General features: G+C 48.4%; 2 protein-coding genes and 1 pseudogene across 5 annotated transcripts; 1 reads left to right on the forward strand and 2 right to left on the reverse strand.

Moving 5' to 3' along the window:
* Nucleotides 1-20,883: 20,883 nt before the first annotated feature.
* LOC136517533 (gibberellin 20 oxidase 2-like) lies at nt 20,884-24,837 on the reverse strand. 2 transcript variants are annotated; one of them, XM_066511121.1, is made up of 3 exons: nt 24,219-24,837; nt 23,744-24,068; nt 20,884-21,461 (listed from the first exon to the last, which is right to left on the reverse strand). In XM_066511121.1, the coding sequence occupies exons 1-3, from the start codon at nt 24,788-24,790 to the stop codon at nt 21,144-21,146; spliced, it is 1,215 nt and encodes a 404-aa protein (XP_066367218.1). In that variant the 5' UTR covers nt 24,791-24,837; the 3' UTR covers nt 20,884-21,143. The 2 variants fall into 2 exon arrangements, with proteins under 2 accessions (XP_066367218.1, XP_066367219.1); XM_066511122.1 differs by having other exon boundaries at nt 21,179-21,484.
* Nucleotides 24,838-26,776: 1,939 nt separating this feature from the next.
* On the forward strand, nt 26,777-29,115 carry LOC136517536 (MADS-box transcription factor 4-like). Of its 3 annotated transcripts, none has more exons than XM_066511126.1 (7): nt 26,785-27,236; nt 27,321-27,426; nt 27,521-27,582; nt 27,711-27,810; nt 27,960-27,989; nt 28,188-28,232; nt 28,767-29,115. In XM_066511126.1, exons 1-7 carry the CDS (start codon nt 27,049-27,051, stop codon nt 28,911-28,913), a joined length of 678 nt encoding a protein of 225 aa, XP_066367223.1. In that variant the 5' UTR covers nt 26,785-27,048; the 3' UTR covers nt 28,914-29,115. The 3 variants fall into 3 exon arrangements, with proteins under 3 accessions (XP_066367222.1, XP_066367223.1, XP_066367224.1); XM_066511127.1 differs by having other exon boundaries at nt 26,789-27,236; nt 27,360-27,426; XM_066511125.1 differs by having other exon boundaries at nt 26,777-27,426.
* A 137-nt stretch (nt 29,116-29,252) lies between these two features.
* On the reverse strand, nt 29,253-31,372 carry LOC136517528 (probable receptor-like protein kinase At1g11050; annotated as a pseudogene).
* Nucleotides 31,373-58,362: the final 26,990 nt, after the last annotated feature.

Here is a 58,362-nt window from a genome sequence, read left to right on the forward strand (position 1 = left end):
TAGTGAGTTAGGTGTGGTGCACACTTGCTACATCTAGCACTAGGTAGCTCCAAAATAGCCCTTAGATCCAATGGAGTAAACTTCATTCATGTATGATCGAGAGTTGGTAGTGAATGGAGGGTTGAATACTGACTGGACGCTGGCTCAGGGTCCGGTCAGTTCATTTGACCGAGGTGTTTTCGTCGGGTGCGACTGGACGATGAGAGATCAAGTGATCGGACGCCGAGGGCCAGCGTCCGGTCGACTCCAGTAAGGTTCTAGAGAGGGAAAATCTTGACCAGACATGATTGGTCAGTGCTGACCGGACGGAGGCCAGCGTCCGGTCACACTATAAATACTGGAGTTCGGGGTGAACTAATCGGCGCGTCTGGTCAACATGACTAGAGCGTCCGGTCACCCCACAGAGTCACATAATGGTTCATTTTTTAGCCCATATTATAAATACTTCCTCCATTCATGTGTAGGGTTACTTTTGCTCATTTCAACAGCTGAGAAACATCCTTGAGAGCGCCAAGAAGAGCAAGGTCCTAGTGAGGTGATTGAGATTTGAGAATCCCAAAGAGAGCCCTCATTAGTGAGATCAAGAGTAGCAAAGTGTGCATCCACCCTTCTCATTAGGCTTGTATTGGTCAAGTGAGAGTTTGTGCTTGTTACTCTTAGTGATCGCCATCACCTAGACGGCTTGGTGGTGATTGGGAGATTGGTGATCGTCCGACGGTGCTTGTAGATGATCCAACTCAAGTTGTGAGCGGTTGTAGGTGATTCACCATGATGGAGTGTCGAAGAATCAACCCGTAGAGAGCACTTGATCCTTACGTGGATCAAGGGGGAGCTACACCCTTGCATGGGTGCTCCAATGAGGACTAGTGGGGAGTGGTGACTCTCTGATACCTTGGCAAAACATCGCCGCGTTCCTCCTTCTCTCTTTACTTTGAGCATTTACTTTGAGCAATTCAATTCTTGTCATTTACATTCCTAGAATTACCATGCTAGAGTTGGATTAGAATTTAGGGTGCTAAACTTTTGCGCGTTAGATCAATAGAAACACCTTCTCGACACAAGGGGTTAATTAGGCTAACCGTAGAGTTTAATTATTACAAAGAAATTTAGAATTAGCCTAATTCACACCCCCCTCTTGGCATCTTGATCCTTTCAGATGCGTGAGCCACCAAGCCTCCATTTTGTCTATTGGCAGCGCCTCATGGAGGTGGTAGTTGAGGTAGGGCATCCTCTAGTCAGCCAGAGGGTCAGGCTCTATCGTTGGATCCTCTTCAAACTCCATGACTTTGAGGTCGGATGGAGCCACCGACTGGTTAGCCCCCGAGGCTAGGGTAGGCGGTGCATCATTGGTCTATTCTAGCTCCTTGTAGTGCACCGAGGGCTTGTACTAATCGCTAGTGAAGATGCCCATCAGCACTGGCTCTCGGCCGGACACCATTTTTGCCAGCGCATCGGCCGCCTCATTGAGACGCCTTAGGATGTGATTGAGGTCGAGACCATCGAACTTGTCCTCTAGCTAGTAGACTTCTTGGCAATATGTGGCCATCTTGGTGTTGTGGCAGCTTGATTCCTTCATGACTTGGTCGATGACCAGCTAAAAGTTGCCCGAGACGTCAAGCCATTAGATACCCAACTCGATGGTGATGCGTAGGCTGTTGATGAGTGCCTCATATTTGACCACATTATTGGAGGAGGGAAAATGGATGCAAACCATATACCTCATGCGTACCCCAAGGGGCAAAATAAACACTAGCCCTACGCTGGCACCTTTCTTCATTAGTGATCCATCGAAGTACATCATCCAATACTCTTGGTCGACGGCTACTGGCGGCATTTGAATCTTGGTCCATTCTATAATGAAATCAGCCAGCACTTGGGACTTGATGGTCGTCCAAGGGGCATATGAAATGTCTTGACCTATCAGCTCGAGTGCCCACTTGACGAATCTTCCCATGGCATCCCTGTTTTGGATGACCTCACCGAGAGGGAAGGACGTCATGACTGTCATAGGATGTAACTCAAAGTAGTGATGCAACTTTCTCTTGGCAATGAAGATGGTGTATAGGAGCTTCTGGATTTAGGGGTAGCGGGTCTTGGAATTGGACAAGACCTCGCTAATGAAGTACATGGGACGCTACACTTTGAGGGCGTGTCCCTCTTCTTCTCGCTCTACCACTAGGGCGGCGCTAACCACTTGCGTGGTGGCCACAATGTAGAGTAGAAGTGGTTCCCCATCGGTCGAGGGGGGACTAGGATCGAGGCCTTTGTCAGGAGTTACTTGACCTTGTCAAGCGTCTCATAGGCCTCGGGTATTCATTCGAAACGGTTGACCTTCTTTAGAAGCCGATAGAGGGGGAGACCTCATTCGCTGAGACGCGAGATAAAGTGGCTGAGTGTGGTGAGGCACCCTATAACTCGTTGTACCCCCTTTATGTTCTGAATCAGGCCCATCCTCATGATGGCCGAGATCTTCTCTGGGTTGGATTTGATGCCATGCTCGGAGAAGATAAAACCTAGCAACATACCCCTTGGGACCCCAAAAACGCACTTCTCGAGGTTGAGCTTGATGTCGTTTGCTTGGACTTTTATGAAGGTATGCTCTAGGTCGGGTATGACCTAGACAGACCATTTGGATTTGACCATGATGTCATCCACATAGGCCTCAATGGTTGACCCGATGAGATCCCCAAAACACTTGAGCATGCAGCATTGGTACATAGCCCCCACATTTTTTAAACTGAATAACATTGTGACATAGCAGAATGATCTGAATGGGGTGATGAAAGACGTCACGAGTTGGTCAAACTCTTTCATCGTGATTTGATGGTACCCAGAGTACGCATCGAGGAAGCAAAGGGTTTCGCACCCTGAGGTCAAATCGACTACTTGGTCTATGCATGGCAAAGGAAACATATCCTTTGGACATGCTTTATTGAGACCCATGTAGTCAACATACATTCTCCATTTCCCACCTTTTTTTGTACAAGAACAGGATTCACTAACCACTTGGGGTGGTATACTTCCTTGATGAACCCGATCGCCAAAAGCTTCGCAATCTCCACACCGATGGCCCTACGTTTCTCCTCGTCGAAGCGACGTAGGCACTGCTTCATTGGCTTGGAGCCTGGCCTAATCTTCAAGGCATGCTCGATGACTTCTCTTGGAATGCCTGGAATGTCTAAGGGTCTCCACGCAAAGATGTCTCTACTGGCGTGGAGGAAGTCGACGAGCGCACTTTCCTATTTGGAGGAAAGCATGGTGCCAATGCGCACCACTGTGCCTTTGGAGCCATTGGGGTCTATGAGGACCTCCTTGGTGGCCTCTATAGGCTTGAAAGACCCATTTGACCGCTTGGGGTTAGGTGCTTCTTCGATGACCTCCTCCCTGATCGCCGCAAGCTCTCTGGAGGCAATAATTTTCACGGCGTGTTTGCAACAGTTGACCTCGCACTTATAGGTGCACTAGAAGGGGGTGCCGACGGTGATGACCTAGCATGGACCTAGCATCTTCAACTTCAGATAGGTATAGTTGTAGACGGCCATGAACTTTGCGTAGCATTGACATCCCAGGATGGCGTGGTAGGTTCCGTGGAACCTGACCACTTTGAAGGTAAGAGTCTCCATCCTATAATTGGTCAGATCCATGAAGGTGATAGGCAGATCGATCTACCCAAGTGGCATGGCCTGCTTTCTAGGCATGATGCCATGGAAAGGCATCTCGGTCGGTCAGATGCACGATCGATCGATGCCCATGGCGTTGAGCGTGTCGGCATACATGATGTTGAGGCCGCTGCCTCCATCCATCAGCACCTTGGTGAGCTGCTTCATGTTGATGATCGGGTCAATCATGAGCGGATATCTTCCTAGCTATGGGATGCTTTTCGGGTGGTTGGTCTAATCAAATGTTATGGCAGACTCTAACCATCAGAGGAAGGTAGGTGTGGCCAGGTCGACCGTATAGACCTCGTGGCGCACAAGCTTTTGGCGATGCTTGGAGTCATAGGCCACTAACCCTCTGAAGATCATGAGGCAGCCTTCCCCTAGACGTCATCTATGGCCAACTTGGGCTCCTTCCCATGCTCCCCCTTGTTGGAGCCTCTGAACAAGAACCGCTTCATGAGGACGCAGTCCTTGTATATGTGCTTGATAGGAAAGGCATGGTTCAGGCATGACCCTTCAAGCAGCTTCTCAAAGTGGTCCAGGGTACCCTCGATGGGCTTCTGACCCCCTTTGTGGTTGGCGGTGGTCACGAGCAAGCCCTGACACCGCTGCTTGTTCTTCTTTTTATTGGGACGGTTGGAGGCGCTTTCACCGGCATCCTCGTCCCGCTTTGCCTTGCCTTTAAGGCGGTCAAAAATTACCTCGACCACCTCCTTGCCTGAGGCATGGCTAGTGGTGATGTCAAGGAGCTCCTTGGTGGTTCATGGGCCCTTACGTCCCAGCTTGTGAACTAGGGACTCGCAGGAGGTCCTAGACAACAAACCTCCTATGACATTAGTGTCGGTGACGTTGGGCAGCTCGTTCTACTACTAGGAGAAGCGCTGGATATACCCATGAAGGGTTTCCCTAGACTTCTATCAGTAGTTTTTGAGATCCCATGGGTTCCTAGGATGTGCGTATGTGCCCTAGAAGTTTCCCACGAAGATCTCTTTTAGGTCCGCCCAACTTTGGATTCGGTTGGGTGGAAGGTGTTCTAACCATGTTAGTGCCGAATCGGATAGGAACAATGGAAGGTTGTGTATAATGAAATCATCATTATCCACTCCACTAGCTTGGGAAGCAAGCTGATAATCCTTGAGCCATAGTCCAGGCTTTGTTTCCCCAGAGTATTTTAGGATGTTGGTCGGCAGTCGGTACCGCGGTGTGAAGGCAGCACTAAGGATGTATTGGCCAAAGGCCTAAGGTCCTAGCAAGTTGGGGCTCAGGCTTCAGTCCTCGCCGCTATCATAGTGTCTGCCATGATGAGAGTGGTGGCCATGGCTAGCCTCCTCCCTCGCATCACCGTGGGTACACCTACGGGCGTCGAGGGGGTCACGCGTGTCTTGGTGGAGGCTGAGACCTTCATGCACTGGGACCATAGTGCATGGCCTGCTGCCTTGCTGCACCTTGTGGACTAGCACATCCCTGTTGGGTTGCTCTGAGGGCACACGCTCGAGTAGTGTGCAAATCTCATGATGGGCCCAATGATCCTCGGGTGTTGCGGGCCCTGGAATCCCCCGGAGCATGGCCGATGCACCAACAATGTTCTAGCTTGCCCCGATGAATTATGGGAGGGCTTTGTTGTCCTCGATGATCCTCTAGTTCATGTCACGGGCCATGGCGCACGCATGCCCACCGTCTCCATGGTGCTCAATCTCTTGTTCGAGCTCCGCACATTCCTGCTAGAGCTAAAGTCATGCTTCCTCGAGTTCTTGGTGTTGGGCCTTTAGCTGCTCTGCCCGTAGGCAAGGTGGGGCCCATGCATCCCCCTTGACCTCATCATCAAGGTTGTTCATTAGGGTAGCCTCTCCCTCATGGTGCTTTTGATGTATCCCTCGGGGGTACCGGCCATGAAACATTCACGAGAAGGGTGATGGCTCCTCCTGTAGGAATCAGAGTCAGAGGGTGACCCCGATTCTCCTACAAGGAGGTCGTGGAAAGATTTTGTGACATATTAGGTCATCCCCATGAACTCATTGTTTGTAGTAGATGGAGGCATACGTTGTGCCACAAGGTGGCCAACAGTCTCGATGGCGTTATGGAGATTGGACAGGAGCGCTATTGGAGCGCTTAGGATGAGGTATTCTAGTGAGAGCAGCTCTCCTCGAGCAAGCTGCGATATGACGTTGGCAAACAAGAAGGTGAGGTGGCATAGGTCCTCCTAGGATGGTCGGGGTCCCAAGAAGGCACCAAGCTAGGCTCTAGCCTCCCATAATCGAAGCCGAGGAGCTAGTCGCTCCCGGGGGTGCGGGCCTTAGGTGTGTGTAGCTATAGCTCCTCAAGTGCCTTAGCAATCCCGTCGAGGCCAGTGGAGTGGAGAGGTTGGACGGCGATGGGAGCCTGCACCAACTCTCCCCCATCGTGACAATGAAGTCTAGGTTCCCGAAGCGCACGTGCACGCCTGAGACCCAGCTGATGCTATGACTAGCCATTATAGGCCTAATGTGGACATCAAGACATGCAAAAAGCCCCTACCTAGCGTGCCAACTGTCGGTGTTTTTGGACCATCGACGAGTAAATTTGTATTTGTGTGTCTGGATCGAATGGTGTGCTCAGAGGAAATAAGGGTTTATACTGGTTTGGGCGAAACTTCCCTATGTCTAGTTTGCTACTGCTCGTGTTACTAGCACTTGGTTTGTAGTAGGGGTTACAAATAGGCGAGAGAGGGAGAGAATCCCAAGTCTCTGGTGAAAGGAATGAACAGGTGCTGAGAGCTCAATCGTTGCTTAGTCATGTGCTCGTATCGTGCTCTTGTGTTTTTATCTCGTGGTTCGGTCTTGTGCAGATCTGGATCGATCCTCTTCATGGGGCACCCTGCTTTCCCTTTTATAGGCCAAGGGAAAGCATGGGTTACAACATAGGAAAAGGAGAAGAAATAAGAGAGAGGAAGGCTTCCAGGATCGCTAGGTCCTTCTCCTTCATATGGGTCCCGCCGATCCTATAGATGTCAACTAGGATGGCTCCACGTCGTGGCCCTGTCCGTCACTAGGGCCATGCGCAGGTGTCATCTGCCGGTCATGGTGTTCCATCCCATCCCGGCGAACATCATGGTAAACTAACGCATCTATTAATGTTCGTATGAGGGTTAGGCAGAACAGCACCGGTACGTCCAACGTTGTTCTTGATGTGAATCCTTAGGTATGGCCCATCATGGCCTCGGGTTACATCGAGTCATGCTTGTCTCTTCCTTGGTGTTAGAGTTTTGACCCAGGCCCATACGCCTGGACCTAGAGTGGTTGGTGGCGATATGGGTCCCCGTCGAGCAAGATGGAGCCCTTGACCCTTGGGGGTCGAATGAGACGGAGCACACACCCAAAGTGAAGGGTTGAGATGGTGACTAGAGGGGGGTGAATAGTCATTTCTAAAACTTAATCGCGTCGGCTAACCAAAACAAGTGCGGAATTAAAACTATCGGTCTAGCCAAGACTACACCCCTCTATCTATGTTCTCTAGCACCTTGCAAAGATCCTAATTAAGCAACAAAGGTGACGGGCTAACTAGAGTTCACCTAACCAATTCTAGGAGTAAGGTCACACAAACCTATGCCACTAGTATTTCAAGCAATGAGGGAGCTCCTACACATGCTAGTAAGCAAAAGCACAAATCCAACTAAGCTCACTAGTAATGCTCAATAACAAGGCAACCAATGCCAAATTAGAGAGCGCAAATACTTAGCTACACAAACTAAGCAAAGTGACTAACAAGGTTACACAAACAAAATTAGCCATACAAGGGAGCTACTTCTATGCTACACAAGCAAGAAGGTAACTAGTGAGCTACACAAGCTAACTAATTACAAGAGCAACTACACAAGCACAATGTATATAAAAGTAATCACAAGCTTGTGTAAGAGAATTGCAAACCAACAGGAAGAACAAGGTTGACACGATGATTTTCTCCCGAGGTTTACGTGCTTGCCAACATGCTACGTCCCCATTGTGTCGACCGCTCACTTGGTGGTTCGGCAGCTAATTGGCATCACCCGCCAAGCCCACATGTCGGGCACCGCAAGAACCTACCCTAAAAGTGAGGGTAGCTCAATGACACACTCAACTAGAGTTGCTCTTCGCGGCTCCCACGGGGCGAGCACAATGCCCCTCATAAAGCTCTTCTCCGAAGCACCGCACAAGCTTCTTGTGGGCTTTGACGGAGACCACCACCAAGCCATTTAGGAGGTGGCAACCTTAAAGAGTAACGAGCACCACTGACTTGCAACTTGATCACCTAGTGCCACTCAATGCAATCTCACAATGCAACGCACTAGAATCACACTCACTCGTAATCGATTCTCACTCTTGCAAGCGCAAGTGAGTTAGAGGGCATCCAAACACTCCTATACAAGCCACATAGGCGTGAGGGTGCTAAGCAACCAGCCCAAGGCCGGCCACACACTCCTTTTATAGCCCCAAGGGCTAAAATAGCCATTACCCCTTTACTGGGCAAAGCACGTACTGACCGGACGTGCAGGTCATAACGACCGGACGCTGAAACCTAGCGTCCGGTCACTTACAGAGAGGTTCCAGCGACATTTTTCAGCGATCGGACGCGTCTGGTCATCACTAACCGACTCTCCTAGCATCCGGTCGCTTCTGGACACGCTAAAAATACTGACCGAATGCTGTGATTGGACTCGTAGGTGTTGACCGGACGCTGAACCCCAGCATCCGGTCGTTTTTCGCGCCAGCGTCCGGTCATAGACCTTTTAGCGCTAAAACAGTTATAACTCTTAGCTCTAAACTCTAATTTCGATGATCTTGGACATTTTGAAAAGCTTACTCAGAGGGCTACACATCCCACATGCATACTTGATCCAAATCACAATGGATCAAAACAATATTCCAATCCAAGGACCATCCCATAGTTCAGAGTACACCAAAAAACATTTTTCTCTTCTCTAAGTTGATTCACGACAACTCTAACTTCTCCTTTGTAAATGTGCTAACACCACCAAGTGTGCACCACTATGTGTATGTGTGTTAGCTTTTCATAAACATTTTCCAAAGGATTAGCCACTCAACTTGCCACGCCACTCGATCCTAGCGATGATGCAAAGTTAGATCACTCGAGTGGCACTAGATGACCGATATGCAAACAAGTTTGCCCCTCTTGATAGTACGGCCATCTATCCTAAACCTGCTCATCAACTTCTCTACACACCTATGACCGGTGAAATGAAATGCCCTAGGTTATACCTTTGCCTTGTGCATTTCATTCCATCTCCTCCAATGTCGATGCAACACATGCACCAACATTATCAACAATCATATGATCTACTTCATATCATCACGTGATCATATTGGTTCGTCGATCTTGACTTCACTTGCTTTTCACTGTTGCCTTCGTCCATCAGCATCAAGTCTTGCTCAAGCTTCACCGCCACGCGGTCCATCGCTCCAAAGCCTCCGACTTGTCCTTCATGCTTACAACCGGTCCATCAAGCCAAGTCTTGTCTTAATCTTCTCCACTTTGATCACATGACTCAATGTCATATCTCATGTGCAATAAGCTCCTTCATCATCACATGTGTGAGCTTTGCAATATCTTCAAACCATTTTCACCTTCACGGCATATGTTGCTCACACACATGTACTTGTGGACTAATCACCTGTGTATCTCACATAAACACAATTAGTCCACCTAGGGTTGTCACTCAATTATCAAAACTACACAAGGACCTTTCACAAGGGTTGGGCGAGATAGAGCCGGCCTTAGGTGAGACCCCCGTAGCCTCGGGGTCAGGCGAGACGGAAACTGCGTCCTTGGGGTCGAGCGAGACTGAGCCCGTACCTAAAGGGTTGGGCGAGACATGTTAATATGTCTTGCTATGTCCGAAGAAGTCAGCGTGGACGCTAACTCCCTTGCTTTGGGTATCCCTAATATCGATACCCGACGGTGTCTGTGTGTGCATAGCGTGAGTGGACTTGTATGTATATAATAAGCATTTGCGCTTGTAATATGTTTTTTAAATGACCCAACAACATTAACTGTTTGGGCGGCGATAATAAGTACTTCTTTCTTTATTTTTGCAAAGGACATAAAATGTAGTTTTAGTAGCTGTAACTAGACACTCCTTTTAATTTAGGATACTGCCATACTTGTTTTAAATATATTTTTTATAAAGGAAGAATTTTATTAATTCAATCACTACATTAAGTTGATATGATCGTGAACCCACTTTCTACCTTTGCATAGATTAATTAGACACATAGCCTAAGACAAAAGGAAAGCTTAAGTGCCCGACGCTCAAACAAAAAACAATTCTAAACCTAGATCGCCACCCATGTGCCTATGAGAAAAACACCATGACTGCTTACGCCAACTCTTATGACGCCACCATAATCAAAGCCCATGAAAAATATTTTGGAGGATATCCCATGGATGTGCCAAGGCAATAGATGACCGAATCTACCACATGCAGAGGGGAAAAACAATGTTTCTTTGCAAACACCAAATCATTTTCACGTAGCAAAAGCAACCAAGTAATTGGCGCCCCAACATTCATAAAGGTTTTAATCCCACCTAAACCCCAAAGCTGCCAACTCTTGAATACACAAGAAATACTACGAGGTTGATGAAGGTTTAACGTAACATGTATGCAACCACTACTGGCAAAGGCCAAATTGCACTCGGCAAAGCCTTTGCCGAGGGCGGCACTCGGCAAAGAACACACGGCAAAAAATTGATCGGCAAAGCCCTCTTTGCTGAGTGTCTTTTATCGAACACTCGGCAAAGGCTTTGCTGAGAGCTCCGGGGGCACTCGGCAAAGAAAAGCGATCGTCACGGCGCCGTCCCTGTTGTCGGTCGCTTTGCTGAGTGCCAACCCTATAGGCACTCGGCAAAGATTTTTTATTTTTTTTAAAAAAAATTCTTTGCCGAGTGTCCTCTATCCAGCCCTCGACAAAGATCTTTTATTTTTTTTCTAAAAATTCTTTGCCGAGTGCCCCCTGACCGGCGCTCGGCAAAGTTTGATTTTTTTTTAAAAAAAAGTCTTTGTCGAGTGCCCTCTGGCCGGCACTCAACAAAGTTTGAATTTTTTTAAAAAAATTCTTTACCGAGTGCCATGGTCATGGCACTCGGCAAAGCTGGAAAAATGATTTTTCGAGCAACCATTTTTCCAGCTTTGCCGAGTGCTGTGACCATGGCACTCAGCAACGGGGTCCTTTGCCGAGTGCAACACTCAGCAAAGTGTCCCAAAACAGCAATTTTTTATTTTTTTACATTCCATCATGACAAATAAATTCATACAAACATATATCACATATATATCTCATCCATCACATATATATCTCATTCATCACATATATATCTCATCCATCACATATATATCTCATCCATCCACACATCCATCCGCACATATCACATCCATCACAATATATATCACATATATAATAATAAGTGCTCAAGTCCATCTAAATAAATCCACAAGTCCATCACAAGTCTATCAAAGTCCACAAGTGCATCACAAGTATATCACAAGTCCATCACCAAGTGAACAACAAATGAAAAAAATACAACGTGCACTCATCTCGGCCACTGCGACTGTGGTGAAGGCCCAGCTCCATCATTCGGAGGTGCATGAGGTAGATTATTTGAACAACCGTCAGATGGAGATGCACAAAGGAGAAAAGATTGCATGTGAGACAAGATTATTTGGATAGCTAATCTAGGAAGGTAGAGGCCATACAAGCAAAACATAAGCGAAAGTAAAAAACTTTCATACTCATGGGAGTAGCTGCAGCTATAGGACGCGGAGGCGGAGGTGGAACCAACAGCCCAGCTAGCAGAGAGAAGCCCACACGTTGCCCAAGCCCTTGTAGGAACTCCATAATGTTCATCAGCCTCTGCGCCTAGGCCTACCACTCGGCCTCTAGCTGGGCCGCCATCCTCTGCTGCCCGGTCTCTAGCTCCTGACGTTGCCTTATTTCTTGTTCCAGCCGGGCCTGCAATATTTCACTCCAATGTTTTAGTAATGCAAAGCTAATTAAGGTGTGTAAAGATCAATGTATGACGAGTAAAATAGGAATAATCTCGAGTGCGTCGACCCGGTGCTATGCAGCGGTCGGTCGTGTGCGAATAGCCAGGCTCTCGCTTGTGCTCCGTGCTTGGATCTAGGAGAGAGAGGGAGTAGAGGCCGTGTCAATGACGCCGTCGCCAAGCCAGAACCACCCATGCTTCTTGCCTTTCCCCACCCTTATGATGGCCTCTCCATCGAAGTCCTAGGTGCTCAGATCATGGTCTGACCCATGGAGCGACCTCGCCACCTCAGTGTACTCATTGATGCAGGAGTGGACGCTTGGGTTCGTGTATGCGTCGGGCGGGTCCTCCTGGTTGAAGGAGATGTTGAACGTCGCCTTGCCCTTGTGGGCCATACACCATGCCTAGAAGTCTGAGCAAGCCTGGCCACTATGTGACGCCAACTACGAGAAAGACAGCACGATGATTAAAAATCAGGAAGAACTGAGCGTCACAATAGATAAATGAATTCACGTACCAATGCTTGTTTGTATCCGATGAGGCTGTGGCTGCCTTGATGGTGTGCTGGACCTTGCATCTGCAAACGACGGTCATGGGCATCCCTGCGCATCTTGAGGTACTCCTCCATGAACCACCTCTCCACCATCATCGCCCAGCACTCGGGATACGCTTGGCACCACCAGGGAATCATCTACACGTCATCAATTATTAGACATATAAGAAGATCAAATTCAACCAACTTAATCTCAAAATGAATCAATATTGATGTTCTTCATTTACCTCAAGGTACTACTCCCGGATTAGCTGCATCTCTCTTGCATCTTTCATGGTTTTCCTCTCTCCAAGCTTCGACCCATAGTAGGTTATGATGGCCTAGATGCGCACCTCGTGACGCATGTCGGCGATGAGTTTTTTATAGACTTTGGTAGTCACCTGCTCCGCCCTGGCCTCAAATCCCTCCTCGCATCTGTAATAAGTCTGCATACAAAAGCGATGTATCCATTCATTATTTCAAGAAAAGTCCAATGAATGCGACGTATTGAGCAATGTTGTGCGAGGGAGACTTACCCAAAACTCTGCCTTCACCCACGTCGCCTTGTTGGGGTACTCCGCATCGAGGGCGATGGTGTAGTGGTCAAACGAGTAGGCCGGCTCCGTCTTCGATGCGTACGTGACAATGCCGGGGAAGTGTTGCCTGCACAGAAGACCCAGGATGCCGTTGACTAGCCGTGCGCTACCACCCGACACAACCACCTAGTTCCTGCACAAGTGATTAAGAAAAATTATTAGTTTTTTTCATCATATCATATGAAGTAGTGGTGATAACATATAAAGTTACTTACTTTTGCCCTTCGGGGCGAATCAGTGGGCGTTGGTGAGAAAGCGGAATCTATGGGAGGCTCGTGGGACCTCGCAAGTAGAGACTCGAAGAGGAGTCAGAGGAAGCAGAACCCATGCCTGCAGCCTCCCACTCATCATCCTCATGTGCCCCCTCCTCCTTGTCCATCTGCCGAACCAGCTCCTTGTCCGACTCGTCCACGGGCGCCACCTCCTCCTCTAGCTCCTCCTCACACGGCGTGGGAGGAGATAGCCCCCTCCTGCGGCTGGTGGTCCTCCTCCTCCTATCCGATCCCTCCATCGCCCCCTCTGCCTCCTCCTACAGCCAGCGTGGTCTTTGGTAAATTGAGTTCATGGACCTATGATGGTCGTCCGCCATCTTTGTTCAATCACCTGCAATAAAAAAGAAAAACAAGACATAATTAGAAATAGGTGCAAAAATGAACAAAACATAATTACAAAAAACATAGTAATACATGTATTAGAAATATATGCAAAAATGAATAAAACATAATTACAAAAAGCATAGTATTACATGTATTAGAAATAATCTTCATGATTGAGATTAGCTGGATCATAGGTCTCATCATCACTATCAACATTGTCCAACTCATCAACACTATCTGAAGGAGGAATGTTGTCTTCATTGTCATTGCCTAAATGTAATCGCTCAAGCATTTGTATGTCCTTCAGATTTCGCACCTCGTCTCCAGCGTCCTCGTCATCATCCCTTTCATTTTCTACTTCTATTCCTATCTCTTCGGTTAAGTCTATGTCAAACCTCCCTTGTAGCCCCTCGTCTTGATAGAACTCTCCATCATATGTGTTTGGGTTGAAGTTGTAATCTTCATCATTTGGGACAGGTAGTTTACCGTGTGGCGATACCTTGTGCACAATAGACCAACCCTTAAGATGCTTGGCGTCTTTGCATGTGTATGACATATAATAAACCTGGATGGCCTGTTGAGCCACAATGTAGACATCTTTTCCTGGATAGATGGAATCCTATTGAATCTCAACTAGCCCAAGCTTAGGGGTCTATCTCGTTACTTCAGATGAAACCAGTGGCATTTGAATATGACAGGAGTAAGAGGTTTGGAACCATAGAATGATAGTTCATAGATTTCTTCAATTCTTCCATAATAGTCGAGTCCATCAATGTCGAGCATAACAACTCTGTTGTTTGTGGTTTTTCGATTGGGCCAACTCTGCTCGTAGCTTGCTGTGTGAAAATGATATCCATTCATGTCATAACCGGTAAATGACTTGACCCTAACGGCACAGCCATTTGCAACTTGTCTCAGCTCGTCACTTATAGGCGCATCAGTTTGGGCTTTCTGTTTGAACCAACAAATGAAATCGGGGCTCTCTGGTCCCGCACCCTATGAAAGAAAGGTATCATTTTCTTGTGGGGTAGGTTGCCTTGATCCATGCTAGGATTGATGAAGAAATTCCCTGTACCAATGAGAAACAAGGGGGTTGGACGAAGAAACAAGGACATACGGTGAAATGAAACAAGTTCGTTCAGAACTTACCTAATGAACGGCTGCACCTCAACAAGGTTGGTCAACACATATAGCATGATACTACACCACTCTTCATTTTTCAATTACTTAGTGGTTGATGCACTTGCACTTCTGAGTTGCCCATGGAAAAGGCTGAGGTTCGATTCATTTTCGCCAACATTGTAATGAGGGGGTGGATTATAAACGCTAGGAAGGTTCTCAGTGTAGTATTTCTCTAGGAAGTTCGACACCTCCTCTAGAATGTATGCCTCTACAATGGAAGCCTCAATTTTGGCTTTATTTCTACATTTTTTGCAAAGAGTCTTCAGACATCTCTCGATTGGATAGCACCAATGGTTCTACATAGGCCCCCCATCCATGCCTCATATGGGAGGTGCACAATCAAATGCTGCATCAGCAAGAAGTAGCCGAGTGGAAAGATCTTCTCCAACTTACAGAGCAACACGGATGCCGCTTTTTCCAAGTCATCAATGACGGTCCGAGAGAGCTCCTTGGCACAAAGCTAGCGGAATAAGTAGCCCAACTCTGCTAGCACTTGCCAGACATGCTCTGAGACATAGCCTCGAACCATTGTCAGAAGAAGTCGCTCAATCCATATGTGGTAGTCATGACTCTTCATCCTGTTGACTCGCAGAGTGCCTAAGTTCACTCCCCTCTTTAGATTCGTTGCATACCCATCAGGGAACATTAGCGTCTTGATCCATTCAAGTACTTCTCTCCCTTAGTCCTTTTTCAAGACAAAATCAGCCTTAGGCCTTCTCCAGGTCTTGCCATGACTAGGAGGCTACATCTCTTGATTTGGTCTATCGCACAATGTTGCTAGGTCCACTCTAGCCTTAGGGTTGTCCTTAGACTTTTTAGTGTCCATGAGTGTTGCCCAAAGTGCCTCGGCGATATTCTTTTCAGTGTGCATTACGTCAATGTTATGTGGCAGAAGAAGGTCACCGAAATAGGGGAGCCTCGTCATGCCAGAGATATGAGTCCACATATGTTGCTCACCATATCCCACAAAACTACCTTCTTCATTGGGTACGAGAGCATCTATCTGAGCATGAACCTCAGCACCAGTCATCATCCATGGTGCAGGGTTTGTCACTTTGACACCTTTCGTAAAGTTCTTGATGTCTTGTCTGAATGGATGGTCAAGAGGTAGGAATTGATGATGTATGTTGAACGACAAATACTTGCCACCCTTCTGCAACCAAATGAACCACACACCTTCCTTGCATATTGGGCATGGGAACTTCCTATGAACACACTAGGCACAGAATATCCCATATGCTAGGAAGTTATGCAGGGAGTAGTGGTACCAAACGTGCATTTTAAAGGTTGTCTTTGTAGCTCGATCATATGTCCATACCCCTTCGTCCCAAGCATGGACCAATTCATCAAACACGGGCTCCATGAACACACCCATATTACTCCCTAGGTGTCTAGGAATTATCAACGACAAGAATATGTTATGTCATTGAAAGGAGACACCGAGGGGAGATTAAGGGGGGTAACAAAGATGGACCAACATGTGTATGGGGTAGCCATCATTCAATAAGGATTGAACCCATCTGTTGCTAGTGCGACACGTACATTACGAGCCTCATCTGCTTTGTCACGATGTTTGTCATTAAAGCGGATCCAAGCTTCACCATCAGATGGATGTACCATCTTGTTAGGATTGTACTGTTTGCCATTTTTGTGCCATGTCATCTATTTCATAGATTCCTCGGTCATGTATAGCCATTGGATCCTTGGTAGGAACGGAAGGTACCATAGGATTTTCATGGGGATCATAAATTGCCTCTTCTGGCCATCATCAAGGTCTACCTCTAGGTACCTAGAGGATTTACACTTTGGACAGAACTTTGCATGCTCGTGTTCTTTCCTAAATAGGATGCACCCCTTTGGACAAGCATGTATCTGCTCATACGACATCTTAAGTGCATGAAGGAGTTTCTGTGACTCGCACATGCTCTTTGGCAGAATGTGGCCCTCCAAAAGCAGGGTGCCAATCACGGCCAACATCTTATCGAAGCCTTCTCAACTCAAGTTTAACTCGGACTTCAACCCCATTAAGCATCCAATGGCATCCAGTTGAGACACCATTGATCGATCATGAAGGGGTTTCTATGCCGAGTCCATCATGTCGTAGAACGCCTATGCGGCTGCCTCCATCTCCTCCTTCTCACGTCCCTCATCGAACTATCCTTGGTGAAAGTCATCTAACATGTCTGCTACCCCGGCATCAGCATCAAAAGCCTCCACCCATGGTCTCACCACCTCCTCTCTCATATGATGGGCTTCACCATGGTGGACCCACCGGATGTAGTTTGGCGTAAATCCATTCTTCACAAGATGTTTACACATTTTCACCTTGTTTACCCTTCTCCTGTTTCCACATTTGCTGCAGGGACACAAAACTAGGCAATGTCCTTTAGCGGCCTTGCCAAATGCACTGTTCAAGAAAGCATCGGTCTTGTTCATCCATTCTGTAGTGTAATCACTCTGACTTCTCTAGCCCGTGTACATCCACTAATGGTCGTCCATCCTCTAACATATGTATCAGCGAGTAATGTAACCATCAATTGCATCTACATGGTGTTCCTATTGTCTAATAGGTGAGGATAGGTCCTAATCCTACCCGCGGATACATAGATGAGGTTAGTTTCCATGCTCTACTCCTATCCGAGACAGAATTTCGGTAGCACCTTCCCATTGTTCTCCAGATACACGTCCTGCCAAAGAAGAGTGTGTATCCAGAGAACAACAGGGAGGTGATGCCGAAACTCTGTCTTGGACCAGAGCAGACCATGGAAACTAACCCATCTACGCATCCGCAGGCTATCCAAAAAACATGGACAATCTGAAACAGATACGGTCATAGATATGCAAAGATCTGCATACCTCCAACCGTATCTCTTTTGAACAGGAGACGCCTAACTGGGTTATGTGATCTATGACCATGATATGAAAGAGGGGTTATACCTAGGGTGGTGGCGGAGTCAGGCTAGCAGGGCCATGACAGGTCGATGCAGTGGCAAGGCGACGCGGTACAGGCAGACCGGCACGGCGATGGGAACTCCGACTCGGCTCTGATGGGCTCTTCTCTACAAAAATGGAACAAAAAACTGTTATTTAAAAAATTTAGCAGAACCTCTCCTGCACGGTGAGGTTTCCAAAACCTAGAAAAAACAACGGCACGATGGCCGACAAGCACTACTACTACAACTAATATATCCAAGTAGTACCACTACTTCTACTACTACTTCCACTATTGCTACTACTACTACCACTAGTTCTACTACTACTACTACCACTACTTCTAATACTACTACTACCACTAGCACTACTACTACAACTAATACTACTACAACTATCACTACCACGACAACAACAAGAGACAGGCCATACCTGACGGGCACCGGGGGTAGGGGCGGGCGACATCGGGGTTGGGGTCGGGGTCGCCGGAGTCGGGAACGGGGTCAGGCACAGGCGGTGTCGGGGCGGGCAGTCCACGGTGCGCGGCCGGGGGCAGGGCTGGCTCCTACTCCTCCTCCTCCTCCCCTCCTCCTCCTCCTCCCCCTCGCCTCCTCCTCCCTCTCCTCCTCCTCCCCTCCTCCACCCGTGCGGCGTTGGCAGGCTAGCGTGGGCGAGCTGGTCACGCCTAGCCACACGCGGGCGTGGGGGCGGGGGCTGGCAGGGGCGGGGACGGGGGAGGGGCTACGACGGGTGGCGCGCGGTGGCCCGGTGGCTGGCGGCGTGCGGGCGGCCTAGCGTCGTGGTGGCGCGGGCATGCGGGCGGCGCGGGTAGCGCGGGCGCGTAGGTGGCGCGAGCACGCAGGCGACGCGGGCAGCGCGGGCATTGCGGGCACGCGGGGCGGCACGGGCAGCGCGGGTGGTGGCGGCGTGGGCACGGACGGTGGTGGTGCGTGCGTGTGTGCGGGGTGTGTGGGCCGACCCAGCCGCCGGGGTTAAATCCCCCCTTTGCCGAGTGCCCCCGATCTAGCACTCGTCAAAGGTTTTTTTAATTTTTTTAACCGCCTCTTTGCCGAGTGTCACCTAGCCTAGCACTCGGCAAAGAAGAGTTTTTTTTAAAAGTCTTTGTCGAGTGTCCGAGATCTGGCACTCGGCAAAGTATTTTTTTTGAAAAATACTTTGTCGAGTGCCCCTTACGCGGCGCTCGGCAAAGATTCAATATTTTTTTTTGAAATGTCTTTGCCGAGTGCCCACTAATTCGGCACTCGGCAAAGATAGGAATTTAAAAATTTACTTTTTAATTCATTTGCCGAGTGCTCCTTTGAAGGCACTCAGTAAAGAGGAAATTTCTAAAAAAAATCAAAATCCTCTTTGTCGAGCGTCTTATTCTTGGCACTCGGCAAAGACCACATTTGCCGAGTGCCATGCCCCGGCGCTCAGCAAAGTTTTTTTTTGTTTTTGGCCTCCAAATTTTTTGTGCAGCTCTTTTACAATACTAGAAACTTCTCGTTAGAATTTGGGGATTTTTTATGGCTTTTTGATATATTTAGTTACTTTATTTCGTTTACTTAAATTTTTTCGAAAAATATAAATTTGAACTGCACGTGGTACGAATAACGGAATTTAACGATTCAAAAAATTATAGTCATGTTACTGAGTGTAGTGTGAGGCCGTATCCAGGAAGAGACCCAAATTTCGAACATCTTATTCACGAAACATGACCGTGAACTTGCGTGCGAAGTGTTTTTAAAATTCTATAAAAAGCAAACGAAGTTCGAAAATCATGAAACTTGTTGAGAGGTCGTGATATCGTATATGGAGGCTATGATAAAAATTTTAGAAGATTTCGTGCATATTGTCACGTACGATGCTTACAAACCAGGACATCTCGACATGTGACACATACGATATCACGATATCGTATGTAGTAGATGTCCTGGTTTGTAAGCATCGTATGTGACAATGTATATGAAATCTTCTGAAATTTTTATCATAGCCTCCACATCCGATATCATGACATCTCAACAAGTTTCATGATTTTCGGACTTCGTTTGTTTTTTATAGAATTTAAAAACACTTTGCACACAAGTTCGCGGTCATGTTTCGTGAACAAGATGTCCGAAATTTTGGGTCCGTTCCTGGATACGGCCTCACACTACACTCAGTAACATGACTATCATTTTTTAATTATTAAATTCTATTATTCGTATCACGTGCAGTTCAAATTTATATTTTTCAAAAAAATTCAAGTAAACGAAATAAAGTAACTAAATATATCAAAAAACCAAAAAAAATCTCCAAATTCTAACGAGGAGTTCCTGGTACTCTAAAAGGGCTGCACAAAAAATTTAGAGGCCAAAAACAAAAAATAACTTTGCCGAGCGCTGAGACATGGCAGTCGGCGAAGGGGGTCTTTGCCGAGTGCCAAAAATAAGGCGCTCGGCAAAGAGGATTTTTGAATTTTTTTTAGAAATTTCCTCTTTGCCGAGTGCCTTCACAGGGGCACTCGGCAAAGATATTTCAAAAAAAAATTGAATCTTTGCCGAACGTCGTGTCAGGGGCACTCGGCAAAGTATTTTCAAAAAAAAATCTTTGCCGAGTGCCTAGCAGCCGGCACTCGGCAAAGAAGGACGTGGCCGACCACCGTTACGCGGGGCAGCCTATGCCGAGTGCCGCGCTTTTGCCGAGAGCCTAGCACTCGACAAAGAAGTCATTTGCCGAGTACAATTCTTTGCCGAGTGTCCGATTTTTGACACTCAGCAAAACAGTTTACACTCGACAAAGGCCCTGTTTCCAGTAGTGAACCCCAAACCACAGTACATAAAATGGCATTCAAAGAAGAGGTGCTTATTTATCTTTCTCTTTTCTTTTTTTTTGGCAAAGCAACACTTTCCACGTAGAGCCTTATCGATTGCGTTTGGCTAACTTTTTTTTTGTGTGTTAGAATCACTTCTCTTCAGAATATATCAGAAGTGATGTTTTTGTTTAACTTCTAAGGAGGAGCTTCTAGTGAATCAAAGCCGAATAAATTGATTTCGCCCTTTGGGCCCAAGTTCCGGGAACACATCTTGATCTTGTTCTTGAGTAAGCCTAATATTAGCAATCCAAGAAAGAAGACCGTTCCAGACTGTTAATTTAGGTCCATTAAATCACGTCTTTGAAATGTTTAGAGGAGATCTACTAAAGAACTCAGATGCGGTATGTTGTTTGTAGCTAAGATGTATAAGCAAGGATAGTGTTCCTTCAGAGGAGAGTTTTCTAACTACTTACTCCCAGAATCTCACTTGGGACCTACCATTAATTGTGAAGGATCCAAAATGAAGAAAGTATTGTTTCACATTCATAAGATCGCTGTCCTAGAAATATGAGTCCTTACTTTTCCAAAACGCCTGAGATAGAGTCTTCGAGTTTAAATACATTTTTTCCAAATTAACTACCTGTAGTAACTTGAAAAACCATTTACCAGGAGGTACAGATGATGCATCAAATAGATGAACAATACATAATGTGCTAGCTTCGAATTGTTGGGCTAATAATAATAATATAATGCATGCAATGCTTATACTCCATTACACAGAGATGCTGCCACCACTCGTCTAGTAGCACTTGGGTAGCCAAAGCCAAGGCTGCAAGGCAGCTAAACTGTCTCGTGGGCCGTGTCTGGACTGTGGGACCCCGACGTCGCCGCGGCGCCGAGCCAGCGCGCGAAGGCGTCGAGCGTGCCGGCGTCGGCGCGGTAGTGGCGCTGCGTGAAGCGCGCCAGGTCTGCCCAGGTGAAGTCCGGGTACCCCCGCGGCTGCTCCTGCTCGCGTGCGGCAACGGCTAGGAGGCGCGGCGGCGGGCGCACCACGCGGTCCTCGCGCGGGCAGAGGAAGAAGACCAGCGACCGGCGCTCCCGCTCCCGGTGCACCACCGCGCGGTGGAGGCAGCTCCGGTACCGCCCATTCGACAGCGCCTGCACGCATACCACACGCAAGACTGCAAGAGATCAAAATTCCGTAAGAAAACGCGACCTGTTTTATCGCGCATGCCCTTACAATCGGTGCTGGTGACCGTAGGATAGAGATAATCGGCCGTGGATGTGCATGGAGCGATGGAATGGATTGCAACTGTGACAAAAAAAAATGCCAGAACGCAACGCGACGAAAGGAAAATAGCTGGGACTGGGAGGCCAGGAGGGCGACGTGCAGTCTGGACGCACGCACTGGCGCACTGCGCTGCAAGTAAGGGGCCGTTTCGACTCATAACATTTCGGTCACATCGAATATTTGACATATACATGGAGTATTAAATATAAATCAATTACGAAATTAATTACATAACTTACGACTAATTTACGAGATAAATCTTTTAAGCCTAATAGTTCATGATTTAACAATGTGATGCTACAATAAATATAGGTTAATGATAGATTAATTAAACTCAAAAATTCATCTCAAAAATTAGTCTTCATTTATGTAATTGATTTTATAATTAATCTATATTTAATACTTTTTATTAGCATCTAAATATTTAATGTGACATAAATTTTACGAGAGATCGAAGAACCAAACAGCCGTAGGGCGGACTGTCGATATGCGGCTGCTTCGTCTTGGTCACAGTGCCAGACAGGCAGTAGGACAAGCAGAGCCACCACCGGCGCCGAAACTAGCTTTAGGAAAACAACGACGTCAGAAATCGGGGCAGCGTGGCTACTGCCGGCCACCACCGCTTGCGTCCAGCGTGCTTGTCCGGCTACGATCGAGCTACCACCGTCCAAAATGGACAAGCTAGCGTCCGATGGACGCAAAAAAGAAAGGACTCTGTAGCCATTTTCAATGCCCCGATGGAGGGCATGGATCATGAAAGAGACAACTAACACCACCACCCGGGTGTTTTGGGCGTAGGTTCGCACTAAACTTTCGGCAGCCGTGATGATGCCGCTTGAAGTGCAGTGTATACACGGATAGATGATATATGACTATATCTAGAGGTTTCATGTGAAATAAGACCGCTGACTTGGATGTACTATAAACTCTTGCTTCTAATTATGTTTACAAGGTATTTCAAAGAGACGAGTAACACCACCACCTAAGTGCTTTGGGCGTAAGTTCGCACTAAACTTTCGGCAGCCGCGATGCCACTTGAAGTGCAATCTATACACGGATAGGTGATCTAATACTATATCTAGAGGTTTCATGTGAAATAAGACCGTTGACTTGGATGTACTATAAATTCTTGCTTCCAATTTCGCTTACAAGGCATTTCAAGTCTGTCAAAATCAAACTTTAGAATCTTTGACTAATAGTTTTTAATTATTGTAATATAAACTTGATAACATTAGATTTATAACCAAGCATACTATCCAATAACCATAAAAGAGAGTACCACCGTGTATATTGTTCATAGTTGGTTGAGAGAGACGGGTACATGTGCTATTCGACTAATGATCAAAGAGTTGTTTCCAATATATGGGCACATATAATACTTTCTTCATTCCACAAATTAAGACATTTTGGCTTATCTAGATACATAGATTTTGCTAGCTATGTATATAGTAAAAACAATGTATCTAGAAAAGCTAAAACATCTTATAATTTGGAATGGAGGGAGTAGTTAGGATCTATTTGTATTAGATTTTTGGATTCTGGACATAGTTGTAGGTGACCATTATCTTTAAATAGTAGGGTGGGAGTGGACAGTTGGATTCTCATAATTCGATGGTTTGACGATTATAAAAAAAAACTCTATAACCTGGCTACTAATTTAAATTTTATTCTCGTGCTTGGAAGATCCATATATGGCCTCAGTATGGCTAGATTTCAACCAGATTAACACAATCAGATATCGTCTTATTTTCTCCCTTAATGAACTGCACAACATCTACTTTCTCCAGCTCTTCCTACCCTTTGTTTTTTTAAACACTTGGAATGGTTGTCTCAAGCGAGTGATAAGAGTAGTAGAGTAGAAGAAGTTGGATAAAACTTCCCGTCCCCGTGTGCGACTTATCAAACTAGTAGCTAGCAGTACCCTGCAGCTTTTCTAGAAAGTGAGCCAGTACAACTGAACGCAGCGCCACTATATACGTGACACGTGGAGACACTGCCACGGCTCATACACGTGCGTGCATCGGTTTCGCAAAATGATGCCAGTAGTGAGGCAAATACGACGTCTGGAGCGAGATCGACCTGCAGCGTGCCGACGTCGTACCGCATGCTTGTTTCGCGCGTACACCTTAAAATAAAAAACGTAACGTACCATGAATGTGTCGCCGATGCTGACGACGAGCGCGCCGGGCCTCGGCCGCACGGTCCGCCACTCGCCGTCCACGAGCACCTGGAGCCCGTCTACGTCGCCGTCCTGCAGCAGGACGGTGAGCGCCGACGGGTCGCAGTGAGGCCCCGTCCCCAGCGTCCGCTCCGGCTCCGGGCACGGTGGGTAGTAGTTGCACCTCATGATGGAGCTGCCGTCGGCGAAGAAGTCCCGGTAGTAGCTCCGGCCCACGCCCAGGCTCACCCCTATCACCTCCATTATCGTCAGCGACACCTCCTTCATCGCGTTGCAGTAGTCCTGATACACCACCCTGCAGCATGAATATGTATGCCGTATGCGTGCATCCATGCATGCATGTTACATACACTCGTGTCATATACATGGTATATATACAAGTGATCGAAGATGTACAAAGCAGGTTTATAGAGATGTAAAGTCGCATGGAGGAGTAGATGTTTACCCTAAGGGTTTGAAGTCGCTTCCTAGCGTGGAGGTGAAGTAGTCCACGACAACATGGCTGCCGGATGTCCGGCGGTCACGGTGGCCGAAGGAGAGCGTCTCCTTCCAGGGCAGATTGGCCGTGAAGCGGTCTGCGTGCGCGACGGTGTAGCCGGTCACGTTCCCCGGAGCGCGGCTGGCGCTCTGCTTCGTGGCGAGCGGCAGGCGGAAGAAGTCGGCGGCGCCATCGAGCGCGGCACGAGCAAGTGTGGGGTCCAGGCCGTGCCCGGTCACCTGGAAGAGCCCGTGGCTCGAGCACGCCCCGGAGACCTGCTCGGCGGCGCGGCGAATCCCGGCGCAGTCACCGCGCATGGCGGCGCCGACGTCGACCACCGGCGCGTCCAGCTCCCTCCCCGCTGAGGCCAGAGTTTCGGCGTGGGACCAGACGAACGGGTCCGGGATCTTTAGCTGGCCCCAGAGGTTGTTGACAGCAGCGGCGTTGTCCTTGTCGTCGGCAGGAGAGACGGGGAGGACTACCCGACGATCAACTTCCTTGCCCAGGCGGTCACTGCCGTGATGTGGGTTCTCTGGCATTTTGTTCAGGAGGTACGGGGTAATGTTCGTGGCTGTGGTTCAGGAAGTGGTTTGCAAGTGTGTGTGTGAGAAAGCCTCCTGAACATGTATAGCTATATGTAATGGGTTGGAAAGCTTGAGGCTTCTGAGCAAGTGTGTCCTCGTCGTATCTAAGCGCGGATCGGAGGGAGACATCCTTTGGATGCAGACGATTTGGGCCTCTTTGGTTAGATGGGACTACTGAGTAGTCTTTTCATTTTAGTCCCGATTAGTCCCTAATTTGCTAAACAGGGGACTACTAAAAGAACTAAAGTGGGTTTGGGTTGTAGTCTCTTGAGGGGTGGTTATTTGGAACTACTGATCCAACTTGACACCCCATGCCCCCCCCCCCCCCCCCCGCCTCCTTCCACAACCGCGGCGAGCGCTTCACCGGTCCGCGCTGGATCAACGGCGGGGAGTGCTTCACCGAGCGCCTCGTCGCACTCGCCTACGTCGCCGCGGACCCCGCGCGTGAGCAGGCGCGACCGTGCTGCCCTTCCTAGCCCGCACGGCTCTGGTTGGAGCAGGGCCGCCGCTGCCATGGCCACTCGTGCCATGTCCCGTGTGGGGCTGGGCATGGGCCCCATGCTCGGTGCCGCGCCGCCGCAGGCCAACGACAGGCACCCCTTTGTGTGCCGTCCCCGTCCGCCTCCCTACGAACAACAACAGCCGTCTCCATGGCCTCTGTCCAAAGGAAGAAGAAGGGTATTTTAATCTTTGTGTAGCAGCTTTAATGCCATTTAGTCCTCTCTAATCCCTGGAACCAAACAGGGTAGGAGACTAAAATTTAGTCCATGTTTTAGTCTCTAGTCCCTGGACTAAAGAACCAAATAGGGCCTTGGACCCGTGTGGTTGGGTGGGTCCACTTCCTGCAAAACACGCATCTCAACAATTCAAGTAACGTTAGGGAGGCAACATAGGCGGTGTTCGGCTGAGCTACAAGCCGGCTTGTTCGGCTTCTTTTTTCAGCCTGAGCAGTGTTTTTCTCTCACAACATTCTAGCATAAACAGTGTTTTCCAGCCTGAACAGTGAAACATTCGTACCAGCCGAAAACTGCCATAAGCGAGCAGTGTCGGAGGAAAAAGAAACAAAAAAAACTCCTTTGATCATTCATTCCCCATGGAGATCGGAGAGAATTAAGGGGAAATTTTGTTCATTTTTGTCTTGATCTCCTCCAATTCTCATAGGGAATAGGTGTATTCAAACTAGCGCTTAAGATATGGCGAAGTCGACGTTGACGGTCACTGCATCACAAAATCGAACCGTCCACATGTACATAAAAACAATAAAGACATGATTATCACCATAGCAATGGCGGACGCATGAAACTTTTTTAGGTGGGACGAATTTAACTATACAGGTTAAATCCAAGACCTCCCTCCTTCTCTTTCAGCCTCTAGGCCAGCCCAAGATGCCTCCTGTTACCTCTCCCGCAGGCCCAGTGCACCATCCGGCCCAGCGCTGCGCTCCGCGGCCCAGCGGGGCTGAGCCCGCGCGACGCCCGCGCCCTTTCCCTGTCTCGCTGACAGCAGGCCCGGCGCTCTTTCTCGCTGATGAGGCGGTCCCACCGGTCAGCCGGCGTCGTCTTCTCCCTTGTGACCGAGCCGGACTCTGTTGGAGGGGAAATCCCACCACCAAAACGACTTCATTTTTTTAATACGGAGGAAGTATATAATTTCAAAGAGCCAAGGTTTCTTATCTTCTGCTTTTTTCACTCCCTAAACTATCCTGAAGCACTTCGTATCTCGCATGTGATCTGGATTTATGATTTGTGCTTATACGAGTTCGAAGAGCATTGGTGGCTTCAGATTTTAAGATGTATCGCATGCAATCCTACGGGTGCGTTTGCTAGTAAAAGAAAAAGAAAAACAATAAAAAAACGTAGGCCCCAGTGATCAGCACACAGGCGTGCAGCGCACATGCGAACGTAATCAACACAGCCAGCTAGCCGTTTCCATTTCCGGCCCTGCAATCCTGCACCGGCGCGAAAGCCCCCTCCACGGCCTCACCTCCACTCCGTCGATGGCCGCCTCTCCTTTACTCCTCAGTGCTCACGCCGTCCACAGTCTAGTGGCATCGGCTCCCGCATAAAGATCCATACCACTTGAGCAGCTAGCTCAAGGAAAGGAGGAGCCGAGGAGGAGAAGGCTGGAAGTGGAAGGGAGTGGATGCTCGGTAGATTCTTGCTTTAGCTGAGTTCTTGCTACCCGTGGATCTCTTTGGGAGTGGTGAACGGAGGATGGGGCGCGGCAAGATCGAGATCAAGAGGATCGAGAACTCCACCAACCGGCAAGTGACCTTCTCCAAGCGCCGGGCCGGACTGGTCAAGAAGGCCCGGGAGATCGGCGTGCTCTGCGACGCCGAGGTCGGCGTCGTCATCTTCTCCAGCGGCGGCAAGCTCCACGACTACTGCTCGCCCAGGACCTCGTATGTCCGCTGCTCTCTCTTTTTTTTTTTTGTCTTGTGCTTGTTTATTACAGAGTATCGTTCTTCTTTTCTTCCGCGTGCAAGGGAAACTGATCGCAAAGACGCAAATTTGGTTGATGGTAGGCTGTCCAGGATCTTGGAGAAGTACCAGACTAACTCCGGGAAGTTACTGTGGGATGAGAAGCACAAGGTGCCTGCCCTTCAGTTTCCGTTTTCTTTGACAATTTGTTTCGGTGGCACGAGCAGATTAATGATTCAAAAAATTAATATTTCAAATGTTTCAGATCCTGAGTGCAGAGATCGACAGAATCAAGAAGGACAACGACAACATGCAGATTCAGCTCAGGCCAGTATTTCTGAATTCTGATTCAGATTTGCTTCCAATTTCTAGCTGCGCGTGCACTTCACTAGTTCGCTGTTCGGTGTGTTCATGTTGTGATTGTGCTAGCATGTCCGTAACTTGTGATGGTGCAGGCATCTGAAAGGCGAGGACCTGAACTCCCTGCAGCCCAGGGAGCTGATCGCCATTGAAGAGGGTCTCCAGAATGGGCAGACTAACATGCGCGACAAGCAGGCAATCCTTCTTCATCTAGTTGCTCCTTAGCTTCTTAGTTGCTTGCAGCACGCAAGCCCGGCAGAATTCATTAGGCGAAGGTTTTGTTTCTTATGTTTCAAAAAAAAGGTTTTGTTTCTGATGTTGGTTTTATTCCACTGTTGCTGCAGATGGACCACTGGAGGATGCGCAAGAGGAATGTACGACCTCTAAACTTGAATCCTATCCTTTGTTTACATCCTGGAGTACTTCTTTTTCTCTGTCTTTTTTTTTTCTTTTCAAAGAAGTCGTTGGGTCTTTTCTTGAGTAAAAAAAAAGTTACAGCTCCTGATTCTTTCTTTCTTTTCTTTTTTTTTTTGGGCAGCTTTTGATCACTAATAGCCATTTGTGATTTGCAGGGGAAGATGCTGGAGGACGAGCTCAGGATGCTGTGTTTTAGGATGGTAATTCTCCCCTTCTGAATAGCAGTTAAAAGTTGAAACTTTGCTTGATCTTTCCTAGTTTCCTCCTTTCCACTCCTTATCATAACTTATCAGTATGCAATATTCTGAACAAATTCAATGTTCTGAGCTAACCGAAGAAACCTGAACTACCACGCTGAGCAAATTTCAAAGGGCATGAAAATTCTTATCTTAGGATTTCTAGTTGGAACACAATTATGCTCACCGATTGGTATTCAAGGTGATTTCTCAGACTTACCAACCCAAGACCAAACTAACCAGACAAGTTGAAGACGAAAATTGGTTTCCTTAGTGAAGTTCCTGTATTATTACCAACCCAACACCTGATGGTCTGCATATTGATTACTGAACCGCCTAAACCCGCTTTAGAAGTTCAGGCTTTGGTGAGGGTTAACCTCATTCTGCAATTGTTGAACGCGCAGTTCTCCTGCGCTGTTCGAGGAAAAAAAAAACTGCAGTTGCTGAAAGAAACCTAAAAGCTGATGGCTTGCTGAATTTTCCCCTTCCTGTTCCCAGCACCAACAGGCTGTTGATCTGAGCGGCGGCATGAGGGAGCTGGAGATCGGATACCATCAGGTCCAGCACGACAGGGATTTCACTTCCCAGATGCCGTTCACCTTCCGGGTGCAGCCCAACCACCCCAACCTGCACGAAGACGAGTAGCTACAGTCGTACAGCCTGCTGGACAGTGTTGTGCATGCCGCTCTGAACTGAAGCTCCTCACCTGCAGCTTCTTTCTTGCATTTCATCATTCAGCGTTAGCTGGGTATCTTTCTTTTCATGACAACCTGGATGAACTTTGGTGGGCCTCCAAATCGTGATGATGAGAACGTTAAGACTGAAATGTGCAATTAACTTTGTAGCCCATGCTTGCTTCATCTCTGTTCTGGTTGGTGATGATTGATGGAAAACAGAAGCAGCAGAAAATCGATGTGGATGTTGTTCATTTGCCAATTGAATATATTACAAAAGATGAATTTCAATCAATCAACAAACAGCAACACTTAGCTGCTATCTACACCCCTCTAATTCTTATCTAGTTTTTGCGATGAAACAGACGAATTTTGCCTGCTTCATCACCTCAGCATGTCCCCATTGTCGATGAACGGGGCCAACGGACCACTGAACGCCGGTGAGATGCTGAAGGTACTCCCAGCTTCGCTGAACATGGCGTTGTGCCCATATGGCAGCGGCCGGTCCGGCAGCTCTGGCACGTCCATGTCTCCCTCCAGCATCCTCACTGCGTCGCCGATGGTCGGCCGGAGCGCCACCATCACGTGCGCGCACAGGATTCCAATCAGCACGAACCTTTCCATGACCCCGCTCCGCGGGCTCTCGGCGGTGGACAGCGCCTCGTCGAGCACCTCCCTCGCGTGCCCGGCCTTGACGAGCGTCCACGCCCAGTCAGTGATCAACACGGGCCCCGCCGGCGCCGTCATGTCCAGCACGCGCCGCCCGCTCATGATCTCGAGCAGCAGCACGCCGAAGCTGTAGACGTCGCTCTTCTCCGTCAGCTGCCCATACAGCGCGTACTCCGGCGCCAGGTAACCGTGCGTCCCGGCGACGCGCGTCGTGAGGTGCGACTGCCCCTCGCGGCTCCTCCGGGCGAGGCCGAAGTCCGCCACGCGCGCGCGCATCTCGGAGTCGAGCAGGATGTTGGTCGCCTTGATGTCCCTGTGGTAAATCGCCGGCTTGACGCCGTAATGCAGGTACTCGAGACCCCTCGCGACGTCCATGATGATGCTCTGCCGCTGGGCCCAAGTCAACGGGGGCCGCTTCGCAGCCGCTTCCCTGTCCCGGAAGATGAAGTCCTCGAGCGCGCCGTTGGGCATGAAGTCGTAAACGAGGAACCTCTGCTTCCCTTCCTCGACGTCCTCGTCGGCGATGCAGCAGCCGCGGAGCGGCACCAGATTCCGATGCCTGAGATGGCTGATGATCTCCACCTCATTGGTGAACTCCTCGTCCCCGCCCTCCATGTCCGGGTCGAGCATCTTCTTGACGGCGACCAGGGACCCGTCCGCGAGCACGCCGCGGTACACGGCCCCGAACCCGCCGCGGCCGATGAGATTGCGCTCGGCGAAGCCACCCGTGGCCTTGGCGAGCTCGGCAATGTCGAAGAGGATCGATCCTGTGTTGGGCCGCGGGTGCGACCCGCCGCTCTCCGGACCCCTCCTCGCATATCTTGTGGTTCTTCTTCTTGCTATTGGCATGCGTTCGCTTCCTCCTCCAAAGAAAGAAGCCGAAGAGCGATGCGAGGAGCACGAATGCGATTGGGACGGTGGCGGCGTAGACGGCCACGTTGCTAGACTTCGACGGCGCGGGGGGAGGGGACGAGAGGCCAAGGCCAAGAGTGCAGGCGGCGGTGGGTGGGTAGGTGGGGCCGGCGGAGTTGGAGATGCCAGCGGCGTAGAGGACGGAGAGGTAGAAGCAGGCGCCCGACTTGCTATCGTTGGCCGCCGCGGTGGTGAGATGCGCGGTGGCGGCGACGCCGGCGCTGTAACAGAGCCTGCAGGTCGCCGACGAGGCGAGGTCGGGGCCGCAGGAGGAGTTGAGGGCCTGGACGGAGTCGTTCCCGACGGCGGCCGCGAACTCCGCCGCGGTGGAGACGCCGGCGCAGTAGGACGGGGTGATGGCGAACTCGCTCGGGTCCGGGAAGCATTCCGGCACCAGGGAAGAACCCGAGAGGCCCGCCGGCGCGGCGGAGACGAGGTCCGTGAAGCTCTGGATGCAGGCCGCGGAGGCCGCCGCGGACGGGAGGCGGAAGTTGCCCGTGGCGCGGAGGCGCTCGGCGAGGCCGATGCCGAACAGGGAGAGCAGCGTCTGGCAGCAGGCGGTCACGTTGGGCGCGGCCCCCGCGCACGGCGTAGGGTCCCATGGGAACGTCCGCACGTAGCCCAGGTCGAGCGGGCACGAATCCGCCGTCGCGTTCCCGCTGCCGTCCGCCGCCGCACCCGCCGGCGCCCGGAAAAGCAAGACGACGACGAAGAAGAACGGAAAAGGCCTGAGCATCGTCGGCGACGGCATTCCCGGGAGCGCTTGGTGCGCGGCCCGGCGGCTAGTGGAGGAGGTCTGCTTGACGTCGTGGCGGAGAGTGAGACAAGGAGTGATAAAATGGGGCGGCCAAGCTATTGCTTGCACAAGTTATCTATCCATCCTAAAATATTTGCGCGCGGTTTTTTGTGCGGTTCGTGAGTGTGACGGGTGGGGTCGGGTTGGTGGTTCGTGTGAGTTGGATTGAAGGCGACGTGGTTGGGGGAAGCGTCAAGCCGACTCGCCGGAAGGTCGAAGGAAACGAGTGGCGGAGCAGGTGGTCGAGGACTTGTGTGTTGTGGCGGAGACCGGAGAGACGGCATCCGAGCTAGTGATAGTGATTCGGTTGACGTGGCGTGGAAGCGTGGCTACATGATGACATGAAAGGTTTATTTTGGTTGCGTTCGTTTCTGCTGAAGCGTCTGCAATTGTGCTAAAGCTACTAACGGTGTAGGCTAGAACCGGTTTATTTTGGACTAACTAGTTTGGTGAGAAATACGCTAAGAAATATATTAGTTTTGTTTAGTTCAAGTTAGCACGAATAATGGATTGGTGCGGTTCGGATTGGTTTGCACTTCTTTTCTTTTTCTTGCGTCACATGCAATGCTTGCATCCCTCAAACCGGACAACTTCGTTAGAGCAGATATAACAAGAGGGTGTAAGCGGGCTGTAGGCTAAGGTGGAAGAGAGGAGAGGAAATGAGAGAGAAGTGAATCGAACTATACACAAAAATCAAGAGATTTTGTGAGATAGACAAGTCAGTTATAAGTGGGCTAATTACTATACGAGTGGATTGATGAGTTGACTATAAGTTTCCTTGCAGCCAACATTTTGACTGCTCTTACGTACCGCGCTTGTGCAACGACCTTATAAGGAGAGCACCAAGGCCATCAGACTCAATGACATGGCCACCACGCCAGCACACCACCACTTGGTGATGTAGCCGTTCTGCAACGTGCTGCAGTGCAGAGCTCGTGCTGCAGTGCAGAGCTTGGCCACGTCCTCGCCGCCACCATTGTAGTTGCCATGGCCTCCGCACACCAATCAGCCACGATGCTACTGCAGAAGGTAGTGTAGATGGGTGCCACCATCAGCAACTTTGGCACACGCACGTACTTCTGCCAGATGGAATGTCTGCTCAGCAACGTGCCGCCGTCGCATCTAGTCGCGGCGTCCGCTCAACAGTCGGCTCGTCGCTGGTGAGGAGGCCTTCGCTTGCGAGCGCGGAGGAGCCCATGGTCCGTCTGATGAACAGGAGACCCGTGAGCACTCGTCTGGCGGATACGAGCGCCGCTAAGGAGGGTGGGGAACGAGCGCTCCACTGCCAACTGGGAGAGATTTGATCGCCGTCGGCATAGGGATGGAGCCGAATGCTGCTCGGCCACTAGGAGCGTGTGGGGATGGATCATATATCAGAGACAAGCTGGGGAGAAGGAGACGACAGCGCCATCACGCAGTTGCGGCTGCATCACGCGCGAATCCTGCATGCCTGGACTCCGACAGGGCGGGCGTGGCTGGAACCGTGGGCATCAGCGTGGCGGCGCAACCTGGACAAGCGGCTAGGGTTACATGGGAATGGAGCGGGGTGCACGAGGTGGACCAGATTGGTCTCAATTGTCGGCGCACTCAATGTCACGTGAGGAAACGGAGCGAGCGGGGCGCATGGGGAGCTAGGAAGACAAGCGAGCGAAGCAAAGCGAATGAAAAGCCTGTTGCTCCACGTATGTTTTAGTTGTAGAGATTATGTGACATGATCATCGCTCCTGGATTTGAACACCTCTTATCAGAGATATATCATATAAGATTGGTTGATTTTTAGATTCAGGATTTGGACACCCCCTGTCACAGATAACGCTGGCAGATTGCATGAGGGCCCAGCGAGAACGAGAGCGAGCGCAGAGATGCCATGGACTTTTCTGCGATTGGCGACGGAGGAGCGCGAACAACGGAACAAGCATTTCGCTTCGCTGGTCTGCAGTCTGCGTGCCCGCATCTTTGACCGCTTTGACCGATCCGCACAAGCGTGCGCATGGTGCGACCGGCTGGCTCGGTCTTACGGCACGCACGCACGTGCACGTACGCCCTCGTTTTCAGTTTCAACCGGAGTTGCGGCGGTTGCGTGGAGTATTATAATAAGCCGCCGTCCAATGCCCTGTTCACTGGTTAGATAAACTATGACTAAAAATATTATTAATTATAAAAAAAATATTTTTATTAATTAAAAAAATACGACTTATAAACCAAACCACCGGACGTGGAGTTCGCCGTAGCTGTCAGGCCGACACGGACCAGCCGGGAAAACACTGCTCATCGACGTCGATGGAGCGTGCCTTGGTAAAGAAATTTTCAGCGGAGGTTGTAGAGGTAATGGCCGCCCCGTGCGAGTGCGATCCTTGTCGGCGGCTTGCACCAGCAATCAGCATGTTGTCCTCGAGCGAACACGCTGGGCCTGGGAAGCTTCCGCTCTAGTACATCCATAGCCTGCGACCTTGTGTATGTGACTCTGGACCTCTGGTTGATTAGGGTACCGATGGACGACGGCGGTTGTTGGTCGGAGTAGGGGGCTGTTTGGTTGCGGGTCATATTTGGCCACACTGGGGCGTTTGGTCTTTCGTATCGGACGTTCAGATGTTAATTAAAGGACTAAATATAAGTTAATTATAAAACTAATTACATAGACGGAGACTAATTTACGAGATTAATCTATTGAGCCTAATTAATCTATCATTAGCACATATTTACTGTAGCACCACATTGTCAAATCATGGACTAATTAGACTTAATAGATTCATCTCGTAAATTAGTCTTAATCTGTGCAGTTGGTTAATTAGGCTTAATAGATTCATCTTGTAAATTAGTCTCTGTCTGTGTAATTAGTTTTATAATTAACTCATGTTTAGTTCTCCTAATTAGTATCTAAATGTTCGATGTGACATGGATTAAACTTTAGTCTCTAGAACCAAACACCCCCAAGTGTTTGCCATACTTGTGGCTGACCAAATTGTGTGGTAAAATTGGATTGTTTGGTTTATGACTAAGTTGTGATAAAAATTATGTGGGTGTTATTTGGATGATTGCCACAAAATTTTAGCAAAACGTTATAATATTGTTATGTACGGTGCAGATCGTATTATACTGAATCACCTGTCGGCCGCCCACGGGCCGACAGGGGGCTACTGTTCACCGAAACTGTTTTTCTCTCTCCTCCCACGGGCCGACAGGGGGCTACTGTTCACCGAAACCGTTTTTCTCTCTCCTCCTTTCCTCTCTCACAGACACCGCCGGAGCCGAAGAAGCTCGTTTTTCGGGCTCCGCGGCTCCGGCTCCCTCTGGCACCTATCGGCCCGTGGACGGCCGACAGGTGCAGAAGCCGGAGCCGCCGGAGCCCTGTCAAAGAGGACCTAAATCAAGAGCAAACTATAATGGGTAAAAAATAATAGATTAAATGGAGATTGAGGTGTGCTCCTTTAGAAGGAAGTCAAAACTGATACGTATTTCCTTCGGATATTCTGCAGGCCGCCGTCTCCCAAACCAACCCAACGGTAGATGCGTGCTTCTTCTCCCGCCGCCCTCCCGTCCTTCTCGCCTGCTGCCTGTCCTCCAGCCCGCTGCGGCGCTGCGTGCCCTCCCGGCGGCCCCCGGCAGCTCACCGCTCTCTCGCTAGCCCCTTCCCAGCAGCCGCCTGCCCTCCCGACAGCACCTCTTCCTCGCAGTGCTTGCGCTCCAGCCCAGCTCGCCACCTCGCCCTTCTGCCGCCGCCCATCAGGGCCAACCCGGCGGTAGCTACGCGATGGTGCCGGACTGCAGCGCCCTTGGGGCCAAGCGTGTCCGGCTGTCCGCGGAGCAGGAGGGGCGAGCGTTTTGTGGCGAAGGCGGAGAAAAATCACGCCACACATCTGACTGGAGAAAGCTGTGGCGAACGCTTCTATCAGGGCGGTTAGGAATCGGGATTTGACACTGCAGTACTCGTTTGTATTTAACAATTATTGTTCAATCATGTTCTAACTAGACTTAAAAGATTCGTCTCGTAATTTACAATCAAACTATGTAATTAATTATTTTTTTATCTACATTTAATACTCCATACATGTATCAAAGATTTAATGTGATAAAGAAAAAGTGAAAAAACTTAATCTAAACAAGGCCCAGGTGTGGCGAGCCTTACCTGAACAATGAACCAAACACCTACCTAAACACCTGTGGCCTGTGGCGAGCCTAACTTGAGGTGTGGCGAACCGTGGTGGGCAACCAAATAGCCCCTAGTATACAGCTGATATTCTTTCGTAGCACGTGTGTGGAGGCCTGATGACCGCCTGAGGCAGTACCCTGTAGCTGTCGCTGGCTCGCTGCTTGGCTGCTGCCGTCGCACCGTATCGTCCATAGATGACACATTAGCTCAGTCTCAGGCTCTCGGCAGTCGGTCAGCAGAGAGCTTGGTAGATTCCAATGTGGACGTGGTTGGCTCTGGGCTCTGACTGTGGTTATGGGCTAGTTAACGAAGCAGCCGCGGTTGGGCTGAACCGCTGAAGGCTGAAGCTACAAATCTATGACAGGCCAACTCCACAGTATCGGGCTGGACTACTTATACTATAATAATAAAAATGCTGCAAAAGCAAAACAGTGGAGACGCGTCTCGTCAGGAGACTACCAGGCTGTCAGCTCTTCAAAGCAGTTCCACACACACTCTCTCTCTTCGATATAAAAAAGGTGTCCAAATCAGCGATGGGCGAGGCCTTCCGAAAACTTGACTGGCCACGAGGCCCAAGCACTGTAGTAGGTGAAGCAGATGTCAGTGGGAAGGCAGATTTTTCATTTGGAGGCTTTAGGCCCTCCACAGCGTAGGGCTTGAGTGATGCTTATTTTGGAGAGAGAAAAACGGGGATCCGCTCCTCTTATTGCAGATTCCAATTTGTAGTGGTGCCAGAAAAATAAAGAACGAAGCAAGAACTTGCGTCGCTCCTAGCTGATGCCCAGTGAATAGAAAACAATTTCATTTCATACATTTGTGCTCACGTAGCGTCCAGCCGAGTACCAGTTGCATGGCTAATGGCTTCTGAGTAATATTTTTTTATCTATCATGCGGGTCCCACCATCGTGATGCTAGCTGCTGTGTACGTTGTAACACTCGAGGAGCGTGGTTTTGGCTGTGGGCCCTATTTTTTTTTGCTGGCTCTACTTCCACATTGTGGAGGGCCTTACATACTTTTTTTTAATTCTTTATTTTTTTTAGCTCAGTTACTTCTTCAAGAAATCAAACCTACTTCTCTATGGCTAAAAAGGACCTGAATGGCGTGCTGCCATGCTGGATGAGATGGAGTCACCGAAAGATAAATAAGGTTTGGGACTTAGTTTATTTACTGCCAGGGCTATTAGGTAGCTTGGTAAGTAATAGACCGTAGGTTTGTAAAACATAGGTGTCGGGTTCACGAATCTGGGGTCCCCAATGAACCCGCTTTCCTACAAAACTCGGCTCAGCATGCAGCGCAACGACAGCACACGCCTGGGCCGGCCCACATACACAATAACAGGCCGAGACCATGATCCGGTCCCTGACCGTCACCTCTAACCAGGGCCTCCCCGAACGGGCCACGACCCGTCACAGGAAAGAGGGATACAGAGCTAAAAACGCTCCTACGACCTGTCTAGGCCTAGGAGTTCTCAAGGTTGGCCCACCGATGGGTTCGACAAACACTCCGGGCACCTTTAGGCCCCGTTTGGTATGGCTCCGAGGTGCTTCGGCTCCTACACTGTTCATGCACTGTAGCGTGTCAGAACCGGAGCCAGGAGAGCTAGAAATTCGAGCTTCACTAGCTCCGTGAACAGTGTCCACGCTACAGTGAGAGGAAAAAGGTGGGAAGAGAAAAACAGCTCCGATACTACAGTGTGCTACAGTGTTCGTTGTAGGGGTGTCAGCCGGAGCCGGAGCTGCCGGGAGCCCGGCCAAACAAGGCCTTAGAGTGAGGGGTAGAAAGGGCCGACCTCTTGGTCGGGGGCTCCGCCTCGTCCGACCTCTGGGTCTTAGGCTCCGCCTCACCCGACCTCTGGGTCGCGGGCTCCATCTCGTCCGACCCCTTTCTCCGACCGAGGATACGCTGGACCTCTGCTTGCTGCTCTTTTCCGACCGACACGGCCGGGGCCAACTGAGAACAACTGACCGGGGACGCCCGCTCTGTGTGGGCCTAGGGCGCATGCGGAGCAGATAAGATAAGGCACTCAAATCAACCGCAATACCGAGGATAGTACCTTGCCATATCCTGCGCACCTGTACGACGGTGCCACTAGGCTATGACAGACGGACACTTGACAACATTCCAGGTGTGTTAGGGCATAAACAGTGTTGTGGGCGCTGACAGTCATCTCGTACCCGACAGCGTGGGCAAGAAGACTAAGTAGCACACGTACGCACTCTGTCTTTCTCTCTGACTTGTAAGGCCATCCCCTTCACCTATAAAATAAGATGCGCTCTCTTTCAACAAAAAAGGCGCTAGACCACTCGAGGACTCGACGACCTAAGGACTCTGAACAATTCAACAGCTCTAGAACTCGATAGCTACACAGAGCCTACGCTCCAATACTTAACGCACGTTAGAGCACCCGTCACTCTCTTCCATTCGGTTCAGAGTCCGACCGGGCTTTTAACACCCACTTCTCATTTCTACTCGTTTGTAACCCCACATCAAACTTCAAGCACCCGGGCTCAGGAATAAAATCACCGACCGACCTCAACTGGATGTAGGGTTTGTTGCCTGAACCCGTATAAATCCCGTGTCATTGAGTGCTAGGCCACATCCGATCACAACGCACGGCGAAACTATAAATATTTACTCGTTGGTCACTTTTTACACCAACAATAGGAGAGTCCGGTACATGCCGACGCAATACATTATACATACTGAGTACGTTAGTACAATAGTACATACATATACATGCAGTACTTCAGTCCGGCAACGAAGCGCACCGGAGAGAAATGATGGAAAAGAGAGAGATGAAAGCTCGGAGATCATCATCGTATCCACGAGTACAGCGACATGCACGAACACGACCGGTCAGCCCTGGTCGGTCCCCGGGTTTCACTTTCGCCTCCCGCTCCCGGCCTCGCCGTCGGCCCGTCGCTTTTCTCGGTGACCCATCAACGCGCTCGGCGCTGGCCGCCTTTTCGCAACCAAGGAATCCTGGCGAATCTGCCGGTAGCCATAGACCTCTCCAATTGCTTTTGCTTTGCCCGCCCCACGGCTCTTATCGAGATCCTGTAAAGCACAGGCCGACCATGACGGCTCGATCGGCGCGTCACCGGCGGAAGAGATAAGCCGCTGCTGCTATATGATAGTACTGCACCTGAATGCCTGATCGATCGAAGAGTGCCCGGCCCTCAAAGCAACCTGAAATCTGAACCTAGTACTATGTCGCGCGGCGGTGCTACGCCACGGTAGTACGGTTGTTTAGCGTGTGCCGACGTACGGCTCTGCTGGCTCTGCCTCCTGCTTGCTTGGTAAGGCCATTCCAGATCCAGTAGAGTCGATAGGAGGCTAGGAGCACCAGCGACGGCGAGGACATGTCAAAAAGGTCGCAGGGGACTACGGGAGGGCCCTGGCGGTGGCAGGTGCTGTGGCCTGTGGATGGAGTGGCTCCGCTGCTGTTCGTCGCTCCAAAAGGCCACACGCTGTCTGGACGTGTGGGAAAGCTGCCACACGACAATGCGTGGCGATGGTTCGCAGCAGAGCAGAGACGGGTGGGAAGCGCAGGAGCAGTAGGCGAGCGCTGCAGCAGCGGCAGATCCGAAAATCGATCGGTCGTTGGCAGGTCCAAAGCTTGGTTGCTTCATGATCGGTACAGTAAATAGTCACATTACACGCGCGATGAGTGTGAGGCCGATTGCGTCAGTTCCGTAATGATGGTAAAGCTACCAGATTGGCTCAGGCTGTTTACTTTTTGTTTCTTCTCTCATCGATACTCCTATGTACTATTGCTCTACTAGTCTAGCTGCAGCTAACGGGGAATTTAGGTAGGCAACAGCCAACAACAGTGCTCTTACGAGTTCGTAGCGCCGTTGCACTTTTGTGACACTGTCCATGGATGGACCGTGGTGAGCACGTGCACACGGCCCCTGTGCTGACCTTTCCAAATTCGTAGTGGAGCACCACTCCCTGCAGCTCTCAGTGCAGGTTACTACTAGTAGTACGGAGTTTAGTAGCCATGTCGGCCAGTGCATCTAGCAGCCAGCTCGGCCATCAGCGCGCCACAGCTGACTTCCCTGCGAAATTGAGAATCTACTAATCCTAGTCCTAGGATAATATAATGGCGTTAGGCGACAGCGCATCGACCGTTCCATGTTCATCCACGTCGGCATTCACCACTCAAGTAGTGCTCCCTTATTATAGAATGTGGAATCCAATACTGCGCTCAAGTGTAGATTAAGATTTAAGAACATCCTCGGTTGTTGTTAATCATATCTAAGTAGGTAATCCCACTGGTGTACAGGAAAATTTATGTTTAAGCCATGTCTTGTCAAAGTGACATGATCCTCTCTGGTCAGGGAAGAATATTGGCTCCTTACCGTTGCTTTTCTTCCCTCTTCTCCTCCATAGGTTTTGCGGATTTTTTTAACACTTTTTGTCAACTAATTTTAAATCTAACACCGTTTAATTTTTTTTTCTTCAAAACTAACACTTTTGGCCGCGCCTACTTCCCTGGTGCGGCGAAACGCCTGTGCCGCGCCATGCATGGTGGCGCGACGAGAGGGATGACGTGGTGACGACCGAAGCGCTGACCGGTGACGTGACAGGGTCTATCGCGTCACCGATCTTGGCGTGGCGCCGCCGCGCCATCCCTCACGACACGGCAAGGGAGCTCGTACTGTAGATGTAGCCTGCTGTGGCCTCTACTACTGTCCTAGCAGCGGCAGCCTTGAAAGCCTGCACTTGCTGTCTGCCCGACACGGTGCCAACCTGCTACGGTGCTGACCGCCTCGGAGCCTTGCGAGTTATGGGCGCAAGTACCGGTGGTAAACGCCACTGACACTTTGGTCAGCCACGTAGCCCGCCCCCTGTTGCTCTAGCGACAGTTCTACTGTAGGAGAGTACTACTCGTACTACTAGCATGTTGCCTGACGTCCTAAACCTGGCCTTGTCTCCTCTTACTCGATGCTTACTACTAGTGGCGAAGCGAGCAAAGTTGTCTCATGGGTATATAAGCTTGGGTTATGAAAGATGTATGACCCCTGCTTGTACTCCTAAATTGATGAAAGACTGTCCCAGCTCAGCATTCCATAATGGATGAAGATATGCCACGGCCCGTCACTTCCTTGCTAAGCGCGCGACTGCCGGGCAAGGCGACGGAACCGCACTCAGATGTTCATTCTCTTTTCTCTATATACGACTGCGACTCTGCCGCTCTGCGAGTCAGGCAGGCAGGGCCGCACGTGAACGAGTGAGACTGAACGTGAATAGCATGGATCAACGGTCCTAGTTCCTGACGACATCACTATTAATAATAAAAGATGACGTGTATAAAGAAAAGGGTAACTATAAGTGATATTTAATGGAGTAATATTAATTATCTCATGCATGGTATATATAACGTGAATGGTGCCTAATTAACGTAGTTCTTGTCATCTGGTGTTGAGTAGTAGTAAACTAAAGAGTAGAACATGTCACATCCCTAGTTTGCTTGAACGGCTATCTCTCTGTATGCATGAACAATTAGTGTAGCATGAACAACTACCTATATGTGCATGAACAGCTGGTTGAGCCTAGGGTGACAGGCTAGTATGAGAGCTACAAGTACTGGCAGGTGGGACATTACCTGCTCCTATCAGTCGTCCGGCTTTCACTTCAGCAAGCCCCAAGAACGAGTACACTATTGCTCAATGTGTATGTGTGCTGGTTCGCTTGAGATGATTGAGCAAGATTATTTTAAGGCCATGTAACACTCAAATTTTATAACCACAGGGTTAAGATCTAATGATCAGAATTAATTCAAAGATAGAACATATACAATATTGTACCCGTGAAAGGTCCTAATATGGCTAGAGGGGAGGTGAATAGCCTATTTAAAAATCTACAAATCAACTAGAGCAATTTGATTAGTATGACAAATAGCGTAATGCAAACTTGCTCTAGCGCTACAAGGGTTGCAAGCCACCTATCCAATAATTCTAGTTGCAATGAATACTTAGGCACACAAACTAGCTATGTAATTACTCACTAAGAGCTCTCAACCTTGCTACTCTAAAGAGCTCAACTAGATGAATGTAAATAATAAAGCAAGCTCTCAATTCTAATTACACTAAAGAGCTTGTATCAACTAGTTTGCAAGAATGTAAATGAGTGAGTAGAGTGATTATACCGACGTGTAGGGGATGAACCAATCACAAGATGAATATATAGCCAATCACCGGGAGAATGACAAAGAAGAGAGACAATCGATTTTCTCCCGAGGTTCACGTGCTTGCCAACACGCTACGTCCCCGTTGTGTCGACCAACACTTGGTGGTTCAGCGGCTAAGAGGTGTTTCACAAACCTCGTCCACACGATTGGACACCGCAAGAAACGACCCACAAGTGAGGTAACTCAATGACACGAGCAATTTACTAGAGTTACCTTTCGGCGCTCCGCCGGGGAAGGTACAACTCCCCTCACAATCACCGAAGACGGCCACGAACAATCACCAACTCGTGCCGATCCTTCACCGCTGCTCCAACCGTCTAGGTGGTGGCAACCACCAAGAGAAACAAGCGAAATCCGCAGCGCAACACGAATACCAAGTGCCACTAGATGAAATCACTCAAGCAATGCACTTGGATTCTCTCCCAATCTCACAATGATGATGGATCAATGATGGAGATGAGTGGGAGGACTTTGGCTAAGCTCACAAGGTTGCTATGTCAATGAAAATGTGCAAGAGTTCCCCCTTGAGCCGGCCATGGGGCTATAAATAGAGCCCCCATCAAATAGAGCCGTTGTACCCCTTCACTGGGCAAAACACGCTCTGACCGGACGCTCCGGTCATACCGACCGGACGCTGGCCCTCAGCGTCCGGTCGCCCGATGGACGCCACGCGTCACCAGCTCCAAACGCTGTTCGTCAGATTTCAACGGCTACGAAGCTGACCGGACGCTCCGGTCAAAACTGACCGGACGCTGAAGCCCCAGCGTCCGGTCATTTCCAGTAAGCTCCCCGAGGCATGTTTTTTCGACTAGACACGTCCGATCCACCTTGACCGGATGCAGACCAGCGTCTGGTGCTCAACCCTACCCACTGTGCCGTCTGACAGCTCGATCGGACGCAGCCTTTCAGCGTCCGGTCGCTGAGTGACCCAGCGTCCGGTCAGTAGACCGACGCCAGCATCATTTCGACCAACTCCATTTCAACTCTAACTTCTTCACCCTTGCTCAAATGTGCCAACCACCAAGAATTTTGCATCCGGCGCAATAGAAAATAGACATTTCATTTTTCCAAAAGCGCCGAATCCATCTCAACCCTGCAAACACCTTGAGCACATGTGTTAGCATATTTTCACAAATATTTTCAAGGGTGTTAGCACTCCACTAGATCCTAAATGCATATGCAATGAGTTAGAGCATCTAGTGGCACTTTGATAACCGCATTCCGATACGAGTTTCACTCCTCTTAATAGTACGGCTATCTATCCTAAATGTGATCACACTCACTAAGTGTCTTGATCACTAAAACAAAATGGCTCCTATATTTTATACCTTTGCCTTGAGCCTTTTGTTTTTCTCTTTCTTCTTTTCCAAGTTCAAGCATTTGATCATCACCATGCTATCACCATTGTCATGATCTTTGTCATTGCTTCATCACTTGGAGTAGTGCTACCTATCTCATAATTATCTTGATAAACTAGGTTAGCACTTAGGGTTTCATCAATTAACCAAAACCAAACTAGAGCTTTCAACCCGTTGCAGTGACTGTTTCCTTTTGAGCATATCTTTTAGTGTCCCTATCTTTCATATTTCTTAAGAAATTAGCTTGTTGATGAGATGAGTTCATCGGTTCATCCTGTCCATGATATATTATGCCCCTCGCGAAAATAAGAGCCACAATATTATTTCATATTTTCTTTTCTATGTTTGAGCCCATGCAAGTATGGAACCACATCCATGTGATGTGGAAAGTTCCTTGAAATAACACTATTCATCTTCTGGATAATGCAGCAAATTAGGCATGGTGCAAGAGATGGACAAAAATGGTTAGTTGTGCTCTGCCTTCTTTCTTTGTTTATGCAAATTAGAAGGATCCTTATTTTTTTAAGTCACTAGCTGTAATTTATCTTGATTTCTGGTTTGTCACAGGTGATGGTGAGATAGACTTTGAGGAGTTCATCAGGATGACGAGGAGGACTAGCTATGGCAACTAGGTGTATCTTATTTAGTCCTTGACACCGTCAGTTGGTTTATGATCATCGGGCGTGTGCTTATTGACTGGTGTAATTACTATGAACAATAATGTTTGTGATCTACTTATGCTTATCCTTAAAAAAATCTTGTTGTGCCTACTTAAGTATGGTAACTTCTATATATGTACCAGATTTCTGTTAAAATTCAATAGCTGGCCGTTTTTCTGGTCGGAGGTAGGTTGAAATTTCTGTTAAAGTTCAATAGTTGGTCGTTTTTCTGTTAAAGTTCTATATATTATGAAAGAACCACCCAATTTATACAAGATCAAGTACGGTTGTCCCCGCTAACACGTTGAAACGCACATATTTTCACTTATATAAACCTGGTAGTCCGCCGAGTGTCCCGAAGGACCTCGGTAAATCAACATCACAACCAAGATCGCGTGATTAAGCAAATACACACCACATACACAGAGTTGCAGCGGGAATAATATTATAAATGAGTTCACAAATAATAGTACAAGTTTGTGTTTCAAAACCGATTAGTGAAAACAACGTAGCTTTCAAATGATCACATTAATATAAGTTTCAAATACATTGCTAGCATAAGTGACATCCTTTGATAAAAGCATATAGATGAGAAATAAATAGAGAGTCATCGAGCCCACCGACGGTTAGCCACCATCTTCAGCAGGCCAAAACTTCACCTGCAACATGATAGGATAAACCCTGAGTACTCGAATGTACTCAGCTAGACTTACCCGTCATAAACCAGAAATAAAGTGACACCAAAGAGTATGCAAGGCTTTATAGGTGGAGCTATCTTGACAATATTTTGCATAAAAACTATCTAATTCAGTTGTACAATTATTCTTTGGTCATCAAGTTAATTATAGCTATTCATCTCTAGATTAGCAACTAACCTGTGCCAAACATGTGGTATATTATTTAATAGCATATAATAGTAACCATAGCCGATGTAATAATTCCATATTTATCCGAACCATCACATTCCATAATACACTTACTACGATGTTGGAGCTAGCCAAGTTTCTCACTGTCCGAGAGAGATGGCGATTCGAATTGATTTCAACCAGCTGGGAATTTATTCCTAACACAAACCCAGACATACCTGCGCCAAGGTAGTTTTAGGTTACCTTTGGTACAACTCAGGTACACATTTCATGGGTTCGCTCAGCGCCGCATAATCAGGGGCGACCAGCTGCTAGGACAATCAGGACTACCCTGCCCGTGGGCTCATGTCTGGCTCTCCGCACATCCTTACTACCATCTAGAGTGCGCACTCTTACAGAGCGGGGCCTGGACTGAGTTGAGCTACTCGACTTCGCGGTCGGAACGAGTTATCCGGCCAGCTAAGTGATAGGCATGCGTTCAATCTTTTCAAAAGTTCCAACAACGGTACGGTCCTTAACCGACATAGATGGGAATAGATCCACACCCAAGACCTCCATGTCTTGTTGCTTCTCTATCGACATCCCGCCCGATCTCCATTTACATTATTAACACATGGTTATTTCCATGATAGCAAATATAGCCAACAGTACTTTGGTATTCACCTATATCTCGCAGGTGACAGGAAATCACCCAACTTCTACCAGTCTAAGCATTACTAAGCATACATTCGATCCTAAACCTACATAGGGTTCAAGGTATATTTTTGGACAAGGTAGTTCTATGCATCAAATGGTTCCAATCAACTCTTATAACCTAGTACATCAAACATAAAAGAACTCAAGTGATATTTATAAAAATGTAGAAGGCTTAGAATGCTCTAGGGCTTGCCTGCAATCCAACACTAGGTTAGTGTTTGTTAGGTGACACTCGCTTGGTGAGTATCTACCATCCTAGCACTTGTCCAGTCCTTCCATCTTCAGGATAGGTCTACCATACACCATCTTCGGGTTTGGCTCCAACATCACGTCCTTAACGTGGTTCATCTAGCGTACCTAGATGAGATGCAAGTGCATGAATATGAAGAATGGTAATATGAGATGCATCACATAATATCATTCAAGGCAAACATAAGATCATGCAAGACATATGTACCTAGAGTTATTTAACTAAACATCACACAACCTATTATAGAGGGATAGCAAGCATATTAGGCATGCCACACAAGTGAACTTAAGTTTAGATATTGCACACATGCATCAATCAAGAATTAACCAACATGTTTAGCCAAAACAAGAGCAAGCTAAAACAATCACTTAGCACATGTATAGAAATCTAGACAGCAGCACAGCAGTCACTTGTTTTATCCATAACTAGAGATATAAGCATCCAACAAGGGTGACTCTAGACTTTCTATAAAGCTAATGAAGTTGCCTACAACATTGTTATTATCATCTCTAGGTGATTCCACAATTAACAAGGTCGATCAATCATAATTGAGCACCTATGTCTAGACTTGGATAGATTCTACCATACAACTTCACAAGCTTATAACTGGAGATTTAGACCACCAAAAGGTGTGATCTTTAACAATTTAGAAAGATGACGAAAATCACTACACTTCTTATATTATCTCCAAGACATGATTCAAAGCTTAGCTAAGTCAAACAACACAATCATTTAGATCTGTACAGAGAGCAAGCAAAATCTAACCATGAATTTGTAAAATCTATAGCTCCTAAATTATCAGGCCTATGGTCATGCACATTTATCACAAGCTAGATTATGAAATTATCTACAACTTTGGTATTCACTACAACTACAGAAAACATCATTTACTCTATGAAAATAATTGCACAAGCAAAACTGCACATGTAGCCCAAACCGCAGTGGTACAGAAAACTGATAGGAACTTTAGAGAAGCATAACTGGAGTTCTAGACCTCCAAAAATCATGAATCAGAACTTTTTGAAAAGTTTATGAAGTTACCTACAACTTTATTATTCTCCTCTTAAGATGATTCTACGGTTAACAAGGTCAATTAATACAATAAATATATCTCTGTCCAAAACATAGACATAATCTGACATGCTATTTTAAACAGCTATAACTAGAGTTCTACATGTCCAATAAATGTAGTTCTAGACTTTTTAGAAAGATTAGAAAATTGTAAACAACTTTGTTATAAACACCTAAAGCTAATTCTACTATGAAAAGGCCACACATTGCCAACAAGGCAACCCTATCTGGGTTTGGGCAGAAACAGCCACAGAAATTTAAGTAACTATAACTAGAAATCTACTTAACCAAACATTATGATCTTTAGCTTTTTGAAAATCTTAATAAAAGTACTACAACTCATGTATTGTCATCAAAGTCATGATTCATAAGTTAACTGAGCCAATTAATTCAAACATGCAGGCCTATTCAGAATAGGAGCAAAGCAACACAGGGCATTTGTTATTTTTATAGCTCTTAAACTATCAAGCCTAAAATCCTAAATTTTTTACCGAACATCATCCATCACTTAGTAGCACTCCATAAAAATTTAACAATTATTTGAGCACAACAATTGCAATTATGAAAAAGACAAGACACAACTAGTATTAAAAACCTAACTGCATGAATCTATTTTTACAGCAAAATATTTAAACTAAAACATGCCATATTATAGATCTACTGCATAGATAATTTCACAAGGATTCCAAAAGGTCCTCATTTACTATTTTAAGATTTTTCTACTAAGTACTACGGATTTTCAAAGTTGATAATTCAAATCTGTAAAAACCAAAGAACAGGGATGTAAATCTTGCATCGGGGACCATGTAGTAAACACAAAATAAACTCTAGCAAAGAGGTCCTCATGAGCACTATTCAAATGAGTCATAGCTTTGCACTTAGACCCCTCCCTTTTCCCTTATTCAAGTGCGAGGTCCCTCTCTTCATCCAACGAACAGAGAGCAGGGGATGGCCGACGAGGAGGCTGGAATTCGACAGGAGGAGGGCCGGTGGCGACGGAGAAGGGCAGCACAAGCACCATATGGCCCACGATCATCCAGGGGACCGCTCGGCTTGGCCACCTATGAGCGAGCGGCTATGGCGGCATAGCACGCCAGCAGCGGCCTGAGGGCGGCAGCAACTGGCTTCCTCAGGTGAAAAGGAGCAGCACACACTGGAGAAGACACCACCGTGCACGGGAGAGATATAGGGGGCTCCAAGGACGAGCAAGGGGCGGTGGCCGTGGAGCTCGGTGGCGGCATCCATGGCAGGCGAGCTCTAGCGCGCACGCAGCACCGAGAGCGAGAGGGAGCGCTTATAGAGGGCAGAGGGAGTGAGGACGAGCGCGTTGGGGTTCGATGCCTAGTTTAGGAGGGCATAGGGACGCGACAGGAAGGCAGGCGCACGTGTCGGCCATGGCGGGGCATAAGCGAGCGCATGGTCGCCATGCAGGCAAACCGTCGAGCACGTGGCGCGCATGGAACGTGCTTTGGGCCAGATCTGGGCCGAATTAGACATTGGGCCAAAAATGAAGTTTGTTCACCTCAGCCTGCTCTACATTTTTCATTAAGCCACTCAGGTCATTTGAGCAACAGATCAGTGGGTAATTAATCTCCTAGATGATAGCGCCAACACGTTGATAACGGTCACGGAAACTCGCTTTCGGAGGTCAAAACTCGGTCAAACCCAATCCAACTTTTGTATGCTCTTCTCCAATGAATTAGATCCAACTTCTATTTTTGGATCAAGACAAGTTGCTTAGCAAAATTTGGAGAACGCGGGATGCCAATGTCGATGATGATGAATCCCAGACTTTGAAAAATTCTAAGTAATGAAAGCAGCTGTTGATTCAAAGTTTGAGCCTCGGTTTGACTTTCTTACAAGCTGATCTAGCTCTTTGTCCAAAAACCAAGTTTGGTCTACTCTACTCAAACTTCAACTTTTATTAAAGGTCAAACTTCATATCTGGTACATGAACCAATTCTTCATCTTGGTCAAAGCAGCATCTCGTTAACCCTGGAATTAGGGTTTTCGACAAATTGAGGCCTTTTCTTGACATGTGCTCAACACGAACCCTTCATGACTTTTGTTGTAGAGTTCAATTAGAGTCATTTGGGCATGGTGGCAAGGTTTCGTTGACTACCTATAATTATATTCACCTAATAAAGAAATCCAAGAAAGATTATAACTTATCATTTCATGTGACTTCTTGATTCCAAACTCCATGAAACTTTTCCACTGGTCTAGATGGATGCATGTTGATGTAATGTACATGGAATGAGCATGTTTAACCTTACTCTTGCATAATCTTAACAAGGATCCACATGTAAGCAAAGGTGCATTGTCCAAGTTTAAGTTGGAGCTCGCTCTTGTAGATTTGGTCTTGACACCTTCATCACCACTTAACATAGCATGTTTGAGCTCAAACCCATTGCTTAACTGGTGACAAACACCTGGGTGTTACATATATGCACCAGAACTCTGTTTAGGAGTGTGGAAGTTTTGTGGCATGTATGCGGTGGATGTTGCGAACATCCGAAACTCTCTAATTTCGTTGCTATCTGGTAATGAAGTTCGGTTTCAACATCTGAAACTCTCTAATTTTTTTGGTGCCGCTGTCGATTGCCATCATTGTCGTTGTCTCGTCGAGCAAATGCTATCAGTGATCTATCGTGACAGTGTTGTTCGCTTGAACTTATCAGCAATGGTACATTATTTTATATGTTCTATCTTTGAATTAATTCTGATCATTAGATCTTAACCCTATGGTTATAAAATTTGAGTGCTCCATGGCCTTAAAATAATCTTGCTCAATCATCTCAAGCGAACCAGCACACATACATATTGAGCAATAGTGTACTCGTTCTTGAGGCTTGCTGAAGTGAAAGCCGGACGACTGATAGGAGCAGGTAATGTCCCACCTGTTGGTACTTGTAGCTCTCATACTAGTCTATCACCCTAGGCTCAACTAGCTGTTCATGCACATATAGGTAGCTGTTCATGCACATATAGATAGTTGTTCATGCTGCACTAACTATTCATGCATATAGAGAGATAGCCGTTCAAGCAAACTAGGGATGTGACATGTTCTACTCTTTGGTTTACTACTACTCAACACCAGATGATAAGAACTACGTTAATTAGGCACCATTCATGTTATATATACCATGCATGAGATAATTAATATTACTCCATTAAATATCACTTACCTTATTAGTTACCCTTTTCTTTATACACGTCATCTTTTACTATTAATAGTGATGTCGTCAGGAACTAGGATTGTTGATCCATGCTATTCACGTTTAGTCTCACTCATTCACGTGCGGCCGTGCCTACCTGTAGCCTGCCTGACTCATAGAGCGGCAGAGTCGCAGTCGTATATAGAGGAAAGAGAATGAACAGCTGAGTGCGGTTCCGGCCTGGCCTTGCCCAGCAGTCGCGCGCTTAGCAAGGAAGTGACGGGCTGTGGCATATCTTCGTCCATTATGGAATGCTGAGCTAGGACAATCTTTCATCAATTTAGGAGTACAAGCAGGGGTCATACATCTTTCATAACCCAAGCTTATGTACCCATGAGACAACTTTGCTCGCTTCGCCACCAGTAGTAAGCATCGAGTAAGAGGAGACAAGGCCAGGTTTAGGACGTCAGGCAACATGCTAGTAGTACGAGTAGTACTCTCCTACAGTAGAACTGTCGCTAGAGCAACAGGGGGTGGGCTACGCGGCTGACCAAAGTGTCAGTGGCGCTTACCACCGATACTTGCACCCATAACTCGCGAGGCTCGAAGGCGGGCAGCACCGCAGCAGGCTAGCACCGTGTTGGGCAGACAGCAAGTGTAGGCTTTCAAGGCTGCCGCTGCTAGGACAGTAGTAGAGGCCACAGCAGGCTACATCTATAGTACGAGCTCCCTTGCCTTGTGAGGGATGGCGCGGTGGCGCCACGCCAAGATCGGTGACACGGTAGACCCTACCACGTCACTGGTCAGCATTCCGGTCGTCGCCATGTCATCTCTCTCGTCGCGCCACCATGCATGGCGCGGCACAGGCGTTTCGCCGTGCCAGAGAAATAGGCGCGGCCAAAAGTGTTAGTTTTGAAAAAAAAAATTAAACAGTGTTAGATTTAAAATTAGTTAACAAAAAGTGTTAAAATAAAAATAAAAATCGCTTTGGGTAGGTCAAAAGAGAGAGGGAGGATTAGACATTAGTGTATGTAATCGAAAGGGATGATGTATGCTGTGTGTGACCTGTGGTGATGTAGTCCGGGCATTTTAGAAAAAACAGGGTTGAGTTTGTCGTGTCAGCTCGCCTTTTTGGTTGGGCATCAGTAGATAACAATGCAATGTTGATGTAACCGGTTCTATATGTGCTAGGATATATATCAAGGTTCTAGCTAGCTCATTGAATACAATTTTTATATGTATCTAGGATTCAATCGAATTTGGATTATACGGGACTATGAACCGCTTGCAAAGTTTATCCCAGAGGTGTGGCAAAGGGTGGGGCAATCATATACAAGAACAAGAGTTCAGTCCTGTATGCTGTCTAGTGGTATCAAAGGTTAAGAATTTCTTTTCAAACAATTTCTTTTCAAACTAAGTCTAGCCTAGCTGATTAAAGTTTTTTTCTTGCCAATTATACAATACAATACAGACACTCACGACGTACACACACTCACCCCCTATGAACGCACGCACACAAACCTACTCCTATGAGCATCTTCAAAGACTAGGCCGATAAATCCTCGAGATTGACGAAGTCACCACATGCACCTCCCTATCGACAGGAACGTCGCCTACCATTGAAAGTACAAGTCCGTTAAATCCTAGAAAATTCGATCCCACGGGGAGTAGAACCCAGGACCTGAGGTGCTACTGAGTCTTCTATAACCACTAGGCTACACGTCCTTTCATAGCTGATTAAAGTTTTTATAGTAAAGTTTGTCCAATCGGGTTCAACCAGACATGGGTGCTCGTATTTCTCTAGAATTAAATTTAACAACACTATTCTCTTATTTTTCATTTTCCAAGGTGCTCACATGGGCAGGGTGTAGGGGTGAAGCTACATAGAGATTAGAGGGGTGCAAATGTACCCTAAAAATTGTAAAACTGAGATTGTGTCTAAAACTCCATCATATATGCACTCATATAACACATAAGCATCCACATGGCAAGCACATCTCCCTCTAATTTGTTTTAGCTTCGCCACCGCATGCATATCATCTCTAGATGCACATGCTGAGCTCCACATCCATCGTATTCACGGTCGTTCTAGTAATTGTTTGCAAACGCCACACACCAATGATAGATGTACGTGGTTGAACACACTATTCAGCAAGTCACTGGTGATTAGTGATAGAGAAAGCAATGGAGCCCACAACACAATCTGTATTGATCTCGATGTATTTGTACAAGCTACAAGGCAGGCAACTGCCAGCGTGAGGTGCGACTGCAGCCGAGCACACCACGACGTGGGCGACGTCGTGGGCTGACCAACACGGTTGCATGGGCTAAGCAGCGTGGGAAAAACCTCAGCTAAGCTATGAACTACAAAATACAAATTACACTTTATCACCCCCGCAGTCTGAAGCTTCATTGATTTGACGCAAAGACTATCCCAGAAAGCTTCAAAGGTCTTCGTTGTGAGGCCCTTGGTCATGATGTCGGCATACTGCTCGCCGGTCGGCACATGGAGGACGCGGAGCTCATCGGCTTGCACCCGTTCCCGAAACGAAGTGGATGTCGAGTTCGATGTGCTTCGTTCCCTTGTGATGGACCAGATTCGCAGACATGTTGATAGCTGAGACATTGTCGCAGAATGCCACCATAGCTTTGAGTATGGGGGTGTGAAGCTCACGAAGGAGCTATCGCAGCCATATGCATTCAGCTGCGGCATTGGCGACAGCGCGATACTCCGCCTCGACGCTCGATCGCGACACCATGGGTTGTCGCTTGGAAGACCATGACACGAAGGACTCACCAAAAAACACACAAAAGCCGAAAGTCGATCGACAAGTGTCTAGGTAGCCAGACCAGTCTACATCGAAGTAGGCCACGATGTCGAGCCATGGTGAGTCACACAATAGTAGACCGTGCGACGTTGTGCCGCGTACGTAGCGTAGAATCCGTTTCAGTTGCGTCGAATGTTGCTGTCGTGGATCATGCATGTAGAGGCAAGTTTGTTGGATGGCGAAGACGAGGTTCGAGTGGCTGATAGTCAGATACTGTAGCGCTCCAGTGATGCTGCGGTATGACTTCGCGTCCAGAATAGTGGGGCCGTCCGAGGAAAGCTTTCCTTTGTTGTCGATCGATGTCGAAGCAGGCTTACAGTTCGACATGCCTAGGCTTACAGTTTGACATGCCCCGCGCGCTGTAGGATCTCCTCGGCGTACCAGCTCTAGGAGAGGTAGAAGCCATCCGCCGTGCGCTGGACGTCGATGCTGAGGAAGAATCGGAGGTCGCTCATGTCCTTGACGGCGAACTCGGAGCGCAAGTCGGTGACGACGCATTGAAGCAGTGTCAAGCTCAAGGTAGTGAGGACCATGTCATCGACATATAGGAGGAGATAGGCCATGTTAGCTCCCCGATGAAGAACGAAGAGGGAGGAGGCTGACCAGGTGGCCTTGAACCCAAGCTTGGTGACGAACGTGGTGAAGCGTGTGAACCAGGCGTGCGGCGCTTGCCGTAGTCCGTACAAGGACTTGTTGAGGTGGGAGACAGCCTGAGGGCGATCAGGGTCGACGAACCCAATCGGCTGTTGACACAGAACATACTCTTCAAGGTTACCATGGAGGAATGCGTCGGAGACATCAAGCTGTTTTTGTAGGCCACTGCTTGGACGCAGCAATGGTGAGCATGGTTCGTATGGTCACCAGCTTGACCACCGACATGAATGTTTCCTAGAAATCCACCCCAGCACGTTGTGTGAATCCGCACACCTAAAAGCTCTAGTTTGGTTTTGGTTAATTGATGAAACCCTAAGTGCTAACCTATTTTATCAAAGTGATTATGAGATAGGTAGCACATTCCAAGTGGTGAAGAAAATGAAGATCATAACAAGATGATGGTGATGCCATGATGATGATCAAGCGCTTGGACTTGAAAAGAAGAAAGAGAAAAACAAAAGGCTCAAGGCAAAGATATAAATGGTAGGAGCTATTTTATTTTGGTGATCAAGACACTTAGAAAGTGTGGTCACATTTAGGTTCGATAGCTGTACTATTAAGAGGGGTGAAACTCGTATCGAAATACGGTTATCAAAGTGCCACTAGATGCTCTAACTCATTGCATATGCATTTAGGATCTTGTGGAGTGCTAACACCCTTGAAAACATTTGTGAAAATATGCTAACACATGTGCACAAGGTGATACACTTGGTGGTTGGCACATTTGAGCAAGGGTTAGGAACTTCACCAGCAAAGTGTCTGCCCATAGAGTGCAGACAGTCCGACGGTGCCACCCACGCTCTAGACAGAAAAGACGGAGGCCACTGTAAGTGACCAGACGCCGGTCTCGGTAGGACCGGTGCGTCCGGTCAGGTGAAGCATGAAGACGCTGGCGTTAGTCTTTGACCGAATGCTGGGTCCCTTAGTGACCGGACGCTGGAAGGTTACGTCCAGTCCTACTAACATGGCAGTGCACAGGGGAGTTGCTGTGTGACCGGACACTGGGTGTGTCCGGTCGAGCATGACCGGACGCGTCCGGTCGTAAAATGTCATCTCTGGATGCTTACTAGAAATGACTGGACACTAGGGTTCAGCGTCCAGTCACTTTGAGCTGCTGCGTTCGGTCATCACTTGACCGTTGAGATCGGGCGATCAACTTTTGAAGAGAGGGGACACGTGGCATGCATTGCATGACTGGACGCTAAGGTCCAGCGTCTGGTCGATTTAACCGGAGCGTCCGGTCACCCCATGTTGTGCCCAATGAAGGGGTACAACGGCTCTATTTAAGCCCTATGGCCAGCTCAAGCTCACTCTCTTGGCCATTTGCATTGACTTAGCAACCTTGTGAGCTTAGCCAAAGCCCTCTCACTCATCTCCATCATTGATTCATCATTTTTGTGAGATTGGGAGAGAATCCAAGTGCATTGCTTGAGTGATTGCATCTAGAGGCACTTGGTGTTCGTGTTTTTTGCTGCAGGGTTCGCTTGTTGCTCTTGGTGGTTGCCACCACCTAGACGGCTTGGAGCAGCGGAGGAGGATTGGCATGAGTTGGTGATTGTTTGTGGCCATCTTCGGTGATTGTGAGGGGATTTGTACCTTCCTCGGTGGAGCGTCAAAAGGTAACTCTAGTGGATTGCTCGTGTCATTGAGTTACCTCACTTGTCGGTAGATTCTTGCGGTGTCCAATTGTGTGGACAAAGTTTGTGCAACACCTCTTAGCCACCAAACCACCAAGTGTTGATCGACACAACGGGGACGTAGCGTGTTGGCAAGCACATGAACCTCAAGAGAAAATTGGTTGTCTCTTGCCCTTTGGTATTTTCCCGGTGATTGATAAAGTATTCATCTTGTGATTGGTTCACTCCTCTACGCGGCGGTATAATCACCTTACTTACTCATTTACATTCCCGCAAACTAGCTATATCAAACACTTTAGTGTAGCTAGAATTGCGAGCTTGCTTTGTGGATTAAGTTCATCTAGTGGAGCTCTTTAGTGTAGCAATTGTGTGATCTCTTAGTGAGTAGTGACCTAGTGGATTGTGTGCCTAGTGATCATAACAACTAGAATTATTGGATAGGTGGCTTGCAACCCTTGTAGAGCTAGAGCAAGTTTGCATTTCGCTATTTGTTATACTAATCAAATTGCACTAGTTGATTTGTAGATTCTAAATAGGCTATTCACCCCCATCTAGCCATATTAGGACCTTTCAGCACCACCCATCGAGCCTTGTAGCGCTCGAGTGATCCATCAGGATGAAGCTTGTGCTTGAAAACCCATTTCCCTGAAATCATGTGAGCGTCGACCGGCTTGTCGATAAGACGCCAGGTGCAGTTCGCCTGTAGGGCCTTGAATTTAGCATCCATGGCTTGCTTCTAGTTTGGATCGTGTAATGCTGCCCGAGCTGATGACGGAATAGGCGAGATGGTGGTGGATGCGGCCGATGCGGCCATGGCATAGCGGGGGTTGGGTTTGAACACGCCGGTGCGTGCACGAGTGACCATGGGATGGACGGGGGGGGGGGTGGTGTTGGTGTGGCGTGCGCGGGCACCGGTGATGCTTGTGTGGATTGGAGCTTGGAGCAGGCACGTCAGGCGATGGCATGGGCGTGCCCATAGTCGCAGGCATCAGTATGGGCGTGGGCATGACCACTGGGGAAGGTATGCCAGGGCTGGCACTGGGCGATGGCGCAACGACGCGACGATGCTTGGGAGCTATGTCCGAGAGGATGAGAGGATCATCGTCAATGGCGGCAGGGAGCGCACGTGCTGGCGACGTAGTGGCAGAAGATGGTGCTCGAAACGGGAAGACGGATTCGTCGAACACCACGTGGCACGACGTGATGACACGATGGGTGTCGAGGTCCATGCACCGATAACCACGATGATCAGTGGGGTAACCTAGGAGGACACAAGCACTGGATCGGGCGCAGAGTTTGTGAGCGGCGGTGGCTGTCTGGTTGGGGAACCATAAGCAGCCAAACACCCGGAGGTGAGTGTAGTTCGGTGGAGCACCTAGGAGCCATTGGAACAGCGTCACCAGCGCCGTGGCGTGGCATGGGAGCCAGTTGAGAAGGTGAGTGGCAGTGGAAAGCGCTTCAGCCCAAAAGGAAAAAGGCATGCCAGCGTGCAGAAGTAGGCTGCGCACACAATCATTCAGGGTGCGGATGATGCGCTCTGCCCTGCCATTTTGAGCAGAGGTATATGGACAGGAAAGGTGAAAGGAGATGCCGTGCGCCGCAAAGTGTTGACAAACTACAGTGTTGTCAAACTCCTTGCCGTTGTCGGTTTGAAAAGAAATGAAGGGTAACTGAAATTGCGTCAGAACATAAGCATGGAAGGAGATCAAACATTTAGCAACTTCAGATTTAGCATGTACTGGAAAGGTCCAAATAAAATGAGTACAAGCATCAATGAGGACTAGATAATATTTGAAACCAGAGTTGCTGGGAACAGGTGATGTCCAGACATCACCATGTACAAGCTGAAAGGGAACATAACAGATAGAAGAAGAATGGGAGAATGGAAGACGAACATGCTTGCCTAATTGACATGACTGACAAGTATGAGCTATGGTTTTTGTACAGGTGAAATCAAACTAATCAAGAGTGCGTTTGAGGGAATCACGGCCGGGGTGCCCAAGGCGTTGATGCCACAGATCAGCCGAAGAAGAGGAACTGGACAGCAGCACCTGAGCAGATGAAGGCTGGAGGGGATACAACTTGCCGTTACTATTACATCAGAGCATCTCCGTCCGGGTGGGAAGATCCTTGATAGAGAAACTAAAAGGATCAAATTCGACCGAAACATTTTCATCTCGAGTGAAAGCATGAACTGAAATCAAATTCTTGACAAGATCAAGAGAAATAAGAATCTGATTGAGATGAAAGGGAGTTCCAGGAAGGGTAGAGGAGGCAGTATGAGTGGCCGACATGGATGCACCATTACCAACAGTGATTGGTGCTGAGAAGGGTAGGGCGCGAGCAGAAGAGAGATTACCAGAGCCAGACGCCATGTGCGAAGTGGCGCCGGCGTCGAAGAGCCACTTTGACGTTTGAGGCCCGGCGGGCGGAACACTAGCCGTGGCCAGAGCGGCGAGGAGGGCCTGTTGGTTCCACACGTTATTGGAGGATGAGGGCGGAGCAGGTGCTGGTGTAGGTGCGCTGGTGAAGTAGGCCTGCTGTGGTGGACCGGGTCGCGGGCCGAGGACGCCAACGCCAGGAGCGCGGAACGACATGGGCCACGCCTGGACCATGCCGGTCCACGGGTTAGCCCGGAAGGCACGGGGAAGATGGTGGGCGGCTACTAGCAGATGCGCCCTGGGAAGGAGGCGCGTCGCCACTACTGTCGCTGGGGAAGTTGTTGCCGTGGCCGCGATGCTTCTTGTTGCTGCGGTTGTCAAAATGCGTGTTGGCGCCCGCGGTCAGCTGGCTAGATCGAGGAACGCCGGTGGAGTCGGAACCGCTCGCAGGAGCAGCAGGTCGAGAACTGCCGGCAGCGAGTAGGGCGTGCTAGGCCACGGATTTGGTGTGTTCCTTATCGTACTACTCCTCCAGCAGCAGATAGGAATGCGCGGACAGGAAGGTATGTAGAGGGTTCTTGCCGAAACTTGGGGGAGAGGCCGCGGAGCATGTTCAGCATCTGAGACGTCTCGCGCACCGGTTGCCCGACGTCGTGCAGAGCGTCGGCGAGACATTTGAGACGGCCGGTGTACGTCGTGATGTCCATGTCACCCTAGACCAAGCTGCGGAACTCGGCCTCAAGGTAGACGACTCGATGAAGCTCGTTGTCGCGGAACTGGTCGTGGATCGCGTGCCAGATGGTGCATGCCATTAAGGGTCGGCGTTCGGTTCTCGATTCGGTTTCGGTTAAATTCGGTTCCTTCGGTTATTGATGAAATTCGGTTCCTGAAAAATGGGAACCGATCGGTTCCAAAAAAATTTAGGAACCGAGCATTTCTGTTCTCGGTTATTTCGGTTCGGTTCCGGTTCTAACCGAACTAACCGAATTTTTTCAGAAGACCTTAGGACAACAATAAATATACTTGTTGTAAGGCAAATTTATGCAACACTATGTTCATTTTTCATAATAATAATTTATAAAAAAACAATAACAATACAGTAACACAAATATATAGCAGTTCAAATATAAAACACTAC

Source organism: Miscanthus floridulus, chromosome 17 (genome assembly GCF_019320115.1).
Source record: "Miscanthus floridulus cultivar M001 chromosome 17, ASM1932011v1, whole genome shotgun sequence".
Classification (NCBI taxonomy): Eukaryota; Viridiplantae; Streptophyta; class Magnoliopsida; order Poales; family Poaceae; genus Miscanthus; species Miscanthus floridulus.

Excerpts from the sequence above, each read along its gene's own strand:
- LOC136517533 (XM_066511121.1), bottom strand. The coding sequence starts at position 24,790 with ATGCCAGAGAACCCACATCACGGCAGTGACCGCCTGGGCAAGGAAGTT. Across the intron at positions 24,069-24,218 it reads AGCGACTTCAAACCCTTAGG|GGTGGTGTATCAGGACTACT; the intron begins GTAAACATCTAC and ends TTCATGCTGCAG. Across the intron at positions 21,462-23,743 it reads GCATCGGCGACACATTCATG|GCGCTGTCGAATGGGCGGTA; the intron begins GTACGTTACGTT and ends GTATGCGTGCAG.
- LOC136517536 (XM_066511125.1), top strand. The coding sequence starts at position 27,049 with ATGGGGCGCGGCAAGATCGAGATCAAGAGGATCGAGAACTCCACCAAC. Across the intron at positions 27,990-28,187 it reads GGAGGATGCGCAAGAGGAAT|GGGAAGATGCTGGAGGACGA; the intron begins GTACGACCTCTA and ends TGTGATTTGCAG. Across the intron at positions 28,233-28,766 it reads GGATGCTGTGTTTTAGGATG|CACCAACAGGCTGTTGATCT; the intron begins GTAATTCTCCCC and ends TCCTGTTCCCAG.